We start from the raw sequence: 72,089 nt of genomic DNA on the forward strand, positions 1-72,089 counted from the left end.
TTTCAAATAAAGACTTAATTAAAATCTGAGATAAATTCTCCCCAGCAGGTTGTGGGTTTGGCTCCTGTCCAGTGAGAACATCTTCCTTAGAAGTCTGGCAGGCATCCAGATGTGGAGAACAGGTGGTATTGACTTCTGCAGCTCTCCAGCCGATCTTTGCAGGGTATGCCTGACGCAGGTGAGATAGACAGTTTGCAGTGTGGAGGAGTTATGACCCCCTAGCAACATCAGATTGTCACAGGTGCACCTGATGCACGGAAGGGCAAAACAACTAGAGAGGAAGCACTGTGGGACCACCAGTTAACTAGTTCTCATGGCTTCTATTATATTGCTGAACTCTAATGAACTCTAATAAAAGTCTCAAGATAGCCTAAAAAAAGAAAAGAAAAAAAACAGCCATCACACCTCAAACGCTCAGGTTGTTTGTGTTCCTGTTTGCAATGATTAATTAGTAATTGGGTTGATTTTGCCAAGAACATTATTTCCTTTTATTGATTTGGAGTGTTTGATTATCATGATTTATTGGTATTATTTAAAGGTTCAGTGTTTAGTTGAACACGGGCTGCTGCTTTGCTATTTGTTATATACCTGTGAAGGGCTTTAGGAGCTTTTCTTAATGACTCAAAACCATGCTCTTAATGTGGCCTCTCTGCATGCAGGCTCCACAGCTCATCTCTCCATGATCTGGCTGGACTGTTGTATCTTTTATCTGAATTGTTTTTGAATAAATGGACTATTATGCACAAACCCTTTATCTGGATACTGTCTCCAGCAGATTGTTGTGCAGAGAAGACAGTTGACAAATACAAAATCAGGGTTCTAGCATGTGACACAATAAACAAATAATCCAACTACAGTCTCAAGAGAGCAACAGCACATGATGTGCTACACTGTGTCATCATTAACTGGGGAAAAAAAGGAGTTTTTGGAAGATAAGTATACCCAATAGTTTCCAGTTGTTTCAGCAGCTTTTGAAACAACCATTGGCAATATTATAATGGAGTTATGTCTTCTGTGGCATGAGAAGTGTCTCATATCATCGAGGAAGAATTTTGACCCCTTCCTTTTGGCTGCAAAGTATCTCAAGTCATTCATTCCTCCCCCACCGTGATTGAAAGCTGATAGGAAATGATTGTGAATGATTGTGGCCTTGGGTAGTTTGGTGTGAATGGGAAAAAGTAGGATAGTATTGGTTTAAATGCCACCTCTTACCTAAAATGAGGCAGTATGATGAGGCTTTGTTCTCAAGAGTCAGGAACGGAAGTCCTGTAACCTTCTAGACAAGCTGTTTTATACCAGAATCCCCATTACATTAACTTGTTTTTTTGGTAAGTTTTTGGGGGTTCAGCATTTAGCATTTAACCATGCATGAAACACTGAAAATTTGACATTTGCAACACTATACTCGGATGGTGTATCACCTCAGTATTGATTATGCTTCTGTTTTTTGAATGAGTCATAGTAATGAAAACTATATTCTGCATTTGCATCTTAAAAATGTTTTCCCTCTGGCAAGATGATGGTAAGAGTCTATAGCCATGTATTTTTCTGGTGTTGAAATTAATTATGTCAACCCTCGCAAATTCAGGGAAAACAATCCCCGCTCCATGTGGAAAGGCATCCAGAACCTCACAGACTACAAACAATGCCACTCCATCCCCTCCCCCACCGACACCTCTCTCCCGGACCAGCTTAGTACCTTCTTCTCCCGCTTTGAAGAGGACAGCAGACAGGCAGAGGACAGACAGCTGACACCTTCAGAGCACGACCAGCCCCCCACCATCCAACAACACCAGGTACTGCGGTACCAGGGAGGGTGCTGAAGCAACCTGATCTCACAAAAATCCGTGAAATGCCCACGACCTCTCACCACTATTTTCCGTGGTACCAACACGGAAACTGGTAAAATTACGTGTGGGCACCACGGATATTGTACCATGCAAAGTCAATGGGATCCGTGGTCGTGATATATACACGGATTATGACATTATTATTATTTATATATTATTCTTTGTTATAGTGGCTAAATTATGCGTTTTTGTCGCGCAAGGTACGGTTTTTTACTGTCAGTTTGTAAAAACATGTTTTTAACGCTGTTTTAGCAGTGTTTTAATGAGGTTTTAATCTGAGCACCACGGATATAGTACTATGCAAAGTCAATGGGGGCGTGGTCGTGATATATACACGAATTATGACATTATTATTATTTATATATTATTCTTTGTTATAGTGGCTAAATTATGCGTTTTTGTCGCGCAACGTACTGTTTTTTAATGTCAGTTTGTAAAAGCCCGTTTTTAACGCTGTTTTAGCAGTGTTTTAATGAGGTTTTAATCTGAGCACCACGGATATAGTACTATGCAAAGTCAATGGGGGCGTGGTCGTGATATATACACGAATTATGACATTATTATTATTTATATATTATTCTTTGTTATAGTGGCTAAATTATGCGTTTTTGTCGCGCAACGTACTGTTTTTTAATGTCAGTTTGTAAAAGCCCGTTTTTAACGCTGTTTTAGCAGTGTTTTAATGAGGTTTTAATCTGAGCACCACGGATATAGTACTATGCAAAGTCAATGGGGGCGTGGTCGTGATATATACACGAATTATGACATTATTATTATTTATATATTATTCTTTGTTATAGTGGCTAAATTATGCGTTTTTGTCGCGCAACGTACTGTTTTTTAATGTCAGTTTGTAAAAGCCCGTTTTTAACGCTGTTTTAGCAGTGTTTTTATGAGGTTTTAATCTGACCACCACGGATATAGTAGCCTACTATGCAAAGCAACCTGATCTCACAAAAGTCTGGGAAATGCCCACGACCTATTTCCGTGGTACCAACACGGAAAGTGGTATAATTCCGTGTGACCACCACGATATAGTACTATGCAAAGTCAATGGGATCCATGGTCGTGATATACACACGGATAATGCCCACGACCTATTTTCCGTGGTACCAACACGGAAAGTGCTATAATTCCGTGTGACCAACACGGATATAGTACTGTGCAAAGTCAATGGGATCCGTGGTCGTGATATATACACGTTTTTTGACATTATTATTATTTATATATTATTCTTTGTTAAAGTGGCTAAATTATGCGTTTTTGTTGCGCAAGGTACGGTTTTTTACTGTCAGTTTGTAAAAACATGTTTTTAACGCTGTTTTAGCAGTGTTTTAATGAGGTTTTAATCTGACCACCACGGATATAGTACTATGCAAAGTCAATGGGAGGCGTGGTCGTGATATATACACGTTTTATGACATTATTATTATTTATATATTATTCTTTGTTATAGTGGCTAAATTATGCGTTTTTGGCGCGCAAGGTACGGTTTTTACTGCCAGTTTGTAAAAACATGTTTTTAACGCTGTTTTAAGAAGAGACAGGCGATATTTAAAGTTTCTCCCATTTCGTCAACCACAGGGGATTCCCTGGGCGTCCCCTCTACGTCATAGAGTGACGAGGGGGGATCCTGATCACGTGACGGATCCCCCCGAATAATAATGATAATGCTAATGATAATAGTAATATTAATAATAATAATAATAATAAGAAGAAGAAGAAGAAGAAGAAGAAGAAGAAGAAGAAGAAGAAGAAGAAGAAGAAGAAGAAGAAGAAGAAGAAGAAGAAGAAGAAGAAGAATGATAATAATAATAAGAATGATGATAATAATAATGATAATGATACTAATAATAATAATAACAATGATGATAATAATAATAATAATAATAATAATAATAATAATAATAATAATAATAATAATAGTGCAGAAATTAATTAATTATTTATATTAATCATAATATTAATATTTAGTATAATAATAAATACACCTGTAGCACAAACCAGTGTTTATAGCAAACATTCAGAGACATTATCAGACAATGATTAATGACGCAACACAGTCTCACTCCGGAGGCATGTGCTTGTGCTCTTACAACGCCATATTAAAACAAATTATAAACCACATTAACACTTCATAAAAACAAAGATCGAGGGATGAGGTCTGAAAGATCTGTTTTGAAACGTGGCTTAATACGTTACGCCACTGAACGCAACCCTTCCTGTCGCCGAGATAGGCAGCAGGACAAAACGTTAAAATAGCACTAATAAATGCATATATTGATCTTGTCCATCACATACATCTACTCACGATATAAATATACATTTTATGGTCACACTTTGTCTGTTGAAAAATGAGCGGATATATTATTTCGGAACCCTAATGTCAACATCTGTTATGAGATTCTGTTATAGTGGGAGGCCCCGCCCCCTCCGGTGTTGTCATGGTAACGTTTTGCCCCGACTGTTAAACAGGAAGTGCTGTACAGCTGATGTCTCGAACGTTAACCGTTGAACGTTAATTAAAGCAGAGACGTTCAATAAACTGTATAGCGTATCTTTGATTAAAGTACTGCTGAAGTGATAGAAACGCTCCATGTCTCCTCTCCATTTATTGAACACAAACAACATCTTAACCCTAAACCGGAAGGAGGTTACCAGAACTTTTGAACTTTTTTTAAAAACATTTTTTAAGATGTGTTTGCATAACTTAAACACACAGAAATGTATTAGCACTATGATATATTATACATTTGATCATCCTTGATCATCCAGGATCATCCTGTCAGACTGGGGAAGCGGTTAAAGGGTCTCTAAATAGCCATGTTAAGTTAATGGGAAAATTTCAAAAGGTGAAACAATCAGTATTTAAAGGGGAAAATAAACTCAGAACTGGTCCAAATTGAATAGTATGACTGTGTATAATACTATCATCGATATCTTAAAGAAATCTGGCCACAAAATACTCGTTAAAAGATTTTGACTGATTGTTTCCAGCTGAGCCCCTTAAAAGGAACCCTGCATATTAAGACATGTAGGTCTTAAAAGATAAATGTTGGTATCAATTATAACAATGTGATATAAAAAACCTTGTTGATGTCTTCGTTTTTATAAAATTTGAAAATATAATTTAACATGTAGGTCGCCATTGTTTTTTACATTCTGGGTAGTACGTCACACGGTGGCACCTGCTAACCCCCGTCCACTGTTCTGACACCCAGAAACAGATCAAAACACAGCTAAACAGGTGACGGCGCACCAGAAACACAGATGAAAACACAGCTGAACATTAAGGTGACGGCGCACCTACTAAAATAAAATTTAAAAAAAGTGCAGCCCCATACAGCATGAACTATAAAACACCATAAAACTCAGATAGACTAACGGACCACACGTTTCAACTAGCAGATAACCGATGCTACAATAAAAACCCCAGCCAGATCTGGCGTCATTAAATTAAATAAAGATGTTCTTGCCTATTTGAAGCGAAGTCTGCGCCTCCCGTTTCGTCAAAGTCCCGGGCCAGTCCCCTCAGCCGCTGGTCTGTCATCAGCACCGAGGCCGGTTTTAGGGGGGAGAGGGGGGGGCTATGCCCACTCAAACGTGCATATTGCCCACTGGCGTCTCCATCCCGGCGGCGGTAGCGAGAGCGGAGAGCGGAGAGCGGATGGCGGTGCGCTGCGGGCTGTAGAGCCCCGGCTACGCAGGCTACGGCGTAGCCTACGCAGGCTACGGCGTAGCCTACGCCGTCTACGCCGTAGGCTACGCCGTCTACGCAGGAGCCTAATGCACTGGTAAGATGCGCACAACATTGATCATTTTTGCAGATCTCCCGTGCATCACAGAACTTTGATCCAGTTTGCCTGAACCGAGACGTCTTATGGGCTCCCTCGTCAGCCTCCACGGCCGGGAGAGAGCTGCTCAACTATGTTTTAGATACCTGTCCCAGTTAAACTAATGGGGCTTATCTTCCCAGAGCCACCGCTCTACGTCATCGCCCCCAGAATACTTTGCGCAGGTAAAACATGGCGCCTCCCGCAGGTCAAAATATGTCATAAACATTGTAGATTTTTAAAGCAATTAGATTATTTTATGTGTTTCTAACAACATATTTTAGTATAAGAGAACAATTGTGGCTAATTAGGGACTACATGTCTTAATATGCAGGGTTCCCTTTAAATAGGTCTCTGAATATACAAGTCAAACATCCATGATCTGTACCAACAAGAAAATCAAACTTTGTCGTAGGACAACAGTGAAGACATCGTTGGAAAGGTCTTAACCTCAGGAGCAACATATGTCAATATGAGATTTGTGGGCAATTCCTGCTCCCCAGGTGTGCCCTTTGAACCTTGTACCTGTGACACTTTTGAAGGCCTATAATTCAACAACAAAATATGCTAGAGACATGGGGTCAACAGTTTTGGAAAGCTCTGCACCTCTACTATCATGCCCGACAGTAGTCCAATAGGGGGCGCCACTGAATAGGGTCAAAACCTATAAAAAACATGATTTCACCCTCTTACCAATACAAAAGTCAAAATCAGACCGAACAGGCGTGCTTCCCACCCTTAAAAACATATAATAAGCTTGCAAAGTTCGTGATCACAGTTTTATATAAGCGCTAATTCATTGGAACTACAAAAGCTATGACGTAGCACAATGCTGTGTATTGTAACTTGGCGCAAATTGTAGTTCTGTAACCTCTTCCGGTTTAGGGTTAAGATGTTGACATTAGGGTTCCGAAATAATATATCCGCTCATTTTTCAACAGACAAAGTGTGACCATAAAATGTATATTTATATCGTGAGTAGATGTATGTGATGGAAAAGATCAATATATGCATTTATTAGTGCTATTTTAACGTTTTGTCCTGCTGCCTATCTCGGCGACAGGAAGGGTTGCGTTCAGTGGCGTAACGTATTAAACAACGTTTCAAGACCTCATCCCTCGATCTTTGTTTCTATGAAGTGTTAATGTGATTTATAATTTGTTTTAATATGGCGTTGTAAGAGCACAAGCTGTTAAAAATAAGGGCAGTAGAATACAGCAGGTAAGTATTTAATTTAGGAGTGTCATCAAACCACACTTTTAAATTGAAGTACTGCTCTGATCGTCACATATAGACGGGATTACATTGGAAGTGTCATACAATTTGGTGTATTCTATTTGTGTCTGAAAATTTCTCGCTAGAAATGTCATCAAACCATCTTTTAAATTGAAGTATATGCATTTTTAAAAAAAAAGAGGAATGGGGAAGCCGCTCGCGGTGATCACCTGCTCCGAGCGTCAAATCTAGCCGCAGACGGGATTACATTGCAGCCAATAGGAGCCTATTTGCGCCTCCGGAGTGAGACTGTGTTGCGTCATTAATCATTGTCTGATAATGTCTCTGAATGTTTGCTATAAACACTGGTTTGTGCTACAGGTGTATTTATTATTATACTAAATATTAATATTATGATTAATATAAATAATTAATTAATTTCTGCACTATTATTATTATTATTATTATTATTATTATTATTATTATTATTATTATTATTATTATTATTATTATCATCATTGTTATTATTATTATTAGTATCATTATCATTATTATTATCATCATTCTTATTATTATTATCATTCTTCTTCTTCTTCTTCTTCTTCTTCTTCTTCTTCTTCTTCTTCTTCTTCTTCTTATTATTATTATTATTATTATTAATATTACTATTATCATTAGCATTATCATTATTATTCGGGGGGATCCGTCACGTGATCAGGATCCCCCCTCGTCACTCTATGACGTAGAGGGGACGCCCAGGGAATCCCCTGTGGTTGACGAAATGGGAGAAACTTTAAATATCGCCTGTCTCTTCTTAAAACAGCGTTAAAAACATGTTTTTACAAACTGGCAGTAAAAACCGTACCTTGCGCGCCAAAAACGCATAATTTAGCCACTATAACAAAGAATAATATATAAATAATAATAATGTCATAAAACGTGTATATATCACGACCACGCCTCCCATTGACTTTGCATAGTACTATATCCGTGGTGGTCAGATTAAAACCTCATTAAAACACTGCTAAAACAGCGTTAAAAACATGTTTTTACAAACTGACAGTAAAAAACCGTACCTTGCGCAACAAAAACGCATAATTTAGCCACTTTAACAAAGAATAATATATAAATAATAATAATGTCAAAAAACGTGTATATATCACGACCACTGATCCCATTGACTTTGCACAGTACTATATCCGTGTTGGTCACACGGAATTATAGCACTTTCCGTGTTGGTACCACGGAAAATAGGTCGTGGGCATTATCCGTGTGTATATCACGACCATGGATCCCATTGACTTTGCATAGTACTATATCGTGGTGGTCACACGGAATTATACCACTTTCCGTGTTGGTACCACGGAAATAGGTCGTGGGCATTTCCCAGACTTTTGTGAGATCAGGTTGCTTTGCATAGTAGGCTACTATATCCGTGGTGGTCAGATTAAAACCTCATAAAAACACTGCTAAAACAGCGTTAAAAACGGGCTTTTACAAACTGACATTAAAAAACAGTACGTTGCGCGACAAAAACGCATAATTTAGCCACTATAACAAAGAATAATATATAAATAATAATAATGTCATAATTCGTGTATATATCACGACCACGCCCCCATTGACTTTGCATAGTACTATATCCGTGGTGGTCAGATTAAAACCTCATAAAAACACTGCTAAAACAGCGTTAAAAACGGGCTTTTACAAACTGACATTAAAAAACAGTACGTTGCGCGACAAAAACGCATAATTTAGCCACTATAACAAAGAATAATATATAAATAATAATAATGTCATAATTCGTGTATATATCACGACCACGCCCCCATTGACTTTGCATAGTACTATATCCGTGGTGCTCAGATTAAAACCTCATTAAAACACTGCTAAAACAGCGTTAAAAACGGGCTTTTACAAACTGACATTAAAAAACAGTACGTTGCGCGACAAAAACGCATAATTTAGCCACTATAACAAAGAATAATATATAAATAATAATAATGTCATAATTCGTGTATATATCACGACCACGCCCCCATTGACTTTACATAGTACTATATCCGTGGTGGTCAGATTAAAACCTCATAAAAACACTGCTAAAACAGCGTTAAAAACGGGCTTTTACAAACTGACATTAAAAAACAGTACGTTGCGCGACAAAAACGCATAATTTAGCCACTATAACAAAGAATAATATATAAATAATAATAATGTCATAATTCGTGTATATATCACGACCACGCCCCCATTGACTTTGCATAGTACTATATCCGTGGTGCTCAGATTAAAACCTCATTAAAACACTGCTAAAACAGCGTTAAAAACGGGCTTTTACAAACTGACATTAAAAAACAGTACGTTGCGCGACAAAAACGCATAATTTAGCCACTATAACAAAGAATAATATATAAATAATAATAATGTCATAATTCGTGTATATATCACGACCACGCCCCCATTGACTTTGCATAGTACTATATCCGTGGTGGTCAGATTAAAACCTCATAAAAACACTGCTAAAACAGCGTTAAAAACGGGCTTTTACAAACTGACATTAAAAAACAGTACGTTGCGCGACAAAAACGCATAATTTAGCCACTATAACAAAGAATAATATATAAATAATAATAATGTCATAATTCGTGTATATATCACGACCACGCCCCCATTGACTTTGCATAGTACTATATCCGTGGTGCTCAGATTAAAACCTCATTAAAACACTGCTAAAACAGCGTTAAAAACGGGCTTTTACAAACTGACATTAAAAAACAGTACGTTGCGCGACAAAAACGCATAATTTAGCCACTATAACAAAGAATAATATATAAATAATAATAATGTCATAATTCGTGTATATATCACGACCACGCCCCCATTGACTTTGCATAGTACTATATCCGTGGTGCTCAGATTAAAACCTCATTAAAACACTGCTAAAACAGCGTTAAAAACGGGCTTTTACAAACTGACATTAAAAAACAGTACGTTGCGCGACAAAAACGCATAATTTAGCCACTATAACAAAGAATAATATATAAATAATAATAATGTCATAATTCGTGTATATATCACGACCACGCCCCCATTGACTTTGCATAGTACTATATCCGTGGTGCTCAGATTAAAACCTCATTAAAACACTGCTAAAACAGCGTTAAAAACATGTTTTTACAAACTGACAGTAAAAAACCGTACCTTGCGCGACAAAAACGCATAATTTAGCCACTATAACAAAGAATAATATATAAATAATAATAATGTCATAATCCGTGTATATATCACGACCACGGATCCCATTGACTTTGCATGGTACAATATCCGTGGTGCCCACACGTAATTTTACCAGTTTCCGTGTTGGTACCACGGAAAATAGTGGTGAGAGGTCGTGGGCATTTCACGGATTTTTGTGAGATCAGGTTGTGCTGAAGTCATGTGCCCATCAGCTTGCTGCTGTATTCACCACCATCTTCAACCGCTCACTACAGCAAGCCACAGTCCCCACCTGCCTGAAAACCGCCACCATAATAGGGCTTGGTCGTCTTGACGTCATCACTTGGCGGAGCCGCCATTTTGGAAGCTTACTTAGCTGCTCTTCAGACCACTGCGCACTGTGTACAGACGTGCTCCCTCTTCGTTGTGTCTTAAGGCTCAGTTATGGTTCTGCGTCACACCAACGCAGAGCACACGCCGCAGCCGTGACGCCGTGCTGAACCCTTCAGACTTCTCCGTCTCTCCATTTGGTCGCGGTGCAGTACCCCCCGCGGCCACTAGTTAGCGATCTTTTTCTGAATGGTTTATCCGACTTTTTCCGGTCACAGTAAATCAAAGAAATAAGGACAACTATTGTGCAAAAAACAAAAACAAAAAAAATCACACATAAACGAAGAAAAGAGCCCTGGAAGTTCACTACTGATTCAAACCGGAAACCGGAAATGCTTTGCTTTCAAACGAACCAATCACAGCCCTCTCGGTCTGCGTGTGGACGGCGTCTCCTCGACGCGTAGTTACAATTTTCAGGAGGTGCACGTCAGAGACGGCGCAGGTGACGGCGTGTCCTCTGCGTCGATCCAAACCACACGCCGTAGGCACGGCGCCATTTTGACGCAGAAGCATAACTGAGCCTTTACTTGTAATCGTTACTTTCCGTTATTCTGTAAACCATGGTTACCCGTTCCTGTGTTGTGGGGTGCAACAGCTCCACACATAACAGATGTGGGGAAAAGATCGCTAATGGTTTAACTTTTCACCGCTTTCCTGCTCGGAGGCAGAACCACGGAGGCCAAGTATCTGAGATAACAAAGAGTCGTCGGCTCGCTTGGATCGCGGCTGTAAGACGACCAAACATAACCTTCCACAGTAAACCACAAACAAACACTCACACAGACCGAGGTCGGATCATTCACACAAGTTTTATTCCCCACTTCTGGAGCTAAACGCAGTTGCTGGCCAGCTCTCTGCGGTGCGATTAACCCCAATCATCAGATAAAACTAGTTTGTTGAGGAAAAAATATTCACACATCCCACTTGGCTTTGACCAACATCAGTTTGCCTACAGGTCAAACAGCTCCACAGATGACGCCATCTCCATCCCCCTCCACTCTGCTCTCAGCCACATTGGCCACGGTTACATGATGTTTTTTTAATTCTGAATTAATTATTCCGAATTAAACTATTTTCCTTTGAGTTTACATGGAAATAGTCATTCCGAATTAAGGTTTACATGGAAAACACGTTTGATCGGCTTTATCCAATTCTGCTTAAGGTCTGGGGGTTGGGAAGGTTCCGATTGGATAGGGGGGTGGACCGGAAGTTGCGTCTATCAGAAATTACGTCTACCGGAAGAAAAACAAACTTAGCCGCTTAGCCGCTACAACTTTGAAAAGCTCACAGTTCTTTTAATTATTTCCAGGTCCTCCAAGTTATTTATTAAATAAATCTTGACCACCATTTACTGCATGCTGCCATCTTGAAACTTTGTTTCAAAAACAAGCCCAGCGCGGAATATAAGCGTCATCGCGACAGACGGGCAAGGGAACGAGCATGCGCAGAAAGACCGGAATTAATTTACAGCAGAATTAATGTATACATGATCGCGGAATTATTGTATTCGGATTTAAAATCGGAATAAACCAGCCACTTACTTCCGAATTAAGTTTAATTCGGAATGGCCATTTTCATTCGGAATTAGGTGTTTACATGGTAATTTTTACTCATTTTAAATCGGATTTAATTTTAATTCTGAATTAAAGATGAATTAAACTTCCCATGTAAACGCACTGATTGAGAACCCCAGAACATACATTAGGATGCTGTTTGTTGACTTCAGCTCGGCATTCAATTCCATCAGCCCCGGCCGACTGGTCAACAAACTGCAGACACTGCAGCTTGAAACCTCCTTTTGTCTGTGGATCAAGGACTTCCTGACTAACAGACCCCAGCATGTCAGGATGGGCACCTCCACATCCTCCACCATCACCCTCAACACCGGTGTTCCCCAGGGCTGTGTCCTCAGTCCAGTCCTGTACACACTATACACCCACGACTGCGTCGCCACCCACGGATCCAACACCCTCATCAAATTTGCTGACGACACAACCATTATTGGACTTATCAGCAATGATGATAAGGCACCAGGCTGCCTGGTGCAGCAACAACCACCTCAACCTCAACACCAAGAAGACAAAGGATATCATTGCCGACTTCAGGAGAACAAGGACCACACTGCACTCAGACCTCAGTATCAACGGGGAAGAATGGGAGCAGGCCAGAACTTCAAGTTTTCTCGGCCTGCACATCTCAGAGGACCTGAGCTGGACTGTGAACACCACCCACCTTATTAAAAAAGGCCCAGCAGCGTCTCTTTTTCCTGAGAACGCTGAGGAGGAACAAATTCCCTCCACCTCTGCTCAACAACTTCTACCGCTGCACAATAGAGTGTCCTGACCTACCGCTGCACAATAGAGAGTGTCCTGACCTACGGCTGCACGGTGTGGTATGCCAGCTGCACTGCATCTGAAAAGAAACAACTGCAGCGGGTCATTAAGACTGCTCAGTGGATCATTGGCTGCCCGCTCCCACGCCTGGAGGAGATCCATTCCAACCGTCTCCTCCGAAGGGCCAAAAAGATCCGAGACGACCCCGCTCATCCAGGACACTCTCTATTCTCCAGCCTCCCCTGTGGTAGACTCAGAGTTCTGAGAACCTGCACCGGCCGGCTGAAGAACAGCTTCTTCCCCACGGCTGTGAAGAGACTGCTACAGGACTCATAACACCAGTCCTTATGTAAATAATTTCATTTGCACTTTATTTTTTGCTGTTTACAGACAGACTGTGAATGTAGCTGCTGTCCCTGGAGGATGCTGCCGAACGAAATATTGTTGTATACTGTACAATGATAATAAAGCTTCTTATCTTTTCAATTACTCTATTTTGTAGGTTTTTTTTAATATAACTTTAAATTACATGCTGAATCAGGTGGTGGTCTCTGTTGTTTGGTCGCTCGTTTTATGAAAGGATTTCCCAAAAGTCAGAATGGAACTGCAAGTCTGTCCTTTAATCCCACGAGGCTTTGAGCTCTTAGTTTGTTTATGTTCCTAAAAATGTCACAGACTCTCAGATGTGTACAATCAGTTGGCCTCTGGCTTCATGTAGCCACAAGCTAGATGAGCCAGACGACCTTGTCAGTGAGATCCCGCTGCAATTTACCACAGCCGCTCACATTTTAGTGAGACTCTGAGGGGTTTATATCTTCAGTTTTTAATTTTACCTCATTCCTGTATTAATCTGGGGAAATGGGTTTGGAAATGTCATTTGTAATTTAATTAAAAATTCCCTTAACTAATTGATGATTTATTTATGAAAATGCTTAAAGGGGACCTATTATGAAAAACAAATTTTCTCTTGCTTTAACATATATAAAGTGGTCTCCCCTCAGCCTGGGAACTCAGAGAAGGAGGAAAGCAACCAAATTCTGCAGTGTCTGTACAGCCGCCCGGATGAGCCATCCAGTGTCACGTGGCTTCTATCACCCGTTCAGATTCTGCTCCCTTTCATTACGTAACGACGGGCGCGATTTACATGGGTTGGCCTCCGATGTGTGAAACCACGCCCACAACTAACTCCGACGGCCGGAGCTTCCGCCATTTTTTCGTAGCAGTGTATTGCGTCATTGAGGCCCCGTTTACACAGAGCAAAAACGGAGGCGTTTTCATGCGTTTTGGCCGTTCGTTTACACGAAAACGCAGCTCAAAGCCCCCAAAAACAATCATTTTTGAAAACTCCGGCCAAAGTGGAGATTTTCAAAAACTGTTTTCACGTTTGCGTCTAAACAGAGGAAAACGGAGGAAAACAGAGGAAAACGGAGATTTAAGCTTCAGAACGTCACATTATGCACCAGAAACTCACCAGCGTCATGTGTGCGACCTGTGTTTACAATTAGTTTGGCCACCGTCAATATTTTCTTGTATTTTACCTGTTTTATATTCTATATAAAAGACTCTCGTTCCGTCTTGGAAGTAAAGCCTGAATTATGGTCCCGCATTAAATCGACGCAGAGCCTACGGCGTAGGGTACGCGGCGATGCGCGCCGTACGGTGTGCGTCGCCGCGTACCCTACGCCGTAGGCTCTGCGTTGGTGTAACGCGGAACCATAAATTAGCCTTATTAGCCTGTCATTTGTTGATGTTTTTTCCAGGATTCTGATTGGCTGGCATGACGTTACCATTGTTTTCATGCGGGTCCGTATAAACGAGGAAATATCTGTTTTTGTAAATACCCGGCTACGTGTAAAAGTGGCCTCAGGCAGCCAATCAGCACAGTGCCTCATTATCATAGCCCCGCCCACTCAGAATCCCGCATAGAGAATTAGGTTAGAGAATGGGAAGATAAAGACATGGCTCAGAGGCTGAATTTCTAATTTTCAAGTTCAAGGCCTGTTTAAAATAGGTATTAGATGCCATAATAGGTCCCCTTTAAAATAAAGCTTGTGTTGAATAAAAATTTTAATAATGTAACTACTCAACTTTGAAACACTGACAAAGGTCAGAAATGGTCATTTAGATTTAGTGGAGAACTGAATAAAGAAAATGATATCTTCCTTTTCTGTGTAGATGGATGTATATGGGCTGTCAGGGGTCCTTGTTCTTACTTCGCACATTAAATCTGACAGTCTGCAACTAATATATCTACTCTGAAATAGGATAGAAGAGAACCTGCTATAGTTAAAGTGTATTTGTGGATGTTCGCATAGAGAACGGCGTGGCCACGATGGAGCCAGGACTGCTGAGATGTCAGGTGGTGAGCAGGGAGAGCAGGCCTCACAAGAAGGGGTCAGAGGGGCTGGTTGAAGTGACAGGTCATTTCGTGCCTCATAGTCCATCCATCACAGACTCCATTTGTGGTTCAATCAAACCACAGCTGTCTTGACTAAGTTTGACAGCTGGAGCACCAGTGAACACCTGCCGGATAAAAATATCCTGTTCCTCCCTCGACAGAATCTATAGCACTGCTGCTGAAATGTGCGACATTTAACCTTTAGTTCTGCAGTGAATGTTAGCAAGAAAATTATGTTTCTAAAGTCAGCAACGACTTCGCAGTCAAGAAATGTTTGTATCCATATTGTGAGCAGATAAAATTCATTTCACGAGCCATTAAACGTGTTTAAAAATCAACAGCCGGACTCACAGTGGGTATACAGCATCAGGAAAATTATAGTTTACAGTGCCTTCAAATACCAGCTAGAGATGATTGGCCAGCTGTGACAGGTCACACAGTCGTGGTGACACCGTCAATATTGGACCTACTGTGCAGGTCCAGGGCAACTTCCTGAGAACACTAATGAGAGGGTAAATCAGGCTGTCAGTCTACCCCCTCCTAAGATGAGACACCATGAGCTTATACAAATACACTTCAGAGGTGGCATTTAGTCAAACGCCTATCTGTGGCTTACTTCCCCTTCTTTCTGGTAGTAAAAGGTAGAACCCCACCACCCCCCACCCCTGCGTGCATTCATTCATAATGCAGGAAAGTAATTGGCTGAACACCGATCAAATAGAGGGTCCTTTTTTTTGTTTTGTTTCTCTTCCTTACTTTACTTGCTGTCTTTCGCACTTCATTTCACCCATAATCCTCTCTATCGGCCCACTACCCTGGCTCAGCATTTGCCTCATTCAAACCCCAGCTCAAGGTCATTTTGTCAAGCCACATTGGCTTCACAAAGGTTTTTCTTTTCAACCCCTCTTTCCTTTCTTTTTGTCCTCATACCTACCGTGAATTAAGTTATAGGTCACACATTTTGATGTATGATTTTTTTTTTATTCACTTATATAAGTATTGCATTAACTCCACCACTTATGTTCTTACCATTTCTTACTTGCATTAAAACTCTTTGTTCCACTCTACCAATTGTAATTCGTCAAACGAAAGATCCCCCTTTGACACCAGTTTTATTGCTTCCTCACCTCTCGGGTCTATCTGATCAATCTTGACCCTTGTGCTTGAGTGCTTTTTTAGCAGGAAGTGTAGCTGAGTCAGACTGGATGACATGCTGAGACATTTTGACATTTTAATTTGCACTGCCACAGTTTTATAGGACACTGCAGTTGGTCATCTTTTCTGTCAGTGTCTGTAATAAGGTCAACTTGTGTGCACAGCATGTTTCTGTCACATTCAAGGGTACACCAAACTGTGTCTGATCATAAATCAGTGCTTAAACACATCTCAATTATAGCCTCACAAAGCTCTACTAAGCATTGCTTTGAGAGCTTAAAAATCGGTTTTCAAAGCTTGGGCAAAAGTGACAGTTGTTCCTGTGGTCAGTAGCCCAGGCTCTGATAGAGATCCATCTTGCTTTGAGGCAGCAGCGACTGCACCATCATGCTTGAAAACTGAAAACTCCAGAGGATAAGGGACTCTGGTGATCCCAGCCAATTCCTTTGGCACACCCATTAAGTTGAAATATGTGTTTTGAACAGAAATCAAACAAGTCCTCCAATCTAAAACCATCAAATAAACTGCTTGTGTTACATATCAGATACACCCTCAATTAAGTGTTTCAGAAACAATAATTCTGGTGTCAGGTTTTGGCACCAGAATCTTAGGTTACGCAATTACTAAAAGGCTAAAAGGCTAAAAGGCTAAGAGAGGTTCTTTAACAACAATTATTTCAAACTAGACTGCTCCATTGTCTGTGTTTCCTTTGTGAGGCATCGACTGGTTATTACACCTCGTGGCCTTCCTGAATTCCTGACTCCTAATTCTGCTCAAATCTGTACTCAAGGGCGAAACTTTAGTTTCAGAGGTGGGGGGGACACAAGTAGGATGGGTAAATTTGTGCGTGTAGCTGTAGCGTGGATGTGCAGTGTGGCTTTGTAAGACTATGTGTGTGTGTGAATGCGAACGATCAAACAATTTTAATATGCATTTACTTTTTTAGACACTTTTTAACTTTTTTTTTTGCCCGTTTTGGGAAAATGCTGGGTCTGCATTATTGGCCAGGCTTGATTTTTCATTTTCAAAAGCTTGGGCATAGAAAAAAACATAGGATTCCATTGACTCCTTGTTTATAATGGAGACAAGGAAATTCACAGTACCACTTCTCTTGATCTTAAGGTTTTGTTGCTGAGATGCTGTTCTACAATCACTTTTGGGCTAACATGGTTGGGTTCCTGCCTGCCTGCCTGCACTTCTTCACTTGCGCCTGTCTCCACATATTTCTCCTATGAAATATGAAAATAGATCATGTTCATTCCTTCCTTTCCTTATAAACAAACCAAAATCACCTAACCATTTAACGCGGAACCATAAATCAGCCTTGAGCAGCACTGATGGGAGAGGGGAGGGGAGGAGGAAGGAGGGGGAGCGGGGCTGCCGTGCCGTCAGTACCTTCGCACTGGGTGTCTTGATGATTCGCAATTACAGGCTGAGCCTACCGTTAGTTTTTAAACTGTAAAAAGTGGGGGGGACAAAAACCTGATTTTGAAAAGTGGGGGGGACATGTCCCCCCTGTCCCCAGTGGAAATTGCGCCCATGTCTGTACTCATGCGATTCCTTCCATGCAGTCAATTGAAAACTTGCCTCTACCCTAGCTCCGCCTTGTCAATCTGTGTTTGAACAAATCAATGTCTTGTCTCTTGTCATTGATGTTTCTCCGTTCTGTCTTTTAAGGGGTCCTTTCTGCTGCTCTTCCTGCTTCAGGCAATTCACATTTGCATAAAGGACATGGAGTTCACAGACAGAGCCACCCGTCCATCCCTTATCTATACCCAGTTTATTCCTATTCAGGATGACAGGGATCTGTTGGAGCCTATCCCAGCTCTTGTCAGTAAAAACGCAGGGGTATCCCCAGGACAGGTCCCCAGTCCATCACAAGCCCACATATAGAAAAACAACCACACATACACACCTAAGGGGCAGTGGCCGGTGAGGGCCAGTGAAGCTGACATAAATGATTTGAGACTGTGTGAGGAAGCTGGAGGACCCGGAGGAAACCCATGCAAGCACGGAAAGACACGCAGGATTCAGTGATTTATCTTTCAGTCATACCCGGAAAGATAAATCACTGAATCCTGCTAAGCCTGCAGATTATTCAATTTTATTTTTTATTACTGTAGCCCCACCTCCTACCACACAACACACGAAAACCCCATAAAAGTATGATAAATAACTTCAATTAGCATTCCACTGCAGTACCTGGAATGGATACTGTATGACAAGGTAAGACAAAGATCACCTCCTCTCTTTGATGGTCATTCCTTGGGTTGAAGCCAGAAGAAGCTCTCTAGGTCTTGACTTGTGTCCAGGTTTGATAAGGTTGTCTCAGTATGTTTGTTACAAGACAGACGGCGATAGAGACCCCCCACAGCCCCCCGCTGTCACACAGGACACAGTTATCCAGACCACAGAAGCTACGATTAACACATAAGCCATTCTCCAGGATTGATGGACTAAAGATGGAAATGAATAAATATTGTGTGGTTTGTTTCTTTAAAAAAAATAATAATAAAATCGCCATTTTTGTGGTTAACTGGTCAAACATCCACAACCTGGGATGTTTCTACAGCTACAATGAGGCTTAAAGGAAAATCTTACGTAATGAAAATACATCATAAACGTCAAAGTTTGATATCACCCTTTAAAATCAAGAGAGAGGTTTTCTTTGTAGTCTTATCATTTCGTACTGACATTTAACAAGTCAAGATGAGAGGAGATGCTGTGCAGAAGAGGGCCAGATATGTCACATGGGGTGTTTGGAGCTTCTCAACAGGAAAATCTTGGACTCTGTTGCTGCTGCTTGTCCTTAACCCATAGCTGCATGGTACAAGTGCGTGCTTTAGTCTCTGTGTTCTTAAAGGGCATGATAGTAAATATAAAGAATTGGTAAGGTCGATGAGCTGATAGAGTACACTCAGAATAAAGTAGAAGATCTGGATCGAAATAAAGAGAATCTCTCAAAAGAGAATGTGCTGAAAATTACAAATATACGGTAACAGATACAGGCTGAAGTATCTCAGCATGTTGTGCCGTGTGTTTTTCTTTTTGTCCATCCCACCAGGACTCAGAAACACATGCTGATTGTAGCCTAATATCCTTGAGTATTTTTAATATCTTCCAAGTGATGTGTTTGCATGTTTAGATGTGTTTCTCTATTTTTTCCCTTGGCTAAGAGACACGGGCAGGCATATGGTATGTGGGTGCTTGGCAGCTGCTCCTAATCAGTGGCTAGCTCTGCATTTGTATGGGACTGTTTTCACAAGATTCGTAGCAAGGGCAAATCAATGTTTTCTCGTTTTTCTGAGAAAAAATAAAAAGAGAAATGTTGCTGTGGACCCACAGAGTGCCCTCTGTGCACTGAACAATATTAGGTGCTGAGCCTCCTTTCGCAATGTGAAAAGAATGGCAAAAAAAATTCCATCTTTCTTTTCATCCTAATTATGAACACTTTACAACACTTAAAGTACAATACTGCAGGTTAATGCGAACATAATACATCAGAGATAAACTTCAAGGACGCAGAGACCTGTAGCATTTAAAATTCTAATCATCAGCACGGTATCATGCTGTTCTCATACAGTCAAACAAGAATGAATAATTAATACTTGAGGGGAGGGATGTAGACAGTGACTGGATCTGAATCAATTAAATGTATTTTTGTGGCTATGAAATGTTTTTGTTCAAGGTTATGTACACATAGGCTACATTTATTCCAGGTGTTCTAGGAACATTTACCCATGTTTAATATTCACATTTCCGCTTACTTACATTTGGGAAACATTGATTCATAAAGCCAAAGTGTGGATTTAAAAAAAAATGTTTATTTATTTATATTGGCAACATTATTAGGAGAGTTTGTGTGAAGCAATACAGCCTTCCCAACTCTCTTCTGAGACTTGGCTGTTCACACCTTTTATCTTAATCAGCCTCTGCACATTATGTCATATATTCACTTGCACATTATTTTTTTGTGTGCAAATTAGATTGAGAATCACAACAACCTTCTTTTTATGGTTGTACAAGGTTACATTTTGACAGTTTTATGTCAGTTACCATCATCCATGCAGGTATAATACTCTGCAGATGGAAGAATGTTCTTTACAATTGTTAATACAAAATTTAGTCCATGGACCAGAGCCCAACATTTCACTTGTCAGTAAGGTGACAAAACTTACTTGTGATTTTTGAAAAGATCCATGTCTATAGCTGATATTTTGGTATGATAACCCTTCCTGAGTGGCAGCTGTATCATAGTTATCAGCTCATGAAGTTACCCACCCCCTTCAGAAAATTACATTTTAGATGCTGGTGCATTATTGTTGTTACTGTTACTGTTCATTATTTTTATGGACAGAATTTCTAGGCGCAGCCAGGGGCCGGAGGGGGTACGGTTCGGGAGCCACTTGATTTAATCTCTGCTTTTTGCAGATGATGTGGTCTTGTTGGCTCCCTCGAGCCAGGACCTTCAGCATGCACTGGGGCGGTTTGCAGCCGAGTGTGAAGCAGCTGGGATGAGAATCAGCACCTCTAAGTCTGAGGCCATGGTTCTCGACCGGAAAAAGGTGGCTTGCACCCTCCAGGTCGGGGGAGAGTTCCTGCCTCAGGTGGAGGAGTTCAAGTATCTTGGGGTCTTGTTCACGAGTGAGGGGAGAACGGAGCGCGAGATCGACAGGCGGATCGGTGCGGCGGCCGCAGTAATGCGGTCATTGTATCGGTCCGTCGTGGTGAAGAGGGAGCTGAGCCGAAAGGCAAAGCTCTCAGTTTACCGGTCGATCTATGTTCCCACCCTCACCTATGGTCATGAACTCTGGGTCATGACCGAAAGAACGGGATCCCGGATACAAGCGGCCGAAATGAGTTTCCTCCGCAGGGTGGCGGGCGCTCCCTTAGAGATAGGGTGAGGAGCTCTGTCACCCGGGAGGAGCTCGAAATCGAGCCGCTGCTCCTCCACATCGAGAGGAGCCAGCTGAGGTGGCTCGGGCACCTGTATAGGATGCCCCCTGGACGCCTCCCTCGTGAGGTGTTCCGGGCATGTCCCACCGGGAGGAGGCCCCGAGGAAGACCCAGGACACGCTGGAGCGACTACGTCGCTCGGCTGGCCTGGGAACGCCTTGGAGTCCCCCCGGAAGAGCTGGAGGAGGTGTCCGGGGAGAGGGAAGTCTGGGGATCCCTGCTCCGACTGCTGCCCCCGCGACCCGGACTCGGATAATGCGGTGGACAATGGATGGATGGATGGATGCTGGTGCATATCCTGGTTTAGACTCATGTACAGGATATCTGTCAATGTTTCACAATATTGTCTTTGGTGTCATTTTAAAGAGGACCTTTTAAGCATTCATTCAAGCTAAGATGTGAATCTTTCTGACCAACATAGAGGTCACTGCAGCTCTTTAAACTATAAACAACACACATTTTTACACAATTTTCGCCTAAATGATATACTATCTTTAGGCCCTGTGTCATCTAGTAACAACAGAGACACAAAATACAAAAACTGGAATACTCACAGGACCATAACGATTCAGGAAATGTATAATATACCCACACATCTTAGCTTGAATGAATGGTATCATTTTAAAGGGGACCTTTTAAGCAAAGACAATATTGTGAAACATTGACAGAAATCCTGCACATGAGTCTAAGGCCACATTTACACGTAGCCGGGTATTTACAAAAACGGATATTTTCCCCTCTACGTTTTCAAAAATATCCTCGTTTACACGGACCTGCATGAAAACGCTGTTAACGTCATGCCAGCCAATCAGAATCCTGGAAAAAACATCAACAAATGACACGTGTAACTTCCACACGTGTAACGCACACCGTACGGCGCGCATCGCCGCGTACCCTACGCCGTAGGCTCTGCGTCGATTTAACGCGGGACCATAATTCAGGCTTTACTTCCAAGACGGAACGAGAGTCTTTCGTTTGGAGTGACAGAGAAGTGGAGTTACTTTTAAGTGTGACTTTAGAATTTAAAACAGGTAAAATAAAAGAAAATATTGACGGTGGCCAAACAAATTGTAAACACAGGTCGCACTCATGACGCCGCTGGTGACGTTTCTGTCGCATAATGTGACGTAAATCTCCGTTTTCCTCCGTTTTCTCTGTTTAGACGCAAACGTGAAAACTGAGTTTTTGAAAATCTCCACTTTGGCCGGAGTTTTCAGAAATGATCGTTTTTGGGGGCTTTGAGCTCCGTTTTCGTGTAAACGAACGGCCAAAACGCATGAAAACGCCTCCGTTTTTGCTCCGTGTAAACGGGCTCTAAACCAGGATATGCACCAGCATCTAAAATGTAATTTTCTGAAGGCGGTGGGTGACTTCATGAGCTGATATGATACAGCTGCCACTCAGGAAGGGTTATCATACCGAACAATAATCTACAGACATGGATCTTTTCAAAAATTATAAGCAAGTTTTGTCACCTTGAGTGGTACTGACATCTGATCTGGCCCATGGACTATTTAAACTTCAGTGAATCTTTGCTTTATCAACCACACGCCTGCCATGAAGTTGCCACATGCAGATTCCTCCATGGCACAGCTCCTGGCGTGCACAGAATAGCCCACTTCTGAAGCCTCCTACACAGTGGAGGGTAACTGATTTTATCTTGTCAAGCCCATATAACCAGTCAATTTCTGTAGAGGGGGATCAAGCGAAGTATGCGTAATATGTTTTGAGAGGGAGAAGGAATGGCGATGAGGCGCGTTTGGAAAATCTTGCTGAATTACTACAGAGGAGCGTTCACCCTTGAGGAATTTCAGGTCGTCCTTGTGAAAGGCTACCCATCATCACACACATGTACAGCCTACACACCGCAGCCCCCCATTCCTCCTCCCATATCCTTGTCTCCTCCCTCTCCCTCCATCCTCCTCCCCCCCTCTCCTCCTCTGTTTCCAGATCACCGTATTGGTCGCCGGGATGGAGCGACTGCGCTCCAGCGGACAGTCCGCGCGTGTTCGTGCGCTCGGCCGGTCCGTGTGTGGGATGCTGTGCAAGTCCGCGGCATAAACGTGGACAGGCACCGCTGTGGAGTGGGAGAATTCAAAAGAAAGACGTGGGGGGGGAAAAAACGAACAAAAAAAGAGAAAAAAAGAGGACAAAAAAAGAAAACCCACTGAAATTACGTGATTTGTGAGCAGACCGTATCAACTGCATCGCTCTGCGTCTGCAGGCGTGTAGGGTCCCCCCCCCCTCCTCCCTCCTCCTTCTGCTGTAATATTTATGGCAAAACGGAGGCAAAATATTCCGGTCACGTTTGTGGCTGACAGCCGGCTGTCCTGGAGAGCGCTGGAGTGAAGCGGCTCCATACATCCAGAGCTGGAGGAAGCGCAGCGCACCGACACCTGCAGTAAGATGTAAAGGGAATTCCCAGCGACCAAACTGGTAAGGTTAACTTATGACGCCTCTCACGAGACTTCTTTTATTCCTTTTTTGTCTCCTTTTTTTTTGCAAGCAAATAATCCAAACTTTCATTATGATTTTTTTTTTTTTTTTTTTTTTTTTTGATCCACTCAAACAGATTATGAACATTTTGATTTGGGACAACTGAGTCCAAAGGATTTGGGCTTTCAAATGGATACTGTAATCTAACACAAACAGTAACAGGAGACTATTTCGGGACACTAGATTGTCTAATGCTGTTGTGATTGTTGATGGGTGATGGAGTGGGGTGGGGTGGAGGGGTGGAGGGGTAACAAATCCCCTCAGCGGCAGACTTGGAACAACCCTTTGATTGTTTGCATTTGATAACGAACCGGGTCATCAGTTGATCAGAATCTGTTTATGTCCCTGTTGGAGGTTATTCTCAAAAACAAAAACAATCTTGTTACGAGGCTGATACTCATTCCTCTCCTCCCTGCTGATTTTTCAGTGACTGTTAGCCTAACATGCTCCAGTCACATGTATGCGCCATGCTTAAAGCTTAAATATGGTTCTGCGTTAAATCGACGCAGAGCCTACGCTGTAGTATACGGCGTAGCCTTACCGTACGCGTACCTTAGGTTCTGCGTTGGTGTAACGCGGAACCATAAATCAGCCTTAACACGGAGGTGGCCCCTGCGATCATTTTAAGAGCAGTGGCTTAGTCCATACAAGTGAATGTTTTTTTATTTATTTATTTATTTGCAAAGTGATAACACAATAATTTTTTTTTATCATACAAGGACAAATAATTTGTGCAGGAGAGGAAAAGAAGCCCGAAGGGCTTATAAAAAAATCCTCCCCTCAATACAAAATCACCAAAACAAATCAGTCAATAGCAAAAAAATAGAAAGGAAAAAAGAAAAGCTAAAAACCTTTTTTGTTTGACATTTTTTGTTGTAATCGGATAACATTCTTCCTCACTGCATCTAGTTAGTTGGACTTGAACTATCATAACCCCATGCTGACACCAGCTCAAAGGATTGTTTACTGAGAAACCCCTTGTATTTATGTATCTATGAGAAAGACAAGAACAATGTATTTGCACCGCGCAGGCTGCTTCTTTGTTCACTGACATAAGATTTACATCTCCTCCACTGTGTATTTAAATCTTGTATGTGTATTTGTGTGTGTGGCAGTCCGCCCCTTCATCTGTTTGAATGTGGAGCAGGCTGTTTGGAGGAGATGGGGAATTGTAGAATGTATACATCAGTGATGCTGCCTGGTGGGTTTCTCACTGTGGAGGAACTTTGGTCTGCACATCAGCTTTCTCTGGAAGTTATGCAATCTGTTTAATGTCAAGCTGCACCCCAGTAGTTTTAACTGCTCTGTGCTAGAATGAAGGAAGATTGCATTTTACTACAAACTCCAAATTACATTCTTTTGATTGTGAAAATTCTTTGTTTTAATGTATTGTTTTTATCACACGACGTCTCATTAAAGACGTTTCATTATCATCAAAGACCGTAATGGTTTATGAAAATAATGTTTTGACTATGAACACCATTGTTTATTCATTCTTTACTATGTTTCATACATTATTTAGAAAACCCTCTTACATTACTGTGGTGCATCCCACTTTGACATCCATCCATTCATCATATACACGTCCTCCTAATTGGGGTCACGGGGGTCTGCTGGAGCCGCTCCCAGCTCTCTTCAGGCAAAAGGCACGCACTTTGGGATCACATGGCCACATAGACTCACCCACACAGACAACTTAAAACCACCAACTAACCTAACAAAAATGTTGTTGGACTGTGCTGGAGTTCCTGCAGATAACTTGATAACAAGCACATGGAGACTACACAAACTTCTCACAAAAAAGATTCCTGATGGAAGTGAAAACAGGAAGCTTTTAGCTGTGAGACAACAATTACACCAGGCCACCGTGCTGCCCTGATCTGACATACTTGATATTGTTTTTGACTCATTTATTAAAACTAAGCTTTATACATTAATATGTCTGTTAATTAATTTCAGCTCCAGACTCAGTTTTTAATACTAATGCTCTATTATCTCATAGTAAGTGAGATTATATAATATGCCAACATTTAAGACTCTAAATAATGATATGTTGGTTTTACTTGTAAATGGAAACCAATTAAAATGCATAATACAACAACATCAGTTTTGTCATTTCTAAATTCCCCCTTATGCAATAATTTGTGTTTTTCATTACCGGCTACTTCAACAACACCATCCACTTTATCTTGAAATCAAATGGCTATCAATGAACACGCAAATGCACATGCAAAAAGTAAAAACAGAAAATGATCATACTCTCTGTGTCTGCATATGTTTTGTGCATATACACTCAACACTTTATTGGATTTGCCCAATAAAGTAGCCGGTGAGTGTTTGAGCGTTGCCTTTACTCTCATGATGACATGTTGAGCGTTCACTTTGCATATGGGTCGGTGTATGTTTGCATATATGAATGTATTTATAGAGGGGCTTTGATGATGCTCATGGGTAAATATTCCACCACACATATGTCACTTTCCAGCTACACGCTGCAGCACAGTTGAGAGAAGCTGTCATATTGGGTTTCAGTGTGGTGAGAAAAAGAGGGTACTGTGCCTCTGATCTGACGTGCTGATTGAGAGGTCTTACTTTATAACAACGCTGAGATGGTTGATGAGGGTATTTTAGGACAACAAAAGTGTGACAAAAACACCTAAGATTCATGTAAGAGTTGTCCCTCAGCCACAAATCGTTTTTTAATAGGTTGTGTATTTGTTTTGAACATAATTTATGGGCTGAAACGTTTTCCAGAGGAATTTTTTTTAAGTCAGATAAACATTCCTGATCTGCAGGCCTTTATCTGTAAAAGGATGAACATGGTTTTTTTTATTTTTTTTATTCTTACTTTTACTTTTTAAAATTGTTCTTGTTGACCAAAAAAACGGCAGAAGGTTGTCTGACTTAAGCATTAAATTTAAAAGCACATCCTCCCATAACCTCATTAAAGATATAACTGAAGCGAAAGAGAACAGATAAAAGGAAAAACCTAATAAACCAGTTTTTAGTAGGTTTTGCAATTTATTTGCAATTGTTACTGATCCTTGAAATTACATACCTTTTTTTTCTTTTTTTTTGCTTGCAGTGTTCGCTGTTTGAAATTGTAGTCACACTGAGCGTACTACCCAAACCTCACACGGTAAATGCAGATGTATGAGCACAGGAAAACAGAAATCTGAATCAGATCTCAGTGGTATGGGATAAAAATGGGGTATGATAGAGAAAACACTACAAAGGAAGAGCAAATAGAGGGAGTGTATGGAACAATACATCACTGAAAGAGCAGACTGGGGGCGTGATCACAGGGAATAGACTCTCTGGGAGACGGGGCAGGATGGAGCAGAATAACTGCACTCAGATTCACTTCAATGCCGTACAGACCGTACACTCTCACCTACTCTCCTGCCTATAACATATGGCTTTCATATATTGACTTGTAGATTGTTATGCTGCTCATATATATCAGTTAAAATATATATTAAGATATTATTATATGAGTCTAATTTTTTTTAAACTATAATCCTTCAGTCCTGATTGTGCATTATCGTGTAATTGAGAACGTGTAGGTCTTCAATGTCAGTCATTATAGTGTGATACCTGCAGTAAAGCACTCCTGGCCTGGCCAACAATGTCCTGTCTACAGGAGATATATGATGCCAATTAAGATTTAATTGCCCTCTAAGGTGGAATAGCTTCATTATTTTAACCGGACGCAGGATACATCAGCATTCTTCCCCTCTTCACTTTTCATCAGCTCAAGTTCCTCTGTTGGTCTTTTGTTGGGCCTTAGGATAATATATATACATATATATATATATATATATATATATATATATATATATATATATATATATATATATATATATATATATATATATATATATATATATATATATATATATATATATATATATATATACATATATTTCGGGTCTATTCATCTGCTCTTCAGTTCTTTCACGGACATGAATGCGAAAGAGTCTTCACGACACACTCTGAATGGAGGCCTGAAGCAACGTCTGATTAAATTCAGATACAAGGTGAGGGTTAGATGAGCACAGAAGTGTCCTGATCAGGGTTTGTTTTCTTAAAAACTCAGTGCCCTTTTCTGTTCCACACAGTAAGTAGTTTGATAAAAGAATTAACATGAAGTTCCACTGCGGGGGAGTACTGTTTTAATCAATGTTTGTTTCAAGATGCTCATGGACAAATGAGACACCAACAACACGTATAATCCTGGAAAAAAAATCATATTGCTCTGCCAATCAATGTGCTAAAAACTGTGTTTTGTTAAATAGAGAAAAAAAATGTATTTCAATAGACACTTTGTTTACAACCCTACTTCACAAGGCACAATTGAATAATTTAACTTTTCCATATGGCAAATGAAAAAAAGGTGCCTACGATCCAGTTGGCAGTCTTAACATAATCAAAGAGAGCATCATTGCAAATGAGATCTTATATTGATTGTGTAACACATGGGGATACTTTCCTTTCATACTAACACTAAAAAACAAAAAAACCTTTAAAACCTTTTTTCTTATTGTGTGAAATCAGCATACAAGCCAAATGGATTCACTAGTTAATACGCTCTTTAGATGAAATAGGGACCGTTAATTGGTATTCTAGCAATTTAGTACTAGACTTTTTGAAAGTTAGGGAAACTAGAAAACCTAAACCGTTTATTACTTTTGAAGCATATAATCTAAATGAAGAATAGAGAAAGAATTTTGAAGATTACATTTAAAAAAATGTTAACCTCAAAAATACATAAAAGAAAAAGAAAATACAGAAAAAAAATTGTAATTGGAAGGCATGGTGACACTGTATCCACAAGATGTGCAACGCTTCAGCTCAAAGGGAAAAAAGGAGGTGAAACTAATTGGGAGGGATTTTCATAGTTGGTGTCTATACATGTTTAAAGCAGCGTTAAAGGTTTGTGTTCGGATGTTCGGCAGGAGGGTTGTATTAACACAGAAGGTCTGCTTTGGTACAGTGTCACCAGGAGAACCATTAAAGTGCCAGCAGATCTCACTCTGTGACTTGACTATTTATTCACCACGTTCCAACACAATATAAATCAACGCATTTGAGTGCACCGCACAGACTACTTCAGTTTGATGACTGCATTCAGGCAATTAATCTAACTCCTCTGAAAGTGCCAGTTGATTCAATTCAGACTTTATTAAGAACACAGCTCATGTGGTGCTTTGAAATGGAGAGATGGAGGTAGATGCTGCTAATCACAAACAATCATTTCAGGGCACATATGGAATCGAGGCGTAATTATTGCTACAAAAGAAATGTAATGAGTGCTGCTTCATCTCTTCATTTTATCCCATTTTTATTTTTTGAGTTTCATCATCACCAATCATTACTATTCTTTTCAACTACAAGTATGCTGTGAACGGTTTCCAAGAGTGCCAAACCATTTAAAAGACTCCACTTGTTTAGACCCAATTTTGCAAGCTTTTACAATTGGATTTCTTTTAGTTTTAAACAGCTGTGATTGCACGACAGCCTCCATGAGTGCATCTTGATGGGAGGTGTTTGTAATAGGAAAATTATGGGCTTTGGACGCCACAGCAGGGTAGCGGCTACAGAGGCTGCTCATAAAGAATGGCAGAGCCAAGTGAAATTCATCAAGCATGTTGTCAGGTGGTAATGATGCCTCACACAGCCTGTGGTCCGGAGCTGTCTTGGGACGGTGGTCCTACTTCCATGATAAGCTGTACCAGTATATTACAGGCTGCACTAATTAATCTGGCATTCCTTCCTGATTTATTCTCTGGTATTGTTGCAACCTGTCAGAAATGAGGGACAAAAAGTGACTCACCATGTAAGTCTCTTGTGTACTTCGTGCAATCTGTGAGAGCCTGCATGCACTGATGCATTATGAAACACTAGTTTAATATTGAAAGTCACAGAATAGTGTACCCAGACAGTCTGAGGGGGATTACACGAACATATTGTACAGTATAAAAGCAAAGAGCCATGTGCTGGTTTCTAGATGGATGGTGAAGAAGAGGGACAAGGCATCACAACTGGGACTATTTAAAACGAGATGGATAGTAGTAGTGAGCAGGGAACAAACATTCCCCTCCAGCAAGCACACTACCCAGCATCCATCTGCACACCCCAAAGTCTCCCTCCCATCCATCACCCTACCTCTGCACCTACCTCCTCTTTTCTTTTCCTTTTTTTTTAATCTTACCCCCTGTTCCCTCCGTCCTTTTCACCCAGACTTCGTGTAAGGCTTAAGCACGATTGGGTATCTCAAGCACACAATGTGTCATTCATCTCAGATGGCAATCCATCTTCGGCCGAATCTGCAGGGAGCACACAGTCAGGGAGTGAGTGCAGAGGCGTGGGCTGGCAGTGGGTGGTTTGCGTGGGTGAGTGGCAGTTAGCAGTCGTGTTGTGAACTACGTAGTGTGCTTGGATGTCTTTGGCGAAACCAGCAGGATTTATGAAAACCCATTTTAAAACTTTCCAGTGTTAAGAGTGGTTTGGCCTTACAGGAAAAGCACAGAGTCGCTCTTTTTTACGTGATAAATAACTCACTATTGTGTGTTCTCTCTCATTTTGAGCAGTATTAATCCCGAGGTTCATGATTCTGTCTTGTTCTGAAGCACATAAGGATGAGATGTTCATGCTCTTACTGAGATGGTTGTGTTGCTTGCCTCTCCAGGCTTATTTGTTGAGTGCCTCGCTGTTAGTGCTGCTAGATGAATTGAGTGGGAAAATTAAGCCTTTGATCGATTGTCTCACTGCGGACATTAGGAATACCTAAGACAGCCATGAGTCAGCGTGCTGCATGCATCATCATCATCATCATCATCCTCTCTGCTTTTTCTCTTTTCTATCTTTATCTCCTTGAGTTCTCTTCTGTGTTTCTTTATTCCCTAAATGTCAAATTCATGTGACAATCTTATTGTATAAAAGCTTTCTCATCACTCTGCACTGACATTTTACTATTTTATAGAGGAGAAAGGAGACAGTTCACTATAGATATCAGCCTAAAGAAGCCATAATACCTTGGAGTTACTGCATTCATGTCTCTATAATCAGACTGGCTGCCCTCTTGACATTGCTTTCTATCATAGTACTCTCATTTATCATTGTTATTTTTGCTGGAAAAAGCCATACGCTTAGATCACATGTGCTTAGGAGGTTAAGTTTCTATATCGATTTGTAAACAGAATTACAAGAGTTATGAACCATTTGCGTAAAAGTGTACTCGAGACTGGTTATGACATAATAATCAATAATCAACTTTATTTAAATTTTTTTTTTATTTGTCTTCAGCCCAGGACTGCTCTTGTCCTCATGTAAACTGCATTGACAATCTGAGGTGGACCTAAGAGCAGAAATTCACTTAGAAGAGCTCAACATAAACAGCATCCAAACTCAAGAAATTCTCACAAAACAACACACCGACACAAACATCACAAAGTAAACCTTTGACCTTTGTACACTTGACATATTTACAAGGTGATAGAGTATTTTGACTGAATATTGGTTTGTATTTACAAATATTTGTGATGCCTTGACTCATTGGCACCTTACTGTATGTCAACCCATGTGTAATTATCAGGTCGCTTCATTATACCTTATAATACGGGTCAAGAAATACATTTTACCCACACAAAGAGGTAAAAAGTTCAAGTTCAAGTTCAAGTGGCCTATAATACAGGCACTAATGAACTCCCATACAATCAAAGACAGAGGCTTTTGAACTGAGTGCTATAACAGCCTCAGTCCATTTTAAATTAGCTTTGGCCCAGAGAGGACACCAGTGTTTTCTCAATTGTGTTATCATTTCACTTCGTCTTAGGTTTATGGAGCTTTGTCCTGCATTTATGGATGAATTTGCACAGCGAACTGTGTTCTTGGACAGCAATTGCCAAAAGAGTTTCTCGCTCATGCAATGACTTCCATTACTGAATCTTGCCTGTTTCAATATAATACTGCCTGAGGTTCTTAAAATTGTAGGTATCCACTATTAATGTCCACTGTTGTCCCCCATGCACAGAGTTTTATCCAGTCTCTGAATCTTTTGGTGTTATGTACTGTAGACGGCGAGGTATTCAAAGTCTTTGTAATTTTATGTCTCAGTGTTTTTATGAGACATATTGCTGGCATCAAATTCAAAGTAAGGTGATATTTCTCTTGAAATAGTAAATGTCTCAATGTCATTATCGGATTTGTTTCCTGTGTTGTATAGCTAAGAGTATACAGGTTTATGAGGTTTGAGGCATCAGCTTATGTCTGAAGTGCTCCCACTTCCTAGTTAAGGTTGATGATCATACAAATCATTAGAAAACAATAGAGCAGGAAGAAGCAGGTCTTTCATGCTTTCACTAACACTGATTTAAAGATGTGACAGCCACTGAACTCTCCACCAATGTGCTACTCCCCGTAATATATAATCTGGGAACATATAACATTCCTAACAGGTAGCACATCAGTTGTAAGCACGTTGTTATAAATTTGAAGTGTGCCAGCCACAGTTGCATCGGGACTGACCGGGATTGAGGTGATAATGTGAATGTGCCCACTTGAAAAGGGCAGCACTTTCAAGGGCAGCAGGTAGGGACCTGGCATGCAGCAGCAGCGCCATGGACGGTGTGATTTAATAAACTGCCTCTCACTCATTTTCAGGCGTGAATTAAAGCGTGTGCTGTTCATCAGAAAAGTGTGCCGACACTGACTTGCAGCCTCCTTGTCAAGTGAAGCGTTCCCCTGATACAATTTTTACAAGTCAGTGTGGTTCACTGTCTGACAGAAGCTTTATGACCTCTTTTTTTATGCTTTACTCTGTCTGCCTGTGTTTTACGTCAGTACTTCATCTCAGAACATTAATCTGTGCTGCAGTGACTTGATCTACAGCATACATATTAAACTTCTCTTATCAATGTCATTTATGGTGTTTGACCAAGACATATCCAGCAAGCATGCCAATTGCCAATCCGTTGAGTTAGGAGCCACCTGAAACAAAGACAGGGCCGCTGTTTGTCTTTGTGATGGGAAAAAGTAATCAAGCCTCTGGTAGGAAACGTATTATCAGGAGTCCAGGAATTAAATATTCTGGCTCATATGAATGCGTCTGTGCAGGCTGAACGTCAAAGTGGAAGAGAAAAGGAAAAATTTGGAGGAACATAAGAGGCAACTTCCACTTTTCACACTGTCACATCACGCTCTGCTTTAGTGTTAACCCCTGTGACATTGTGAAACGAGGTGTGACAACTTGTCATCTCCTTCCTGACATAGATAATAACCCTGACAGCAGGGAGCTGGACACTGTCAGTTTGTTGTTTTGGAGCAATCACAGAACCTACAATAAATGAGACACCAAATGCGATGAAAACATCTGCCGAGCATATTAAGTCCTGAGGGGACATTTACTCATTGGCTTGTGCACTGAACCAACCAGTCAGATTATTTAGCTTTTTAACACATGACTGGAAATTATGCTGTTGATTGACTGGTGAGGAGGGGACCCACATGGCTACCAGAACCAATTTAAAGAAGACATATTATCCTCTTTTTCAAAAGGGGGCACAATTCCATGATTAATTTATGAATCACCTGTGGCTCGCTTTACTTAAAATGCCACAGCAACAAAGTAGAAAATCTCTTTTCAACCACGTCTGTCCAGTTTTGAGACATAAAAACAAAGATAACACGTAGTCACTTCTGTTTTCCAACACAAACAAAAAAGCTTTCAGATCAGTTTGCAATATATTTTTGTACATAACTGCCACCACAATTACAAATGTTGCTACTTTTCAAATTGTAATGTCATAATGTTTCGGTCATGTCCTAACATGTAACATGTTTTGTGCAGAAGCGTCTTCTGCCTTTTTCTCAATGACAATGACAAACACAGTTTGAATGGATGTAACTGAATGCTGTGAGACTTTCACTTCGTTTCCTGCAATTTGCTGTTGCCACAATTCACTCCGAAGTCCACCAGCTTGCTAACAAAAACAAACACCCAAACACAATGCCTGATTGCAACAAGCGGGATACAAAAACATAACGAACACATCAGAAGAAGAAAAAAAGCCATGGCTGATTACAGTGCAATGACTTCTCTGTAGCTTGCCCCTCACTTACCACGTGTACAAATTGCACTAATTGGACTGCAACCTCAAATGAACTCAGTTATTTTCAATTCAGACGCAAACACTTGTGATTGTTCATTATCTTCTTGGCAAAACATTTTGATTGAGTTCCTCCCTTCATCCTTGTACAAACAAGAATACTCTTACTTTGAAAGGAGAGCCTTTACAAAGGACATTTGATATTTAGTTTCGCTGAAAAGCAACCACAAACTGAAATATGTTTTTTAAACCATTCTTGTAGCACTCGTCTTACTTTCATTAGAGTCCTTAGTGTCATTTATCATCGAACTCGATGACGAAAACTATTCGGTTGTCACAGGATGGCATTACCCTCCACTTACCCTCCATGAAAGCTACTCCACTTACCCAGTACGCACTCACCCTCTTCTAATAATTTGCAAGAGAATGAGGGGAAACAGACGATGGCCTGATATTTGATGACACCGATCAACTCATTAAGTACAAAATGCCATGGCCGATTTTATTCTTTTGAAAAATCCTGTTTATTGTCATTATATAAAATGTGTTTTCGGCTGACAGGTAAATACCATTCGGTTTTTGTCCACTTCTTTTTGTGTTTCTGCATCTCTCCTATCAAGCCATATAGACTGCACACAGTCTGTTTTTTCTCCAATTAAACCACAATGCTCCAGACATAAGCATGAACTTATGAACATGAGCTGCCTGGCCGGAGTAGTATTGACTTCTCTGTATCTCTGTGACTCATGAAAGTGTTTGACTGTCTTTGCCTTGTGATTTTCTGCAGCGTCATGTTATCAGCAACATTCAACATACTGATGACATAAAGTCCCATCCAATTGTACATATCTTTGAAGGTTGTCACGACAATGTTAAGTCAGATTATCATCCTGTTCATTGTGGAGCAAGAACGCAGAAACAAATGTATTGGTGGATCTCTTTGACCAGTATTAAAAGAACATAAATGAACACACGCACAACTGTATTTGAAAGTGACCACAGGTCTCTGCGAGAGGATGGAGAAGAGAGTGTGTTTATGTGCTCCGTTTCCTCAGGCTTGTGAAATTGGCAGATCGATGATGCTTTAAATCAATGTTCCAGCACCGCCGCAAACCCCATGAAACCCATTAGTGAATTAAGACAGACCACTGAGTCCTCCTGCCTGTAGGTTTTTTCCACATGATGAATAGTGAGAAAAACTTTGAGATACAACCAATGGAAAAAAGACAAGCAGAAGAGTGTGAACAAAGGTCGTGGTAGAGAAAACGCTGAAAGGACTGGGGTCAATTCAAGACCTGTTGCTTCATCAGCCAGACACTCTGTAAACATTTTAGCTTTTTAATCCGCCATTTGCAATAAGTGTCTTCACAAACACTGTGATAGGAGAGCTTCCTCCCAGTTAGTGCACGCACTGTTAGTAAAGTAGACAGTCTCAGGTAGGAAACTGGAAATGGAGCAGCTTTGGAATGAGTGTGAAAGATGCAGGAGAGAGCAAAAAGAAATGGAGAGAAAGTACCAGTGGAGATGGACTTCCTCTGATTGCATTCCTTATGTTATATTGCCTTTTGGATGATTGATCCATTTGTCTTCATTACGTCCTCATCTGAGAACTTTTAGCTTCGTCGGGTACCTGCTTGTTTGACATCCACTGCACTTACTCCTTAGAAGTACTCCAATGTGCCTGCCACATCTCCTCTTGATTGTATAAACTATCAATTATATGGCACTTGTGATTAAAAAACCCTTTTTATAGGATCTACGCAGTGCAGAGCATTAAAACCGGTACCATTAGAAGAAAAATATTTAGACATGTAATGTGTGATTTACATTTCAACAGTACAGGAGTTGAGTCCTGTTTATGTGCACGTGTTTTGTCCTCCACACGCAGCATCAGACTCATATAATGCACGTTGCATGAGTATGAATCTAAGGGCCACCCACACAAGCCTGTGAGAGAAATTCACCCTTTACAATAGAACTATGCATTATATATTAACTGGAAGTATGGCAAAAAAAACAGAGGGAAAAAATGAACCCCTGCTGGTTTCATGAAAGCTTAACAGGTCAGGGGTTGATTGGTTCAGACCCAGCTTCATGCACTCGCACCTGTTAACGTCCCTCAGGACGTGTCCTACTCCAAATTCTCTCTCAACTATTACCATTGTCTACATGTCTCACTGCTGAGCCCTGTGAGACATCGTGGGTCATCGACAGCAGTTTGAACCACACCATATGACTCCATAAAAGTGTTAAGATTACTTTCAGCTACCTCGTCAACTTGTGAAATCTCATGTGTACCTGTTGTACTGTGTTATCTTAGACTACATGTGAGGTGAGCTGACTCCTACCTTGCTCGTTCGTTCTCTGTTCCCATTTTTTTTGTTCTCTTCCTTACCATGTTGTGTCTTTTCTCTGGTTTCTGACTCACAGATACAACACACAGATCTGTTCTTCATCACCGTCTCAACGGAGTCAGAGCGGACGGGAACGTAGACGATGGTCTGTTGTGGTGGCCGCCGTTGCTATGTGTGAAAGACTGCTGCGCCGTCAATGGAGACCGAAGCCTATCGTGAGCTCCTGGAGACCAGCGATGGTCAGGAGGCAGGCCTGCTGGACGGAGGGAGAGAGGCGGGTGTGGAGGAGAGCTGGAGCACACCCTACCCTCTTGGCTTTCAGGTGTCTTTGACCACCGTGCTTATGCTGGAACTTGTGTTGGGCTTCAGCAGCAACCTCACCGTGCTTGTGCTCTATTGCGCCCAGTCCAACCTGGTGGATTCAGTCAGCAACCTGGTCACGGTCAACCTTCACGTACTCGACATTCTGGTCTGTGTGCTTTGCCTGCCACTGACTGTGGCCGTGATCCTCCTACCAGCTAATGAAAATGGAGTTGGCAGTCTGGCCACACTTTGCTGCTTTCACGAGGCCTGTGTCACATTCACTAGCGTGGCCACAGCAGTCAACGTGTTAGTCATTAGTTTGGACCGATACGACATCTCCGTGCGTCCAGCCAGTCGTCTGCTGACCCCAAGACGAGCTGCCCTGCTCCTGGCAGCGGTATGGGCTGTGTCTCTGGCTGTTTTCTTCTTACCATTCCTTGAAGGTGATTTCTTCTCTTCAACAGTTGAGGATGGCGAGGACGAAGAGTCAGAAAGGCAGAGTAACGACTCAGAGCTCACTTCCAGACTGACCCCCATCTTTCCCTCTCACCCTCCTTCCCCACTACCCTCTACACGGCCCTCCTCCCCTTCACACCATCTGCCTCCAGTGTGGCAGAACAGGACTTTACTGTGTGTGGGAGGGCAGGGATATTACACAGGTATGGCTATGTATTATCACTTGCTACTCCAAGTTCCCTGCTTCTTCACTGCTGTGGCAGTTATGCTGTTCACTTATTCCAGGATACTACAGGCTCTCAACATCCGCATTGGCTCCCATATGATGAGAAGTACACGTGCAAAGGACTCCACCTGCAGGATAAGGTGCAGGAGGCGGAAAAGGAAGGAACTAAGCCTGCCGACAGAAACAGTGTCCTCCAACCAGAACCAGAACCTCAACCATCCGCCCCTCATTCCCTCTGCCACCCCTACACCAACATCACCCCCACCACTTTCCTGCATGCCCCAAGGATTGTCTGACAGTGGGGCAACAATAACTACTGTCAGCACTGCTGCCACCACCCCCATTGCAACCACACCAGCCACCCCAGCTTCTCCAACCCCAGCTTCAGTCTCAGCTCAGACCCACGCATCGACACCTCTGCCTGCTGCAGCCATGGGTGTGCAGGCCTCAGTTTCTGCAATCATCGCACTGAGGCGGGCAGTACGCAGGCACAGAGACCGACGGGAACGTCAGCGTCGCGTCCTTAAAATGTCCCTCATCATCATATCCAGCTTCCTAGGGTGCTGGGCCCCTCTGTCAGCGGTCAATGTCCTGATCCTGTGTATGGGTCCCAGTGACAGCCTGGTGCGGCTCCGTCTCTGCTTCCTGGCCATGGCTTATGGAACAACCATTTTTCATCCTCTGCTCTACGCTTTCACCAGGCAGAAACTGCGGCGAGCGCTCAAAACACGCGTTAAGAAAAGGGTGGTGTCACTTCTGCAAGTCGACCCAGCCCCCAGCGGGGGGACCGTGATTCACAACTCTTGGGTGGAGGGCGGAGGCCAGAGAAAGAAACGCAAGTCACGGGTGGAGGCCAGTGAAGGCACGGATCGATGTCTCACGGAGGCAGTGAGGGAATGAGGCTGTTGTCCTTCAGCGTGTGTGTGTGTGTGTGTGTGTGTGTGTGTGTGTGTGTGTGTGAGAGAGAGAGAGAGAGAGAGAGAGAGAGAGAGAGAGAGAGAGAGATTTTTGATTTTTAAAAAACCCTTTATTTTCTATTCAATCATGACATTTCAAAACACTTCAGGATATCAAAAACAGAACTCATTATAATAACACACAGTTAAAAACCAACTGTCCCTCTACAACAGAGCACAGAGCCTCATTGAAACACCACTGTAAGATAAAAAACTCAACATCATTCATGAGTGAGTAGAACCCAAAGTCCACTCTGATTCTGGCTTTTACCAATGCCTTAAACATGGGCAAAAGCCCCTCCCCTGATTCATGCAACACCTGATTCTTCCTGCTTTTGTAAACGGCCAGTTTGGCCTGTCCCACAACAAAGTTCAATAACTGCCACTTCTTTGCATTTTCTTTTTTGTACCCAGCACCAAGAACAAAAGCCATTTTACACCACTCCTCACCACAGTTTAAAAAAAATATTTTCAAAATTTCAAACAGTTCTTCTAATCTGTAACATTCCATAAAACAATGGAAAATAGTTTCCGGCTCGTCACAGAAAGGGCACTTAGTGGACACTGAGGGATTCAACTTAGAAATAAAGCTGTTAACACCCAAAGCTCCCTTCAATATCCTCCACTGTAGATCCCCTGATCTTTTGTTTAAGGGGGGCTTATATAGCACCCTCCACACTGGTTTGCAATCGACCTCCATCTTTAATGTCTCTCTCCATACAGTGTCGGTTTTTCCACTCAACTGTTTTTTGTTCAGAGCTTTAACACAGTGTTTGTACATAGCTTTCCCCCTCAGCATGTACAAATCTGTAGATGTTTCATTTCGACTTCTCAAAAAAAAATCCATCACCCCAGTTTGATCCACTTCAAGACCCAATTCAGGGAACGGATCTCCCTCATCTGGATGCTCCGTACCACTGAAGTAGTCCTGTAGCATCTCCAGTTCCTCGTTGCTCAGTCTCCTCATCCATTCGTTCAGAATGTCTCTGGTGTGTCGCCTCGACCTCAGACCCAGCAAAGCGGCCACTGCCTCTGTGTTGTAGAATCCTGGACCCGCTACATCCGCAACATGTCTCAGTTTCAATGTCCCAGCTGACACCAACCTCTGAGTGAGCCCAGGTCTGCTTCCACTCTGCACATCCAGTCGGGCCCCATGCGTTAGAGGCTCCTCAAGGAGCCAGTGCAACGAAGCTGCAGGTTCCAGCCTGTTCCATTTAAAAAGAGTCCATGCCCTAAACAGTCCCTGATAAAAAGGACACATCACACACAATCTTATAAAATTACAGTCTGTTAAAAACAAGGAAGCATCTAGCCCCAAACCTGCTATTCTCCTTAAAATGAATCCCATTACTGGCTTCCAAACAACATCATCATCTCCTGTGAGGTACCTTTGTATATGTTGTAATCTGAAAGCCGCTGTTCTGCTTTCCAGATGAATTAACCCCTGACCCCCTTCCTCTTTTGACAAATAAAGTACACTTTGTGGAACCCAATGCAACTTGTCCCAGAAGAAATTGACCATCACTGCTTGTATTTTTTTTAACAGACCAGCAGGAGGCTCCATACATTTTAGCCTGTGCCAAAGAGTTGATGCTACTAAATTATTAATAATCAGTACTCTTCCTCTGTAAGACATTTGTGGTAGCAGCCACCTCCATTTAGCCAGCTTTCCCTCCACCTTTTCCACCACTCCTTCCCAATTCTTTTCTTCAAACTGCTTATCCCCCAAGTACACCCCCAGGTACTTTAAACCGCCCCTCTTCCACATTAACCCTCCTGGCAACTTAGGTAAACCTGCAGACCATGTCCCAACTGCTAAGGCCTCACTTTTGGTCCAATTTACCTTTGCAGATGAAATTTTCCCAAAAGTTTTAACTATGTTTCCTAATCTTGAAACATCTTTTTGATTTTTTATAATGGCAATAATGTCATCTGCATAAGCAGAAACAATAAAACGTGTATTAAAATCAGATAAACTCAAACCATCAATCTTAGATCGAATATTATGCAGCATAGGTTCAATTGACAAAGAGTAGAGCATACCTGACATTGCACACCCTTGTCTAATTCCCCTTGTTGCCTTAAATGGTTTACACAAACCCCCATTAAATTTCAGTACACTTTCAATGTTTTCATACATCACCTTAATCCTGGCAATAAAACCATCACTGAGGCCGAACCTCTGCAAAACTTTCCAGAGGTAACGGTGCTCAGTGCGGTCAAACGCCTTCTCCTGGTCCAAAGAAACCAGACCAGCATCAAGGCCCAAAGAGCTGGAGACGTCCAAAAGGTCTCGAATCAGTGAAACGTTGTCAACGATGGACCTGCCGGGCACACAGTATGTCTGAGTCCGGTGGATGACCTGGTCCATCACCTTCTTCAGCCTATCGGCCAGGACTTTTGACAGCATCTTGTACTCCGTGCACAACAGAGAGACCGGCCGCCAGTTCTTTATTTCCTGAAGGTCACCCTTTTTCGGCAACAGTGTCAGAACTGCCCTCCTGCAGCTCTGAGGCAGAAAGGAGTCATCAAAACATTCATTAAAGACAGCCAGAACATCTTCCTTCAGCACATCCCAAAAAACTTTATAGAAGTCAGGTGGTAGCCCATCAATACCAGGAGCCTTCCCCCCTTGCATACTCTGCAGCGCCGCATATAGCTCCTCTGTAGTCAACTGACCCTCCAGTTCTTTATTGGTCTCCTCAGAGACTTTGGGTAGACCACTGCAGAACATGTCGAAAGCCTCCTCATCCTCACTGTACTCACTGCTGTACAAGTGAGAATAGAAATCCACGGCTCTCTGCCGGATGTCACTGGCTTCAGTGAGCAGTTGTCCTCCATCAGAACGCAGCGCATGGATGAATCTGCTCTGTCCCTTCTTTTTCTCCAGGCTAAAAAAAAACTTTGATGGTGAGTCCATTAGAGCTTCGGACTGGAAGCGGGACCGGACCAGCGCCCCCTGCGCTTTGGAACCCAGCAGGTTTGCCAGTACGGCCTTTTTGTATTTGAGGTCATCAATACTGCCTCGATTTCCTGTGGACGCTGCAGCCTTCTGTAGCTCCACTATTTCAATCTCCAGATCATTCATGGATTTGGTGATGTTACGAGAGACATTGAAAGTGTACTGTTGACAAAATTGCCTAATTTGCACCTTTCCACAATCCCACCATTGTTTCAATGAATTAAAATCTCTCTTTCTGGATTGAAAACCCTTCCAAAGAAAAATAAAACTCTCTCTAAAGTGCGCATCTAATAATAGAGCAGTGTTAAAGTGCCAATATGCAGATTTGTGCTTAACATTTGCAATAAATAAATTACACAACACCATGGAATGATCGGAAAACCCTACGGGCAGTATACTGCATTTTTTAAAAGTACCAAAATGATGTTTAAAACAATAAAATCTGTCCAACCTGGCCATAGAAAAAATACCTTCTCTGCTCTGGACCCAAGTATATTGTCTTTGCTTGTCATGCATTTCTCTCCACACATCAGTTAGCGTGTGGGCGTCCACCAGCCGCTGCATGGCTCGTTTTGAAGCACCATGAGGTTCAACATGATTTCTGTCAATCTGGTCATTTCCTGTACAATTAAAATCACCTGCTAAAAATAAAAACTCTTCGGGCCCACATTGATTTAAAATATTATTGAGTTCGTTTAAAAATTTAACTCTAACAGTTCCCAAGTTAGGAGCATAAACATTAATAAAAACCATTGTATGAAGCTCATATTTGGCCCTTACCACTATCAGTCTGCCTTTTACTATTACCTCCACCTCATAGGACTTCGGCAAAAAATCTTTGGAAAAAAGAAGTGCTACACCACCACTGTTATTGTGAAGATGACTTAACACAACCTCCCCCTCCCACTCCCTCTTCCAGTCAGTCTCATTCAAAGTGTCACTGTGCGTTTCCTGAACTAAAGTTACATTAATGTTTTTTAATTTAACCATTTCAAAAAAACTCATTCTCTTCCTCACATCTCTGGCCCCATTCAAATTAAGTGTGGCAACTCTGAAATCACTCATGACTTCTGAAGTGAGAAAAACAACCAAAACTAAGAACCACAGAAAACAGCCAGTCTTAAAATGCATTGGTGCTTTCATTTGTCTAACTTGATTTTGAGTTTCTGTACCATTTTCCTCAATCTAAATATCTCCTGATCGGTAAAACCATCCTCGCCATCCTTTTTCCTCATATGAGATCTGACAGAATTTAAAAACAATCTTTCATCCTCAAAATGATCTCCAACTTTGACATTTTTCATGTTTTTGGTTGTTTGCAGGAATCTTTGAATTTGAACAATTTCATAGTGTCTTTCCTGCTGTGACCCATCAGACTTTTGTGTGTCCATAAAAGGACCGACCGAAAGCTGGCTGGAAGAGCAAGAGAAAGACTGGCTGTCCTCATCACACTCATCCTCCCAATCTTCATCTCCTCCCACCTCCTCCTCATCTGTGCCTACATTACTAACCACACACTCTGCCTGTTCATCCTGCTCTTTTCTCATGCCTTTCTTTGCCTGAGAGTCACTACTGCCTTTTCCCTTTCTTTTGAGATTACCTTTCTCCTCATCATTCTTCACTGTGTCTGTTTTTTTATCTGTTTCCATCTGATCTGCCTCTGCTGCCTCCTCACTGTTATTCTCCACATCTTCCATCTGACTGACTTCTGCAGTAGGCCTTCCCTGTTCTTGTGCTTCAGCTTCACTGTCCTTCTGTTTCTCATGTTCCTCTCCAGTCTGCGCCTGTCTGGTCTTCCTCTGAGCAGGCACCGGGGCCGTCGGCGGGGCCGGGGGAGGCTGCTCTCGCCCCGCACCATCCTGACCCTGCTGTGTGTCTCCCCCCACCTCCTCCCCCTGTTCATTCTCAGCAGACGATCCTGCATCTCTCTCGGGACAGGCACGGGCTAAATGCCCCTCTACCCCGCATCTAAAGCACTTTAATGAACCAGAAGTTGCATAAGCAGTATAAGCAAAATCGTCGACTTTTATATTAAACACCAGGTTTAGTTCTTCATCCTTCCTATTGAGAATCATAAGCACCTGCCGTCTGTGCGACACAACATGCTTCAAAAGCGGAGATTTGCACCCCGCCGGCATTTTTCTGAACGGGGAAATAATCTTTCCAAACCTGGACAATTCTCTGGCCAAATCATCATCATTAATGAACGGTGGGATGTTAGAAACAGTGACTCTCTTAGCGGGTGTAGAGAGAGGAGATACTGAAACAAATGATCCATTAATCACAACACCTTTCTCAACCAAAACATTCGCTTTTTCAACCTCGTCAACAAAAATCACAATCGCGCCGTTCATTCGAGCGGCGGATTTAATACTGTTGAAGCCAATCACTTCTCCAACAGCTAAACCACATTGATCTACTGAACAGGGGGTAGTAGAGGCAATCTTAATGCCGTGCTTCCTTGTCAGCCCATTCATATTGACGTTCATGGTCGTGCTTACCAAACAATGCGCCCAGCACAGCGGCTGGCCGCAAACGCACACCAAATTAAACTAAACCCACTAACCCACTTCTAAACCAAAAAATAAATATAGGAAAAAATAAATAAAGAAAACACTCACTCCGTAAATAAATCTAACAAACACTTTCGCACGCTCCACACTCACATGCTCTCACCATCCACTCAGAGAGAGAGAGAGAGAGAGAGAGAGAGAGAGAGAGAGAGAGAGAGAGAGAGAGAGAGAGAGAGAGAGAGAGAGAGAGTTTGAAGATTTGTATGAGTCTTACTAAGGTGATAGGGGTGATTGTGTATATATATATGTGTGTATAGGTGTGTGTGTGTGTGTGTGTGTGTGTGTGTGTGTGTGTGTGTGAGAGAGAGAGAGAGAGAGAGAGAGTTTGAAGATTTGTATGAGTCTTACTAAGGTGATAGGGGTGATTGTGTGTATATATGTGTGTATAGGTGTGTGTGTGTGTGTGTGTGTGTGTGTGTGTGTGTGTGTGTGTGTGTGTGTGTGTGTGTGTGTGGGTGTGAGGCGGTTAGTTTACAAAGGTCAAGACAAATCCCATGGCCTCTGGATCCCTGCAGACGAGGAAACTGGGGAGCTTTGCGATCATTCCAAAGCCTGTTTTCCTCTCTCCTAACAGAGGCCAATATTAGTCCACCTCTGACTACCAATTTGTGTCTCCATGGCAACGATAGCCAAGCATTATGACAACCTAGCCATGACGACTGAAAATACTAGTGTGCACCCCACGCGTAGGGTGAGGGATAGATGACTACAAACATATAGTACAATATTGCTCCTGAGTGCATTTTAACTTGCATGTGCATGTAGATATGCACAGTTAGAAACACACATATACACATACACGCATACACCTAATGCACACTTACTGATATCTACTATCTGTGAAAGCACACCAATATCTACCTGCACAGATTTTCTCAGTGACAAAAATGACTAATGGAAGTCTGTATTTCTCTTTCTTTACCTTGTTTTCTTTTCATGCCTTAATTGAGTTATTAGTATATTCGCATGGTGCTGAATGTCCGGATGTATGTTTACAACGGTGTATAACCATGGAGCGAAAGCATTTGCACTTACGTAAATGGTTAAACAAAGTAATGGCGGATCAATGAAAGCATTCAGACTGAAAGTTTACAAGGTTCAAATGCAATTACCGTGAAACAGCAAAACAAACAAAGCATTCACTTTTCATTTCCAATAAGCACCACTCTATGTTTTAGAAGAACATGTGCAATATAGAGCTAAAAGGCATGTTTTTTCCTTTTTTTTCCTTTTTAACTTCAACTGATGATGGATGAATATGTGTTTGTGCACAGATTTGCACACTTGTGTGCAACAAACGTGTGCTTGTGTAAATGATGAAATAAATGTTTGTTCATGAATATGTGCAATAATTATGAGCAAAGCAATGACCCCGACGATGTGAACAAGGACGTGAACACAGTATTGTTGGTTTTCTACAAACTGTATGGTATAGATTGCAGATGTATATTATTGAGGAAAAAGACAAAACAATAAAAGGGGGCTTAACTTTCTGATTAACAGCAGCAGACTTCTAAACATTCAAAAACATTATAGCATTTGTAACTATGTGTATATGACAGGCCACTGTAATACTACTGAAAAGCGCATCTGTTGCAGTTTTAAAGAGGAAATCCAAGGGCAATACTTTGTGAAAACTTCATCAAAATCCTCTCTGAACTGGTTTACTAGAATCACAAACTTGAGAAATATCAACATGGAAATCAACCGGTGACATGGGGCATCGTCTCCTGTTGGCTTTTAGTTTTGAATACTGCAGAGACAGACTGCCTCTTGACTAAGATCTGGACATGTTACATTATTCCGTGTCTCTCGTCTTTCTCAGGGCTTCATGTCTTATTTCTCAACTTGCTGAAAAAAAAACAATAAAAACAACAAATACCCCCCCCCCTCCCACAAAAATAAACCCTCCCCTCAATCAGCTGTTGTATTAACGGTGTTAAAGTAAGTTATGGTTTATGTCACCACGTAGAACTACTTACACTTTAATACTTGTATGGACTCGAGCCAGAGTGCTCCTCGGGCTTTGGGCTATAATCCTCTTTCACATTCACCCACTTTTACACTATTTGTGAGCCAGAAAGAAGAAAATTATTCTTGTGGAAACATGTACATTTTTCAGGGATGTAAATACTTCAGTGTTTGATTTTGGGTTTTAGTTAGAAAACCTGTTTTTTCTTTGACCACAATCATCTGCCGGACAGAAAATTAGCCATTGTGATAAACTTTTTGTGAGATGGAGCGTTTCTGTAAAAAGAAGATACATGTAATTGTTTTTGTGTTAATGCTGTACGTGTGTACACTGTATATTTATGATCATGTGTATAGAGAAATATCAGTATTGTATAAGATTTATAATATGTGTTATTGTATAGAAGAGAACAAAAATCTGTATTAAAAAGGTTTATCCCACTTCACTGTGTCATTCGATACATGTTTAAAATAAGCCTTTTGCTTGTTGAATTTCATATATCAAGCTCTATAGACTTTTTTTTAAAACAAGCTTATCTACAATGAAAAATTCATTATAACATTATTTCATGTAGGGGCTTCGTCCTGGACAATTAGAAATGTCTTTTCCTGTGAGCCGTATTGTCCAAATCCTCTTTGTTATTTAAACAACTGCCCCTCTCTTTCTAAATTTTTTTCTGTCTTCACTTGCTCCTTTTCTGATCCCTAAATTTAGAAACTCTGTCCCAGATACTTGCAGCATTTACTGCTGACTGTAGCAAAGCTTCACCATGCCTCTACGCAATGTGACAACTGTGCTAATCACAAGTGCTAATGATGATGAAACGTGTTAGTAAAGTAAGCATCTGTGGAAGCAGCTCTTGATGTTAACAAATCTGTCTACGCATTTGGTGTGTTTACTGGCACAGAGACATCATATGACTAATAAAGAGACAGCACTGCATCGTTGCAGAACCCATTTAAAAAAGAAGAAAAACAATACTGATTTCAGAATGATGAGTGTTTTCTATCACTTTGGATGAAGAAAATCAGTAAAAATATCTATTTTTTAAAATATCTACACATTTAGTTGTCATCTAAAAACATACAATTCATTTGCCAACCAGTAGGTACAAATTTACTGACAAACTACAGCCACTCTTTGCTTTAATAGAGATGAACAAATAAAAAAATACCAACAGTATTTTGAGTGACTACCTTGACCGCCCAATTTTTGTTTTAGAGGTCTACAGTTAATGCTTACTGAGCTGAGACATTGAATCAATATGTTCTGATCTATTTAAGGTGCATTTATATAAACTGACAGAACAGAACATGACATACTAGGTTTATGTACTACAAATATCAAAATGTACTTTAATATAGTAGGCTTATGTCAGATTATATGGATTACATGGACCATGTCCACAGTTATGGTTAATTTACTCACAATTGTTTTTCTTGTGTGCTATTGATGTTACAAAAAAAAAAGAATGCTGAGATTTTTATTTATTTTTTCTTAATTTACGTTTACTGCATGTTTTATTTCTGGTAACAAATGGTAAACCATTAAACTGATTTAGGTAGAGGATTAGATTCATACTGCATCGTATCTGAGGCAGGGAAACTTTTAAAATGTCCAGTAGAAGCTTTTGTATTAATTTTAGCGGGATTTTATCATACATTAGTTTTCAGGATGGACGTCTGCGGAGTCCTGCACTCAGCAATGGCGCCATCTAGTGTTCATATATACAAATTCGCTAATACAAAACAAATTCAACTGAAAAACCTACTCTCTTTGACGTCATTCTGGATTACGTATTTCCACTTGTCTCTTTCGGGACCGGAGACTTTAATACCAAATGTTATTTTTCACTGCAAATTACTATAGTTTTTTCGTACAGTGTTAAAGAGGCGTTCATAAAACGTTGATACGCTTCACTTCGGAGGGTAAGACTAAATACATCGTGTTTCGTGGACAGCTCCTTTAGAGCCACGAAAGCAACATAGTCCTTTCATCATGATTAAGTATCCCTTTGTGACGATAGTTGACATGCGCGCCGAAATAGCTCAGTTGGGAGAGCGTTAGACTGAAGATCTAAAGGTCCCTGGTTCGATCCCGGGTTTCGGCAGCGTTGATGGGTTCCATCTTTTCTACCATTTAGTATAAAACCTGCGCATGCCATTTTTGTATTCTGCTTGATACAATTTTGTAATATTATATAGAAACACCTTTAACATGCCCTACTTATTTTAGGACGCTTAGTCCTGCTAAGTAATACATTCATACAAACAAGTGTTCGATGTCGCACGGTAGGCAACAAAATAGTTGACTTAACGTTGTGCAAACTAAATATTTTATGTTTGGAAAACAAAAAAAGAACAACATAGCAAAATGGCCTTTGCAGGGGTTTTTTATGTTTATTTACATTTTTCAAAACCAAACCTAGTGGCAAACATTGGTGGTCAAAAAGCAAATATTCGTGTGATACAGTGAGATTTGAATTGATTTTTCTGAGGCTTTTTTCCGTCTGAGGACAATAAATATGTGGATATTATTCTGTTTTGTAATATGCACAAAGCAAACAATCATTTGTACCACTATCAAACTTGAGATATAAAAAATCTAGCTATTCATCAGTATTCACTCTATTTGCTTTCATTTCCGAATATGTAATAATTATACTGCCCTAAATCATAAGATGCGTGAATATACGTATTTTATACACCTATGGGGATTTAAAAAATCAAGGAAATAAAAAAAAAAAAAAAAAAAAAAAAAATCAAGGAAATAGATTCAATTAATTTCCACCAGGGGTCAGTCTTGTTCACTAAATGATTAACATAAGCGCTTGTTTCGGCCTGTTAATGTAGGAGCAACTAATGTGTTGGAGCAATTGATTTGAAAACACATTTAACGGCTAGAAAAGAGACTTTTGTTGTTATTAATACTTTTTAATCAAACTGACAAACAAACTTTTAACATCTTGGAAGTCACAATGACCAAAAAAAAGTTTGTTTGTGAATATAAATAGGCTATGTGCATCATCACTAGTGCTTTGATCTGAGGCTTTTACCGTTTTTCTTTTTTGTATTAAAAAGAAAAGTAAGAAGTCAACTGACAATTCTTTTCTCTCTCTCTCTCTAGTTGCCCGTAACCGAGCTCAGACCTTCCTGCTAACTTTTCCTAATGGCTCTAATTTGATTTTTTAAACATTTTTATTTAAGTCACGTTTTGTGACGACTATATCAAAATATAATTTATTACTTATTTGTTACTGTGAAGAGTGGTACTACTTTCTTCTTGTTTTAGCATGCTGATGAATGACACATCTTTTTTTTTCCTTATAGTAGAAATTTGTCAGGGTGTGACATTTCCCCCAGTTTGTGTTTCTGTTTTGCCCCGCCTGTCTTCCATCTGCCCTGATTGTTCACACCTGTGTCTTGTTACCCCCTTGTGTATATCTGGTCTTGTCTTTCCCTTGCTCCTTCTGGTTCCGTACCTTGCTCCCTCCATGTTGTCCCATAGTTTATCGATCCCTGTTTCTGTTTTTTTTTTTTATCCTGCTAAGCAGCGCTTTGGTTTTTGGTTTCTGCAAAATAAACCCTGTTTTTGGTACCCCTGCTTCTCGCTCTCCTGCATCTGGGTCCTCATCCCACCACCCCGTGACAAAATTAGTTTTTTAGTTTTTTAGTTAATTAACAGACACTCAAACAAACGCACAAATATAGTGTGACAGGAAAAATAATATATCTTATTTAAGGTCAGTATCTTGGTTTTTGTTTTTCCAGAGGCAACAAATATCTAATAATTTATTAGTCAATCTTAAAAAGTCCAGAATGCTTTGAAAGCAACATAAAACTTTTTTTTTCCCAAACCTTTTGTTTCCAGTTCATATTATTCTTTAATCCCTTCATTTCTCAACTTTGAAGTTATAGAATGAAAGCTGAAGTATCTTCTTCTACACACTGGTAAGTTAACATATAGATCATGTATTGTTGATGTTGATGAAAGACAACATTTTTCTGAATGAAAACACACGGGCAAACAAAAACACTGATGAAATCTTTTGAAAATGTAGCCAATTGTGATCATTTCAGTTGTGTTAACACCACGTCCTTCCATAAAGATACACAGATCAAACCTTTGGCTGCTTCTGCTGTATTATCATGCAAATTTCTGCTCTAAATTAGAAGACAGAAAAAAAGAATGAAAGAAACGCAGTTTGGTTGCAACTCTAAACATGTTTCACCGTAAGTAACAGAAACATGGTTGACAATGTGTTTCGTTGCTTATGGCCTGGAGGCTATAATTAGTGCACAGCATGCAGCCATGCCAAGGCCTGCAGCATCTCTGTTTTCCCAAGATGTGGAAGTCACCACCTCGCTTCATAATTTCTGTTTCTAACATAATGTCTGTTTACTTGTTGAGGTTCCTTGTTTCCCTCAAAGCATATTACTTACATGTAGAAAAAAATAATATTTTTTCTTTACCTCATTCAGTGGGACTGGAGAAATGGGGCGTATTATCACATAGAAAAAAAATGTAAAAAAAAAAAAACATCCCTCATTCAGTGGGAGCAATCCACTGGAGAAATAGGGCGAATTATCACATTGAAAAAATTGAGATGTCTAACAAAATAATTGGGCCTGGCTCATTTATAATGTCCCCAGGAAATGTACAAAAAGACAGAAAAGAAGAGAAAGAATATGGACCACTTGCAGGCCCATCAAGTAGAATATCTGTTACATACACATATATTATGCTGCACAATGGTAATTTCTGCATGTATAATGTTGTAGAGGCCTTTTATTTTGTCTCAGAAGGTTATTAACGTCATGTTGTATCTTGGTTTCTGGATATTTTATCCAGCAAACGCATCAAGTTACCATCCTGTCATGACTTGTATGCAAATATAAACATACAAACTACACTGGGACTCTTTTGATATCCATAACAAATACTAATACTAACTCTGCAGTCTATGCAAAAACTCAAATGTAAACATTCCTACAAACACAAATAGACCAAGATAAGATTACATGCTGTTATTCTCCAGTTTCTATACAGTATATTCACCTGATTCACACATTCCAAGCAGCAGGCTGGCAAACCATCTCCTGTTGGGTTTAAAAGTTTTAAAGACTCAAAACTAAAAGACACCAAATCCCTCTTCCTGCTGGCTCTGTATCTACCACACGTTGACATCATTTGACCTTTGTACACAGTTCAAAATTTGAAATGTTATAAATCAGTATTAGGGCATTGGCTTCTCTTTTAATAATTAGCATATTTTCCATACTCGCTTCATTTCTTAGGATAGTAAGACACCACTTGATCCTGTAGTTTATTTCTAAACACCTTCTTCGTGGGACGGCTGAACCCGGTGCACTCTGATGATAACACGTGACTTGTTTATTTTATATGTGTGCCAATGTTTATCCAAGGCAGACAGAAGGAGAGGCTGTGTTTGAACCTGTATCTGATTTACGAAAAAGACTTTCTTCTTTATTTAATTCCACGGTCAGGGTTCACTGTGGATAATATCATGACGTGGACTGAACCCTTTACTGCATGATGTATCATGTTTGAAGCATGCGTTTCTGAGACCTCTGCTTCACGCCCATATTCAAAACAAGACAAACAAAATCACTTTTAGACAATAAAAAAGATTTTGAAATAAAACCAATAAATAAAAAAGTACATAAAATGACCCAAATGCAAAAAATCATTATTTAGAAACTGTTATAAACAAACTTGGGAATGTTTTTAATTTCAGCACGTCAAATAATGAAAATTTTGATTTTGTACATCAGGCATTAAAGGGTTAAAGACAAAATTGGGGATGGTTTAAATTCCAATGTTTAATGGTTCTAAAAATAAAATAGAATGAAAAAATTGTAGGCAATAAGGAGTTAAAGTTACCCCACCCCCACCCAAAAAAGGACTATTAGGCCCTATTTCCAAGTGGGGAGAGTATATTAAATGTAAACAATACATAAATACATCGATTTGCAAATCATTTTCGAGCTCTTAGAATAAAAAAAAAACAAATTACATTTTAGAAATAAAATTAATAAAACAAATGGTGATTTTGAATTTGATGCCATCAGGATCAGTTGAAACAAAGATGAAAAAAAAAACACAGGATCTTCTATGAATATTCAATAAGAAGAGTTGCCACCTACGGCATCTTTGATGTGGGATTTTAGCTGTTCAACCATTTTGGGCCCAGTTTTTCATAATTGTGTTTTGCAATTTGCTATTCTACAGAAGTTTTCTGTGCCTAAGCAGTATTTATTTTAGCTTGAGAAGAAATAAAACTTTCAGAAAATCCCTTTCAAGGCTGTTCTTTTGGCTTTGTGAATCATAAATACACTTTATTGAAAATGTATGATAGCAGTTTATGAAACAAGAAGAAAATGAGTAGTATGTTGTATAAATGTACTGTTTTTTTCCTCTATTTTATCGAAGCATGTCACATGTTTCATCAGGTGCTACAACTTCATGGACAAGCAGACAATAAAAGAGCACATGAAGCAAACAAATAGTTTGAAGATGCAGTGTTTGCAAAAGAAAAAAAAATGGCAGGCATCACAAACTATGTTGTTCTGTAACAACTCAGCAAAACATGAAAAATTGTATGTTGCGTAACAGCTATTTCACTGTTGCACTGACAATGAACGATAAGGCCACAAAATACTATTTCTTGGTAGTAACTACATCACCTGGATTTGTTTGTGACTTATTTACACATTATGGTTTGCACATTGTGGTTTTTGAACAGATGTCATGCAGGCATGTTTCCATGTGCTTCAGTTCAATCGTCACCTGTTTGTGATGGGTCAAATTTGAGCATTTGTTGCGAGTGGAGCAGTAAACAAATGTTTTGCCGTGTGACAACTAATGGCAGCTTTGACTTCAATAGACTGCCAGTTTGATGCATAAGGTTTATAGAGGACAAGATGTTGTGATGTCAGTGAATAACAGTGTCCCTAAAAGTAAGCATATGGACGGCGCGCTTTATTAGAAAAGTATGTGGGCTGATTGATGCATGTAAGGTAGGGAGTATTGTGCAATGTTCTGTCTAAACTGTGTGATAGCCCTTACTTTGTACCTTATTTTGTTGTATTCATTTATGTGTCCAACCTCTTCTAATACTGACTGCTCCCTCTTAGCCACATTCATTGTTCACATTTTGACTCAGACTTTTTAGTTTGGTATTTTACAATGTGATCTTGTAAATGTCCAGCCTGGGTTGCATGTATCCAGTCAATGACTGTCTGAACCTGTGCATTTCTTTGCAACAAAAAGTCATAAAGTCTGTGCAGTTGTGGGCTTTAAACTCAAGAATACCTAAATCAACAGTTAAACTGAATTTGTATTATGTCAGCACTGTGCAGAGGACCGGATGAGTGGTTTGTTTTGAGCAGATGCTCAGGATGGGCCTACTTCCTGTATTTACCCAGTCCACTCCCTCGTGTGCTTCCTCTTTTCAGATCAGTTTGTCCGTCTCAAACTCTCACTGCACTTGCCCGAAACAAGACACTCAGCCACTGAAACTACGTAAAAAGCAAGATGACTGTTGCAAAACTGAAGTTAAGGAAGTGAAAGAGAGGCAGCTGAAAAAACACATACATGATGTTGCTTTCAAATGGATCAACACTGAAGGTTGTGCATTTTAAAGTTCCTAAGCCGACATGATGAGAAGAAGTAAGTTAAGATGGCATTCTCGTAGATCAAGTCAAGACTCAGGGAAGTTTCATGTTTACTCAAAAAGATTGTAATTGTCTGTCTCTACCTGTCTCTACAGTCACCCTTCTGCGTGTCATGATGCCACGAATTCAAAATCACCACTGTCATAACAGAAAATTCAGCTTAAAGGCCGGCGAATGGGTTAATCTATACAGCCTGCATTTACATTTGGTTGCGTATAACCCATTCAGTCATTGTCTTTAGGATTTATCCTGTTATTTTTCTGCATGTCAACCATTAGACATCCGTTGACTCATTTGGTTTTTTGTTCTTTGTGATTATCGAATTACTTGCCCTTGAGCTCCTGTGACATGGAATGTCCCCTCTCTGGTTACTAAGGAACCTGAGCTTGCGTGATGGGATGCAGGGCACTGAGGATATTGTCAGGCTCACCTTAACACACCCTGGGGGTTAGAAAACCCCAGGGTTGCCCCGGGGGGACAGGGGTCAGGCTTGAGTGGTACCTTCATACCATAGGCCATGGTTCTCAGTTGGAAAAGGGTGCAATGTCTTCTATCTGTGATCTTGTTGTTTTGTTCACAACCTACAGATGTTTGTGACAACTGGTGAAGGTATAAGGAGACCCTCACATTTTGCCTCAGATTTCTATTCACCTCAACAGACCACATTGCTAAGTATGTTTCACCGATCTATCTGTTGCTCTCCTGCTCCATTCTGTCAGAATTTGCAAACAAAACCCCAAGATACTTGAACTTATCCACTTGAGGTAGCACTTACTCCCAATCTGGAGAGGGCATTGCACCCTCTTCCAACTGAGAGCCATGGCCTCAGACTGCCCCCCATGGATGGATGCATGGATGGATGGATGGATGGATGGATGGATGGATGGATGGATGGATGGATGGATGGACGGACGGACGGACGGACGGACGGACGGACGGACGGACGGACGGACGGACGGACGGACGGACGGACGGACGGACGGACGGACGGACGGACGGACGGACGGACGGACGGACGGACGGACGGACGGACGGAAGGACGGTCGGAAGGACGGTCGGACGGACGGACGGACGGAAAGACGGTCGGACGGACGGTCGATCGGACGGACGGATTTATATCTTTCTCTATCTTGAAAAATCAGTTGGTAAAGTCTGGTAAGATTAGAATTTGTATTTAAGCTTTATTTGTTCTGAATGATAAAAGAAGCTTCTTTATATATTACTTTCCCAAAGTGTGGCTAATGGAAAGAGATTATAAAAAGCTCACATTTTTGCTGCTTCAGAAGTCAGACATTGCTTCAGAATGTGATTCATTGTAACAACTGTACTTTATCAAAGGGGCAATTTGGGTTGAGTCCAACCCTCAGCGTGACATACTTATTTCAGTCATTTAATCTGTCATGCCCATTTTGACGTGATTTGACTGTACACATTCTTGTTCCACCATTATTTAACAGGTTGCTTGTGACCCAAATCCTGTCTGCAATGGGGAAAGAGTCAAGTTGACTTTAGCTCAAACTAACAACGCCTGAGGCAAAATGATCAGGTCATTGTGGGGAAATTGTACAGTGGAAACACATGAATTATCTCTTTAGCACATGGTTTATAGGATGGCAGAAATGCAAATGCAGCCAAAGCTCTTTTTCCATCCAGCACACTTTATCAGGGGGGAAAACAAAACACGTCTGTCAGCTTTCTCTTTCCCTTTTTACTTTTGCTTTCAGTTCTCAAGAAGCAATATTTGAAACTAACAAGCTGCCGCCACTTAGTTCCAGCCCTTAAAGGAGCTTGAGTCCGGATTGTGGCAAGATTTATGAAAAAAATCCGTATACATTTTAAGTTTTCTAGTAATAAGGTCAGATGAAGCGTTCCAAACCCAAAAGAATGAGCCCTCTAGTGCAGGGGTTCCCAACCTTTTTTGTGGCGAGGACCAGCAGAAGTATAAACAAAAAGCTCAGGGACCGGTTGACAATTTATGTCAATTTTAATAAACATTTTAGAAAAAAACAATGCATTTTAAAATGCAGGCTATCATTGTTTTACTAACTTTACAATGGTTTCAGGTGCATATATTTATCCACCAACAGGTGGCGACTCATTTTACGAAAATAACAGCCTATTTCAATTGCCAGACCCCTGCGACATTTTGCCAGCTGCTTTTTCCCCCAAAAGTTCGAGGCAGATGTATTTTGGCAGCGGGCAGTATTAGCTCCTCTCCAATTGTAAAGGGCTTTTTAGCTTTTGCAATCCGGTGAGCAACGAGATATGAAGCCCTCGTTGCAGCGACGTTAGCTGATGTTGTGGCCTTTAAAACTTGCTTCTGCAAATGTAACTCACGTTTTTTCCTTTCGAAAAAATCCACTGGTTTGTCTTTGAGAGAAGGATGTTTTGTATTTAAGTGTCTTTGAAGCTTGGATGGCTTCATTGCTTCGTTGCCGAGCGTTTCTCCACATAAAATACATAGTGGGTTTGGCGCCTCCAAATCGCCCGTTGCAACAAATCCATATTTTATATACATAATGTCGTACTTGCGATTAAAGCTTTTGCTTTTCTTTTTGGTAGGATTTTCCACTTGTTCATCACCATTTCTTTTACTCGAACAACCAGTAAAGAAACGGCTCATGGAGGTTTGCTGAGGTCCGCTCATCTCTGCAGCTGACTGTACCTGACCTGCATACAGCACCTGTGCATGGCGCTGTTCAGTCCGGTCGGGTACCAGAACTTATTGTCCGCCAAGCCATGACAGGGCTGCCACTCAAACAAACACATTTCGATTTATACAAGTTTTGGATGACATTATATGACAAAAAAATGCTTCAGGTGAAGAATATGGTGTAAAAGTTAACTTATTTCAATAATTCAACTAGAATATGGTGTAAAAGTTAATCTATTTCAATAATTCAACTAGAATTTGGTGTAAAAGTTAATCTATTTCAATAATTCAACTTAAAAGGTGAAACTAATATATTACCTAGTCTTATTACATGCAAAGCAAGATATATTGAACCTTTATTTGTTATAATTTTGATGATGGAATTGTTTATTGATTTCATAAAATATTCTCTAATTTATTTTTTATTTGGGGTTTTCAAACTGTGAGCCATAATCAGAGAGCAGCGTCTTGCTGGTGCAGGTTCTGCTGCACAGAGATGAGTGACGGACACTGGCTGATTTATGGTTCCGCGTTGCACCAACGCAGATTACGGCGTAGGGGACGCGGCGACGCGCACCGTACGGCGCGCGTCGCCGCGTACCCCGAGAGTTGAACTGTTGTCAGGAATTAATTAATGACTTTGCCCAGCGGAAGGCCCAGAAAGTCAAACTGTAATTGTAAGTAATGACCCATTATTATGAATATTTGTTATAGTGATAGTGTATCACTAGTTTGTTTGTGTTTATGCATGTTTATGATGTTTTTATTTGTGGTGTGCCGCCGTGCCACCAAATTTCAGTCTGTGCGCTGTGTGGGTTTATTCTCAGCTGTTGGCACTGCTGGTGTTCTGTCGCACACCGGCGCACTGTGTGCGTTATGCTGTTGGTTATATGTGCTATATATATGGGATTTTTTTAAAACATATCTATCTGCGCCGTGGTTGTGTTAAGAGTTAAAGCTGTCAGTAGTGCCCGTTGTCATTTGAATGGTGATGCATCTGCTGTGAGATTGCGTCAATCACAGCATGTCTGTTTTACATTGTGATGGGCAGGGCTCGGTTTAATGATCTTGCATCGGGGCCCGGTGCTGAGTTGTTTCGCCACTGGTGGCAACCCTACTTGCAAGTCTTCTTTTATTCGCCGTATCCAGGCTAAAATGCTCCCGAACATTTGAAGTTTTGTTACCCGCAGCTGCGCTGGGACGCAAAAAAAAAAAAAAAAAAAAAGGCTGCGCTGAGAGGTCCTGCAGCAAGGCTGTCGGCAGAGATTGAATGAGGTGAAGTGAAGTGAGATGCCTCACTCCATTGGAAAAAAAACGTCTGGTGACAATTGCCGACAATTTTGATTATCGCTTTTTTGTCGACAACGTCGACGAATCGTTGCAGCCCTAATTATGATCGGAACACAAGCCATTCCACGGCCCGGTAGTAACGGCTCTACGGACCGGTACCGGTCCGGGGACCGGGGGTTGGGAATCACGGCTCTAGTGTATCTCTCCTTTGCCTTGAACAGGCTGTGTGCTGCAAAATGTGCTGCAATTCGGTCCCGAATTTCCCGTGCTGGGCTGCGGATGTGACGTGACATGACGCTGCATGTGCGTTCTCCCCGTTCTCCCGTGCCGGCTTCACTGTTGGCTGCAGTACCCCCAACGGCCGTCGTGGCGAAGGGTGGCGCTAGAGAGTCTCATTTCTTAAAAGGAGCCTCAAGCTCCTTTAACTAAACTACTAAATTTAACTTTTTCTTAGTTTTTTTAACTCTATATTGTACTTTTTACTTCATTCTCTTGATCTTACAACCTTTATTAGAAAATATATAGTAGAATTACAGTTAACAGAAATAATTAGAATCAGATTTGACAAACATTTTGTAACAGTTAATAGATTTCACACTTATATTTCAGGCTACAAATTAAATACTATCCATCTGTCTAATATCCCAAGAAAAAAAATCATAGTCAATAATTCAATTCAGTTCTTTAAGCTTCCTCAGAGGAAAAGCCACATCTTTGGAAGCATATTTTAGCATGTCTCCGATAAGGGAAATTGCAGGAAGCTCTGAGTATTCAGGGTCCAAATGACAGATTAGCCCAAATGTTTCCTGTCAGCAACTATGATAATGAAGTGAAAGCTGCAGTTTAAGGTCCCTTTGATGTGTAGCCATGGTTCCCATTGTTCTTGTGTAACAGCAACATTAAACAGGAAGATCAGAGCTGCATGCCATAATATAAAGGACAATAGGACATAGATTGTTTTAAAGGATTTTGTCTTATGATATTCTTGCAAGACATCAGTGAAAAAAACACAGCTTGAGGAAAGAACAGCAGTGTGCTAAAAACTGATCTGGAACACTGGGAGGATGCCATCACATTTGTCCCAAACTTGTCTTTCACGTTAGCAATTTAGAAAATGAACAGTTGTGAGCATCTGTCACATAGTTGGAAATTTCACTGAAATAATACAGAGATGTCGTTGTATATTTAGCATTTCACCACTTGGACTTCAAGTATTTCAGCTGTTGTTGCATAGACATTAGAGACTCGTGCCACCGTGGTAGTGACTGCTTTGCATCATGAGGGTCCACTGCAAAGTTAGAGGGGTTACATGTGCTCGGACTCGTGAGTCAACGTGTTCTTTTTCGCTGCTGTGTCATGTGTTCAGATCAGCAGGTCACACAGCAAAAGTGTTGGCATAGTACAAATGCACAACTTTGTGAGATGGTCAGAGAAGGAGCGTCTTACTCAGCACTGACTCAAGCAAAAAGCAAATTACATTCAAAGCTCCGATGGTGTCGTGTATCATTTGCCAGCGCACAGATAAGCAGGCAAATGATTCCTGTAAGTCCTCTGATGATAGGGAATGTGGTCCCGCCACAGCCTCATGATGCTCAAATGCTGATGCTTCAGGGAGTCTTAGAGGAAGGGGTGTCATCTTTTTAACACCTGTGTCAACTACAGAGCATTTAGCATTGCAGTTGCCCAGTTACATACATTTAAGACTGTTAGCTCAGCAGATATGAGTTTCTCTAAACACAAGGAGGAATAACCATATTTGTGCAAACCAACCACTTATCCTGTTTGGTGTATTCATGGAGATCTAATGTCTTGTATTCACCAGCTCTGCCTGCTGTTCACCAAGCCAAGGAAATAAGCAGCGAGTGTGCCTTGAAGTCTTTGACTAGACTGCTTCAGCAAAAACAGGCAAAAGAGCAAACTTCCAATATAAGATCATGTGCAAATATTTAATTAATAGTTCTGTCTGAAGAAGATATTTCATCAATTCCAGCTTATGAAATTCTTGCTCTATTTGATTCTGATTAACAAGGTCACTGTCCTTTCTCCTTGAAATAAGATTGCATCTAAGATAACAAATTAACAGCCACGTTGCCCCAGTTAGCAGGATAATTTCAAAACCCCTCCAGGTCCATCTTTCGTACACGTTGTAGACCAGCACAGGTCAGATCTGTGATGGGATCATTTTACTTTCTTTTTACCCGATTCTCAAAGGAGCCTCGAAAAGAGTCTATTGGGTCGGCTCGGCATAATTATCCACCTGAACTCATTTTATTTTTCACACACTGACAGACACACGGTGGTACACGGTGGTATCGACTGTCTGCAGTGCTGAGGAGCAGGCCGAAGCCACGCAGAGGTTTCCTGGTGTTACATTACAACATCCCAGAGGGCAAGGTGAAGAGGTTAAGATGAATAAGTGATGCTCCAAGGAGGCCTCACACACGGTCACACGTGCTATCCGTCATGTCCAAGGAAAGTTCGGTTTTCTACAACCTGGACCTTATTTCTGGCATTTTTTATGGTCGTATACTCACCCAGGCAAGTTTGGTGTCATTTGGAGTCCTTCGGAAGATATTAGGGGTATTTTTGCGAGCCGCTTCTCCATATAACGGTAGTGGATGGGGGCACAGCGGGACACAGACGATGCAGCGTCTAAATAACACATGATTGCCGCGAAACTCTTTATTTCTTTTATGAATCACTAGATCTGCTTCCAGGACCTGTTGTCTACATCCGGGGCTGTGTGTGTAACAAATAAATCAGTTTGTAAACAAGACCTCTGAACTCATGACGTCATCTCTGTGCGCGCATGCAGACACAGCTCTGTGAACAGCTGGAGTTCGTTACTGTTAGTTTACTGTTAGTTATTTGAAACATGTCTGAATATTTGTCAAATTCTGAGGTTGTGGACGACGACTTTGAATATGATGGACGTCCTTACCGTTTTGAGCCAGAGTATACGGCTGAAGAGCTCACTGAACGCCGTTCAGTGAAGGGAGGACAGAGGGCCCCTTCTTGGTTGAACCCTTCTTTGGACCCTTCTTAAATCCTTAAGAGAGGTTGGATCTGGGAAACCCGGCCTTTGTCTAGTCGGCTAAGAACTCTTCAAACAACTCAATGAATGGGAAACTTGGGCCAGTCATGCATTCTTTCATGCCTGTAAAGAAGCAAAATATATTATTCTTTAAACAAGCGCATTTAGGGTTTTCCTGGCTGACTTCTGCAGTGGCATCGAAAAGGTCACTGTTAATAACAAAACAAGTAAAAGATGGCCTGATTAACAAAAGGTAAAAGTTTAAAGATTAAATGTCAAGGGAGATTACTTTTATTGTGCTTATTGTGGTTATGAAATAACAGAAAAATGGCACAAAGCAACACTTTGGGCATCCTGTATGGTTGTCAGCTAGTAATAACTGTTCTGGCAATTGTCATAGTTTGTAAGCACCCCTTCCTGATTGTTTCAGTTCTCATTTGGGGGACTTTCATTGATTCCTCTTGCTGTGAAATTCTCTGACCATCTTTTGATGATCTGAGGAGAAAAGGAAGTCCGGTTGTCCTGTTTCAAGGACTTTCAAGAAATTCTGCAGCCTTTTCTACTGAACATATTTCTTCATCAAGTCTACAGGACTGTTGGGCATTTTTATGTCCAAACATCTGAAGCTGACTTTTGTGAGGACATAGAGATGTTTTTCATTCTGGTAAGGGCATATTTTTGTAGGTAGGGTTCCACAGTGGAACAGCAGCCCACAACACAGAGGTTTTCTAAATCTGCCTCTAGGTCTTTTGCAGGTTGACGGGAAGAAACGCTTATATAAGTAGTTCATTCAGAGACTTCCCTCCAGACATAACCTTGAGCTCCACGGCTCCTGTTAATTGCCATTTTTTATTTACATCATGAACCGAGGAGATGACAACCTGAAAACCCTTTGTCTTCTCGTTGTAACCTCTAGCTTTTTTGCAGGATTCAGTTATTTTAATCCATAGTTCAAGGCAGAGCTGCTTTGGAGGAGTGTGTGATCATGTTTAGCTAAGTATATGATTTCATGCTAGCACATGCAGATATTACTGAGAATAATCAGACATATAGGTCTTTTTATTTGTTTAAAAACATGCAATTGTGATGTTTTACCACATGAGTCTTTTGCCTGTATATTATCACATGTCAGAGAAGCACTTTTATATTCTGTCTTCTTCTTTATAGAAAGGCTCTAAATTAAACTACGTCACAGCCGCAGAGCTCTGTCCTCGTTCCTCTTTCTCAAGCTAAACGTGTAAACAAACACTGCTCTTTTTCTGTGCTTTTATCGGGAGCTATGAACCTCAGCTGTTTCCTGAAACTTCTGTGAGCGAAAGATCTCTGTGTAGCAAGTTTGCGGTGTCACTGACCCTTTACTTGTGCTTACGTTTGCTCCCTGTGGTGATGCTTCCTTGGGTTCCTGTCCAGCTCAGCTTGGCTCTGCTGACGCATGGACAAAGAGAAATAATGGCTGATAAAGAGTCAGACATGCACACTTTAACACTTATTTGCACAACTGTTCATATCGATAAGGTTGACCTGTCTTCACGAGGCCAAAGTCAGACATGGCTGGATGTTGACTGGGTTTGGTGACAGCTTATGTGAAATATTACTTTTCACATTTGTCTTATGAGATAGAGAGACAGTGCAATTATCTGTGGACTTGTGTGACCTTAAACTTACGTGATGGGAGGGTGAAGAAGCACAGACTGAAATCAAAAGATGCAAATGACTGACAGAGAAGTTAAGAAGGCAGAGAAAACTTAAAGATGGAGGATGACTTTTTGTCTCTCAATCTCAGCAAGATATTATGCGCTGTACCTTTTGACTTCATCTTTTTCTTCTTTTCTTTTAGTTGAAAATGTAATCAACGTGTCCACTTTCTTAAAATACAGCACTGACTATGCCAAAATCCTAAATGCAAAGTCCCGGCACGCTGGCTGACCAGCCCGACACAGGCTGGATAGAGTTTGTCTGGAACTAGACTCAAAATGTTGCCTTTGGGTCAAAAAATGTGCCACCATGTAATACAATACGTACAACAACGAGAAAGACAAACAGTAAACAGTTTTAACTGAACACAGTTCAACTCATAATAACTTAAATCAGTTCATGTTTGCAGGAGAGAAAGTCATCTGAAGCTTCCTCATGTTGTCGGAGCAACTGTTGAATAAAGTCTGTAAGAAAGAAAGACAATTAATTTATGAAAGTCAAAACTGAACAAATAAAACACATTTGTACTTGTCTGCATTTGATTTATACTGAAAAAAATATGAAACACAAACAAACCTAGGACAGCATTTACACATTGGAGATCAATGGTGGAATTATTAACAGAAAAACCCAATAAACAAGAACGGTAAAATTAGCAAACATCTAATTTGCAATTAGTACAAGTGATGCATTCTCATGCAGTTTGTCACACTGTCCATATACAAGTCACCTTCTTCAACTCAGGGATTATCCCTTCTGCGTAAACCAACCTACTTCTATTTGCATGACGTTCTTCATAAGGCTGAAAAGAAAACCAAGGGCCCGATTTACTAAAGGTTTGCGTGTGTTAAAACCTGTGCAAACTTGACAGCACCCGCAAACCAAAGTGCGAGCTGATCTACTAACAGCGTGCAAAGACGACTGCGTCTCTGAAATGCGCTAAATTGCACACGCAATTCAGTTAGTACTTTTGCCCTGATGAATAATCAATATGGGGCGTAACCGCCAGAGAGCGCTAAATACTGGGAGGGGAAGATGCAAATATGTCCATTTACCACGCGCAATGAGATTTACCAAGCCTGAAAGTTTTTGCGCGTATTGTGATTGCGTCTGTATTTAATACGTTTGAAAGGAAGGTGCTAATCTGCTGCTGCCGTTATTGTGGCAAGGAGGCGACATCCAAAATCAAAGAAAACGCAGAGAGAGAGTCTTTATTCTGCTGCATGCTATTTTAAAAATGGTTGCACAAGTTTTATTAAAGGCCACTTTTTCTTTAGTTCTCCGCCTTATATCTTGCCACCTTCTCTTATTGTGCCCCCCTCCACTCGCCCACAAGCAGGCCAAGCCTTTCTGCAAAACTTTGTATTTTATTGATTATTTATCTTATTGAACGTGAAATCATCCTTCGTAAATTACATTTAATTAAAACCCGTGCTTATTAATCACAAAACACAGGTTAAACATCATGACCAAATCCGCTCCGACCCGCTGTGTCAGGATCAGCGCAGAGACTGCAGCTTCGCCTGAATTATGGTTCTGCGTTAAATCGACGGCCATATGATGGTCCCGTCTGTCCCACATTTACTGTCAATGTTTGCTATATAATATATAATATTTGCAATATACTGTGGACATCTGAATAAAAACTTAACTCATAAATAGATTGAATCAAAGCGCTCTCCAGCTCTGTGTCTGATTGTCTTTTTCTCCTCAGATCATGCCGAGCACTGCGGGGTCACGCAAACCCGACCAATTAAATATTAAAATCAAATTCGGTCCTGTGGCCCGTTTTTCTATTTCGTATTTTTGATCTGTGCCTAAAATTGAAATATGAAAAACCAGACGTTTTTCCGTTTTTTGTGTTACCAACTGCATTTATTCTATCGCAGGTTTTCTCCGATATTGCGTTTCTTATGGTAATGTTTAAATTTCTTTGCTGTAGTTCATGAATGTGTTTATTTGCCTCTTCCACTAATATCTCTAACTCCAACTCGTCAAATTTCATTTTGCGCTTGTGACTTGTGACTGTGCTTTCCATCCAGACTCTCCATGGCGCAGATCTGCGCTCGCAAACCTTAACACGCAACACCTCATTTAAATACTGCTGTTTGCACCTGTTATCAATTGCGCACGCAATCTTAGTTGATCACCTGCAAACCAAACGCAAACAGCACGCGCAAACTTTTTCAGTGCACACGCAATTTAGTACTCTTTATTTAGGATCTTAGTAAATCGGGCCCCAAGTGTTTAGTAGTAAATACTTGCAAACTGCTTAAGACTTCACTGCAGAGTCCCGAGAGTCCTGCATGTTGCAGAGGAACACTGCACGTGTATGCGAGCTGACTGACATTGGATACTTAGGAACAAAGGTGCAAAATGTTCAGAGCCAAATGGAGAAGGCATCAGTTAACTCTCAGGGGTTCTGCCTTGACTCCTTACTTCCTGGTTATGCTTAAGCATTTCTTATGAAGAAGATACCTTTCAGTCTCTAATGCTGCACCTTCTTTAACTTTAATAATCCCTCCCTCCACTTAGATACTTCCCCCCTTGACTTATCCGTACAACTCCTGGCACCTGTTACTGGCAGGATGGTAAATGGATATGCTGTTCATTGAAAATTTTTATTGGCATTTGTTCTCACAGTATAAGCAACTGTCTTTTCTGGCAGCGCCCTTCGTCTGCAGCCACAATGCTCTCACCCAGCCTGTGTTCTCAGAGGAGAGGGCCAAATGTCCTCTGCTGCCTGCCAGTCAAACAGCCTTACACCCAATGCTGCTTCTATTTCATCCCATCTCTTCATTGTTCTTTCTGTCCTGTGTTCGTCTGATCCCCTTCTTGATCTCTGGGATTTACCGCTGGTAGCTGGGATGGTGGGCTTGCTGGTCACAGTTATGCAACACCAGGATTATTCCGTGGGACTGATTGAATCAGACAGGCTGAAACCACAGTGCATAGACCAAAAGTACATGCTCATTTCTATGGCTATGTTTAGATGTTTAGATGATAAAATCGTGAAATATAATAATTGTTTAGATGTTAGATATATTCATTTTGAGATTTTTACATAGCTTGCCTTTCGTGCCTTCGGTTTTGTTTGCTTTGATAGTGTCCAACAGCTTATACATACAAGGACAGATGACTTGGACCTGTGACAGTGGCCTACTTTTGCTCAGGGCAAAGGTCTCTCACCATCTAGTTTTCTTTGCCATCAGAAAGCGGCAGACAGAAAGTGGAATTTAATGTGGGATGATGTAATTTAGGTTTCTCACATGCACATCTATATATATACGTAACTCATATAGGCCAAACTTCAAAAATAACATTTTGGTCAGCTGGATGACAATTGTCCACTAATCTACAGTTTTGGCCAACACACTTAATTTTAACACCTTTCCTTGCTAGATTCACACACTGGAATGAGTGTCAAGCAATTACACTCGTGTTTCCAAACCATTTTGGGGGCTGGTTTTGTAGTACTCCATTATCACTGATCCATTCAGTCCAATTTACAGATTGCTGACAAATTAAGAAAGAAAATGAATTCTCCCCCTTCAGTGAAGGGATCTATTAGCTAAATTATGTTGTTGGCAATTTGTCAACTCAGATTAGTACAAAGTTTTTCCTTTGTTTGTATTTTAGCAGGTTTTGTTTTATAGAAGCTGGATTATAGCTGGATTTCTAATACTTTGCATACATGTGCCTTCTCTAGTCCGCTCATAAGGTACTGTTACATTAATGACAATTTATCAACTCTGAACTTCATGATGTCTTCCTCACAGAGGAAGGAGGGTAAATCAGTGAATTAAACTGTATATACAACTGTAATAAAAATTCAACAATCCTAGCAGGGAAGTTAAATTGTTGCAGTGTATTATAGACAAAATAAATAAAAAACATTCTCCACCACAGACAGAAAGAACGAGAAGAATATGTTATGTGTTGGAGCTCTCCTCCAGTCTGTTAACCAGATTAATAATAATAATGAATTTAACTTATAACGCACTTTACATTCAATGAATCTCAAAGTGCTACACTTAGGGTCCGATTTACTAAGATCCTAAATAAACAGTACTAAATTGCGTGTGCACTGAAAAAGTTTGCGCGTGCTGTTGTTGTGTGTTTTGCGGGTGATCAACTAAGATTGCGTGCGCAATTGATAACAGGTGCAAACCGCAGTATTTAAATGAGGTGTTGCGCGTCTTACGGTTTGCGGCGCAAACTTTGCGCCATGGAGAGTCTGGATGGAAAGGCACGACACCGGGCCGGGGTATGACAACTGCAGAACAAGTATAGGCGCACAATGAGAAACACTTTTTTCTCCATGAAAACACGTGATTTATTTATTATCACAAATAAAAAAATGAATGTGCCTCCTGTGGCAACCTTTTGCTGAATAATACTCGATTTAACATTCAAATAAAATATTTCTCCTTTTGCATGTGGAGATTAGCACCTTCCTTTCGAACGTATTAAATACAGACGCAATCACAATCCCCGCAAAAACTTTCAGGCTTGGTAAATCTCATTGCGTGTGGTAAATGGAGATATTTGCATGTTCCCCTCCCAGTATTTAGCGCTTTCTGGCGGGTACGCCCCATATTGATTATTCATCAGGGCAAAAGTACTAAATGAACAGCGTGTGCTATTTTGCTCATTTGAGAGGCGCAGTCCTCTTTGCACGCTGTTAGTAGATCAGCTGGCACATTGGTTTGCGGGTGCTGTCAAGTTTGCACACGTTTTTACACACGCAAACCTTTAGTAAATCAGGCCCTTAGACCATTATTCATTCATACATATTCTCTCTGGTGGTGGTAGCTATGTTTTGTAGCCACAGCTGCCCTGATGGAAGCGTGGCTGCCATTCCGCGCCAAACGGCCCCTCCGACCACCACCAACATTCATACACATTCAAGCACATTCACACGGGGCAAAGTGGGTAAGGTGTCTTGCCCAAGGACAGCAACTGGGACGGAGCTGGATTCGAACCGCCGACCTTCTGATCATTGGACGACCCGCTCTACCACCTGAGCTACTGCCGCCCCTCATTGACTCTTAGATTAACATCTAAGAGTAGTCATCTACTGTACTCCTCTTCTGTAAAGGCCTTGCTCAGGGGCCCAAGGTGGTTCATCTTGGTTGCCATTCTGAGGCTTGAACCTGGGTCCTCCAGCCCCAAGCCCTATGTAGCCACTAGACTACCACCCATCCTCATGCTGACAGGAAAGAGATACTAAGCCACACTGAAGTGTGCAGTTCTCTGTTCACGTTGTTCGGCTGGAATTTGCTCCTCTACTTTTTTCCCACACACCTCTTTGCTCTCTGTTAGCTGGCTTTAGACTCTCTCTGCACACTTCCTGACAAATTCTACTCATCACTGGTGACGCAGGACAATGCCCACAGTACAAGGTTGCACAAACCTTAAACTTCCCGCATTACATTTACGTCATCTTCCTCATGCTGACCCACCACACTGCAGCACACCCTGCCCCAATCATTTAACCACAAGACTACTTCAGCAGAAGCATTACACAGGGACTAAGTGCTGCACATTCGTCACACTCACAAAATGTCATTAACACAATTCTAATCACCTCCTCCACTTTCACACCAAAGATGCCGCAGGATCTGACTGTGACTAGACCACTTTCCAAGGAGATATTTATCACATCATTGTGCCAAGAGAACGTTAGGTAATCATCCTCAATAATGTTAATCTCTGTAATGCAGAGTAATACATCCTCTGACTTTATGTGCAATGAGCCATAGTTGATGTTGTCGAAGACAGACCAGAGGAGGAAAATCAATAAAGATCCTATTCTTCTCCTGAAACAATGTTTTGTTCAGTTTATTTGGGAAAATGTAGGGCTCGGTATTTTGGTATTTGGGGAAATATTTGAAAGAGTAAGGTCATTATTGGTCAGTCTATTGGTCAGTCTAGTAAAATGGATCAAAATGACACTCACACTTAAAATGTAATTGCCCTGGAATGCATTCAACCTGTGCTTATTGCTCAGCCCCATTTCACTTAGAGATCCATTATAAGCTTCTTGATGCACGTAATACTTTTCATAACACCATTAGGACACAGACATATAGCTGCATTTAATGCAAATAAAGCCATTTTTATATTTGAAGTTTCCCTTCGGCATCTTCATTCAAAGAAGCTGAGCATGTCCTTATTCCCCTGTGTGCTCTGTGTGGTGTCCTGTCGGCTTCTCCTGCACCTGCTTGTCTGCCTGGTATTTTTCCACTGATTTGTTAGAAAACGAAGTGATGGATCGTTCCCTAAAAAAAGATTTTCTTGCACTGTGTGTTAAGCAGAGCTTGCCCAGCCTCCTTGCTTTTCATCTGTCTTTATAGCATCGCTTTGAGCCCCAGCACTGCAGCACTTAGTGTGCTTGGAAAATTCCATACTGCAGCAAAGAGAGGGGTGGCAGTGGAGAGCGAAAAGCAAGTGATGTGAGAGGGGAGGGAATGAGAACAGAGCGCGTTCAAACCACGCAATCAATGATGGGAACATGACAATACATTGCAGGGTTAACAAAAGATTTGATTATTAAATAATTTTCTTAGAGGAATGCCTGATTCGCAAGTACATGAGGACAGAGATCCTGTTTGAGTAAAGACAATGAAAACAAATATAAAAGAGCTGTGATGATGCAGAGAGAAGAAGAGAACCCAAAAGGGAGTGAGAGATGAAAGGAGGTTGGTGGAAGTAACTGTTACAGAAACGTGATCCATCATCACGTGCCCTGGAAATAGCCGGAGAGAAAAGCACTGCAGTACCCCAACACTGCTGCTGAGAAAGTGACCCACAAACGCTTAGCTCCTAAAGCTCCAGCTTTAATCCACACCAACATATCAGACTTTAACATTAACCACATCATTCAAACGCAATCATTGAAACAGTTATTACTTCACTTGAATGCCTGCAAGTGTCTACATCTTCACAGATTAAAGCCTTCATTTATCTAAATCAGAAAACACACACATATATATATATATATATATATATATATATATATATATATATATATATATATATATATATATATATATATATATATATATATATATATATATATATATGTATAATATTTAAATTAATGTTAGTCAAAAGTTTGAAAAAAGTTCGGATGGAGGAACAAAAGAGAGTGGGTTTGTGACAAGATTATAAATAAAGATATCACAGCGACTGAGTCATCCAGAGACCAAGAGAAGCTGTGGAGGATTTCACACTGTGACACAGTGAAAAACTCTCAAAGTAGTCCAAAATGGTGTTTCTCATCATACATTTGTAAAGAACAATGAGATTTTTTTTATCTATCATACGAGATATAATTTCAAGATTTAGAGAATATAAAGAAATCAAGGCTGAACACCATGGTTAAATATGCATGATCTTCAGAGGCTTTAAAAATAAGATTCTGTTATGGAATAAAAGGTTTGTGAGCTCAGAAACACCTAAACAAAACAATCATTAGTGTCCGTGGTTGATTTGTGCGTCCATAAATCCAGATGAAAATCCATCCATGCCAGGAAAAAGGAATATTTTTCATGACCCAGATGAACCGAGGTGCCGTGGAAACTGATCTGTCTAGAAGTGTGTAAATCCTTTTGGAAGTCATGGACACTTAACCTTCCTGTCAAAACAGCCTTGCCTTGTTATCAGCAAACAGTACAAAAAAATATCTGTGATACTATGATTGTACTTAAATGCCAAACTTTGGATAACATACGCATCTACAACAATATCTTTGATTTTATATCATATATACAGGTTTTTAAGGAACATATACTGGTTTTCATGCTATTTTACTGGTGCCTACTGATTTTAGCTAAATATAGTACACAGTGTATATGAAAAATACCCAGTTGGTGTGCTACCACTACAGTAGGCAACTAATTGGTCTACTTCATACATATCCCATGATATAATATGCAAGTGCAGTGCTCAGTGGTCACAGCAGTGATAAATACAAAAACTGTAAACCACAAATTGCGTTGTGTTTATGGTGGCTTAAACAAAATGACCTCATTCTGATCCGAGAATTAAATGTTTTGTTTTTTTACATGTTCTGGTGTCTGGTTTTTTTTTTTTTCAATTCAATCTATATGGTTTGCAAATCACCCCCATTCTGTTTTAACTTACTATTGATTTTAAATTTAAACAGTTGTTTCAGAAATGAGGTTGCATTTATTTTGTATCAAATGTGAAGCTTATGTATTCACATTAAATCAAACTTTAAACTTCAACACAGTCAGGGGAAACATCATTCGTCAAAGAGTTAAAAAAAAAACAGTCTGTTTGTCATAACGATCTGTTCCCTGCACATTGATTCGGAATAACGTGCCAAAGGGATTGTTAATCAACAACCGAGATTATGCAGCTGGACTGACTAGTAATTATAAAACTAGGGAAGACCACAACACGTGAGCTGAGGGTATGTGTGTCTCATTATAGAGTTCATTATAGTTTTAACATATTTTTAGATACTTCCACTTACTCTATAATGATGCTAAGTCCTAAGTGCCATCCATCCTACTTTATCGCAGTCCTCTTATAGGCTTGATTTAATTTGCAAATAGGGCTTATGCTTCGGAGAGGTGCGGAGTTCCTTTTTGAGTCAGCATTTATTTTCAGGTTTGATCGGACAAATACAATTCACGTGCAGCTGCTGCAGGAACAAAGCTGCATTTAGGACTTAGAGCAAGAAGGATTTCTGCAGGTCAAGGATTTCCTCTGTTTTTCAGTTTTCTTTACAATAAAAGATTCTTGATATAAAATGTCAACAAAAAAAAATCGATATACTTACAAGTTTTGATCCCAACAATGGATCTTTGGACACTGCTCTGCATTGGTAAAAAAAAAATGCAATAAGATTTTTCACTGAAATCCAAAGAGGAAGTGGCTAATAGAATCCAGCTTATTTGTTTCATAGAAATCCTAATCAGCTTCTGCGTTAAAGCTTTGAATTATCCAAATACCAGGTGAGCTCCCATACTACAGCTCTCAGACTGTTCATTCAAAGATTTATTTGAAGACAGTTTTAAGCAATTTGGTTGAACGATGTAGTGCTTAGTAATAATGCTTAAAGGAGCTTGAGGCTCCTTTTAAGAAATGAGACTCTCTAGCGCCACCCTTCACCACGACGGCCGTTGGGGGTACTGCAGCCAACAGTGAAGCCGGCACGGGAGAACGGGGAGAACGTGCATGCAGCGTCATGTGACGTCACATCCGCAGCCCAGCGCGGGGAATTCGGGACCGAATTGCAGCACATTTTGCAGCACACAGCCTGTTCAAGGCAACGGAGAGATACACTAGAGGGCTCATTCTTATGGGTTTGACGCTTCATCTGACATTATTACTAGAAAACTTAAAATGTATACGGATTTTTTTCATAAATCCTGCCACAATCCGGCCTCAAGCTCCTTTAACAACAGTTGAAGATCCTGGCTCAGATCTTGGTCAGCGCTTTTCTGTGTAGTCTTATCCATGCTAATGGATGTTGTATCTCTGTATTCCAGCTTCCTGCTACAGTCCAAAAACATGACTGTTAGACCAATCAGTGATTCTAAAATGACCATAGGTGGGAGGATGGGTGCTTATCTTATGTGACCTTGTGATGCACTGAGAATGTGTCTAGGGTGTATCCCACGCAGAGAGATAAACTCCAGCAGACCCCCATGACCCCAAATAGGATGGGTGGATGGGTTTACATGTCAATCAACCATTTTAGACATTTTAGACATTTTAGACAATTTATAGAATTTGTAAGCAGTGTTTTATTACATGTCATAAGTTTCTTCACAGATTTCCACCCCTTCAAACCCAAAATCTTCAGAGTTAAAGTGATAAACAAGCAGCTCTGTATCACAGCCAGATACAATTTCAATAGCAATGATAGGAAATGGATTACTAAGAACTCTACTTTGGTTTTTGGATCAGAAGTTTGCATTTGGGGAAT

General features: G+C 40.8%; 1 protein-coding gene and 1 non-coding gene across 2 annotated transcripts; both read left to right on the forward strand.

Annotated features, from left to right (window-relative positions):
* The first annotated feature begins 23,470 nt into the window (after nucleotides 1-23,470).
* Nucleotides 23,471-38,248, forward strand: LOC133449418 (G-protein coupled receptor 22). The gene is made up of 2 exons (XM_061728562.1): nucleotides 23,471-23,782; nucleotides 36,382-38,248. The coding sequence occupies exon 2, from the start codon at nucleotides 36,502-36,504 to the stop codon at nucleotides 38,188-38,190; it is 1,689 nt and encodes a 562-aa protein (XP_061584546.1). The 5' UTR covers nucleotides 23,471-23,782; nucleotides 36,382-36,501; the 3' UTR covers nucleotides 38,191-38,248.
* A 9,542-nt stretch (nucleotides 38,249-47,790) lies between these two features.
* On the forward strand, nucleotides 47,791-47,863 carry trnaf-gaa (transfer RNA phenylalanine (anticodon GAA)). The gene has a single exon. It is a non-coding gene; the product is annotated as a tRNA-Phe (tRNA).
* The last annotated feature ends 24,226 nt before the right edge of the window (nucleotides 47,864-72,089 follow it).

This window comes from Cololabis saira, chromosome 8 (assembly GCF_033807715.1).
Source record: "Cololabis saira isolate AMF1-May2022 chromosome 8, fColSai1.1, whole genome shotgun sequence".
Taxonomy (NCBI): Eukaryota; Metazoa; Chordata; class Actinopteri; order Beloniformes; family Belonidae; genus Cololabis; species Cololabis saira.

What these genes read in the sequence shown, in the direction of transcription:
- LOC133449418 (XM_061728562.1), top strand. Translation starts at nt 36,502, where the DNA reads ATGGAGACCGAAGCCTATCGTGAGCTCCTGGAGACCAGCGATGGTCAG.